The sequence below is a fragment of the Cervus elaphus genome, chromosome 2 (genome assembly GCF_910594005.1).
Source record: "Cervus elaphus chromosome 2, mCerEla1.1, whole genome shotgun sequence".
Lineage (NCBI taxonomy): Eukaryota > Metazoa > Chordata > Mammalia > Artiodactyla > Cervidae > Cervus > Cervus elaphus.
The window spans coordinates 23829945-23902033 of record NC_057816.1 but is presented as its reverse complement, the minus strand read 5'-3'; the positions used below and the strand labels follow the sequence as shown (position 1 = coordinate 23902033).

The following is a 72089-nucleotide window of genomic DNA, read 5'->3' as shown; positions in this document are numbered from 1 at the left end:
AGTGGGAGCTGCAGGTGCTGAAGGCTTTGGACCGACCTTCTTTAGAATGGATGCGGAAGATGCTGGAGAGGATAAAAGCATATGAAGTGATGATGGTCAAGCTGGTGGCTACCATGTTAAATCCTCCAATGACAAAAATCAAAAGCTCATCAATATAAGTGCTGGAACAGGAGAGTTTAATGAGAGGAATGATGTCACAGAAATAATGTTTAATGATGTTTGATTTGCAGAAAGTCAACCTTAACATAAAGCCACCATGAATCATAGCATCAGTAAAACCTACTGAGAAGACAGCAGTGACCAGCAGAGAACAGACCCTGGGGGACATGATGACGTTGTAGAACAGGGGGCTGCAGATGGCGACATAGCGGTCATAGGCCATTGCTGCCAGCATGTAGCACTCAGAAATGATGAAAATACAGAAGAAAAACAGCTGGGTCATACATCCAGAATAGGATATAGCTTTATCTCTGCATAAAAATCCTGCCAGCATTCTGGGGGTAATGACAGAAGAATAGCAGAAATCTATAAAAGACAAACTACTAAGGAAATAGTACATGGGCTTGTGGAGTTGAGAACTCAGCCTGATTATCAGTATCATGCCGAGGTTTCCCATGGCCGTGACTATATAAATCCCTAAGAAGAGGCAGAAGAGAGGCAGCTGAAGTTCTGGTTGGTCCGTTAATCCTGTGAAAAGAAACTCAGTCACTGTGGATTGGTTTCTTACACCCATTCTCCTCTGAGAAATCTGTGGAGATAAAGGGGAAGAGTCAAATTAGACAGGCAGTCCCAGCCCCTCTCCAATTCTTCACAATCCAGATATTCTCTCTGTGAAAACACTGAACCCTGGTTTTCTTACCCTTTAGCACTAAGCCTGTGCTTTCACTGATGGGTAGAGACCCATCAAAAGTCAGGTCTCAGATAAAACAGAGTAAGTATCCTCTCCCTGTAGATTCTGTGTGCTCAGTAGGTTCAGTTGTGTCTGACTCTTTGCGACCCCATGGGCCATAGCCTGCCATGCTCCTCTGTCCATGTGATTTTGCCAACAAGAATACTGGAGTGGGTTGCCATGCTCTCTTCCAAGGGATCTTCCTGACCCAGGGATCAAACCTGCATCTCCTGCATTGCAGGTGCGTTCTATACCTGCTGAATCACTGCGGAAGCCCCCATAGATTTTAGGAACCATATATAAATTTTCACGTCCTCCTTACTGTCTCTAATTCTTTTAGCAAAGTATAAAACCTTTAACTTCAGCATTAAAAATAAGTCTAATGCTAAAGAACATTGAACAGTTTTTCTAAAGCAAATCAGTTGAAAAGGCACATAAAGAAGAGCTATGTGCTTAGAAAATACTTCTACTAATAATATAATTGCCTAGAGCCAAAACCGCCTCCAGGATTTCCTGTAGAGGAGGTATTTATTGTTAAAATTAGTTGTAATGTCCACATCAAGTTTTTCAAGGGTTTCTAGAGTATTAATTCCAGGGTGTACATGAAATAGGTACGTTAGGATCATACTGGTTTCAGACATGCAGAATTACATAAAGTTAAACAGGTTTTGTAACCAAGACTATTTCAGATTCTCCTGGACAGCTCTACAACAAACACTTTTTTCAAACTAACTTGATGATAGAATCCCCCTTCCACTTTAAAACAGTCATATTGTAGCTCCAGTGTGGCTCAGAACAAGTTTCAGGAAACTGTATTTTCATTTCTGCTGTTCTATTGTAATCTAATCACAAGCTGATTTCCAGGTAGAAAGCATATTCTTCTAATACTTCGGTAAAGCTTGATGATGGTGGAATGGCAGCACTCCTACAGTTATTTCTGCCTGCGACCCTCTATCAGTCCTCTGAGCTAAGCCTCCCTGCATCACCAAGGGTACTGAGCAAGACGATATTCTACTGCTGGTGCTGCCATTTGGGGGTTTCAGTTTTCATTGGAGGCTTTCAAGTAGTGCTTCCTGTCTTTCACCCACACTTCCTCCAGAAGGAGGCAAAGAGGGCACTCAACTTGGAGATGCCTGTCCTGGGGTCAACAAAGGCCTTATCTCTGAAAAATCAGACCCGTTTTCTTTTGGTATTGGGCTGCTCACAGTCTGCAGTCTTGTATCTACCTAGAGGCTATACAGGGCAATGCTCAGACATCTGGTTTAGTATCTTCTCAACTTGCCAGGCACAGATCTACTTTTCTCCCTGGCTCTTAAGGAAACTCTTGTGTCTCTTACTTCCATCCATTACTGCCATTTTAGGACAGGGCACACTTCCTTTGGCCACATGCATCCCCAAATCTGTTTAAAACAAAGGAGCTTCCTAACACTGAACAGCTGTCCTCTGAGCAAGGTGGCCAGATTTTACAGAACACTTTGCATCTGCTCTTCTTTTCCTGTCCTGAAGGATGGAGACAGGGGAACCATGTGAAGAAGAGAGATTGTCCAGTTGCCCCGAGCCTGTTGCTAAAACACTCATGAGTCCTCCTTTCCCCTTTGACTCTTGCCAACTAACACACACAGGTGTAGTCTAGTCCTAGAGACCACATACAGAAACAGAAAAAGAATGTTCATGAAGACCCAATACTCAGCTTTTTGCCCATAAGGTCTTTTCAAGCATGCCTTCAGAATGCCCTGAGTGTCAAAAACTCACTAACCTCTCTCCTCATGTGTCTAATTCTCCCACATGCCCTCTGATCTTTACCGGGCTCTTGATCACAGTGAAATGTCTGCCATTCTGCCCATGTTCCTTGTTCTGTTCCAGGGCTCTGCACCTGTCTCCCCTCTACTCAATCCAGCTCACTTCTCTGTCCTCTCCTTCCCAAACATTTCTGTGCTGTGGGTCCTTATTACTCAACATGGAACATCACTAACACCATTGGGGATTTGGTGCGTGGTCTCAGGTCCTAAGCCATACCAATTGAGTCAGGATCTGCATTTTAGCAAGATCCCCACGTGATGTGTGTGCACACTGAAGTTGGAGAGGTGCTATTCTAGGTTTCTGTCTCCTAGAACTGGAACCATTTTGCTTTGTTCATATTTTCTCCTCCGAACCTCTCTCTGCTTCTTTTCTGTGCCAGAAAGCATTATAGGATCATTTGAAGCCCATTCTTGAAAACATCCTCTCAAGAAGGGCCTTTTGGATGGAGGATAGAGCTGTACCATTTTACATTTCAGTGTTTTTCCACCTTCACATAGTCTCAGAGACTCCATGGCAGTGTAATATGCCTTCCAATGGCTTATTACAACACATAGAATTGGGATGTTTTGTTTATAGGAAGAATTTTTATACAGATTACATCTTAATCCACATAAAAATGAATAATGCTAACCAGTATTGACTTTATTTAACCATTTACTAAGCAGTAAATTCTACTAGGCCTGGGTTAAAGGTTTTTATGTTGTATGTTTGACCCCCCCTTGAAATAATCTACCACACTGACTCAGCTAATTCAGGCCTTATGTAAATTTTGGATTCAAAAGTGATTTAGCAATTTATTTTTTTCTCAGTTTAGCAACTCAAAATGTAAGTTTTTAAACATTTCCATGCACCATACAGTGCTATTAAAACTATAACAATTGATAGTATTTTTTCAAAGGTAAAGTCTAGGTCAGCATTGCTCGATAGAAAGATAATGCAAAAAAAAAAAAAAAAGATAATGCAGTCACAAGGGTGATTTATTAATATAATATCCTAGAAGTCCCCCCCCTTTTTTTACAAAGCAAAAGCAAATAGCTAAAGTCAATTTACTATATTTAATTTAGTATATACAAAAAAATTACATTTAATGTAATGATATAAAAATTCTTACGAGGTATTTTATATTTTTTGTATAAATCTTTGAAATTTATAATGTGGCTCAGATGGTAAGGAATCTGCCTGCAAATGTAGCAGATTTGGGTTCGATTCCTGGGTTGGCAAGATCCCCCGGAGATGGGAATGGCAACTCACTCCAGCATTCTTGCCTGGAGAATTCTATGGACAGACAGGGCAGGTAGGCCTATAGTCCATGGGGTTCAAAGTCCATGAGCGACTAACACTGATTGACTTACCAATACACCTCAAATCACACTACATTTCAAATGCTCAGTGGCCACATGCAGCTAGTGGCTATAGCATTGGACAGCTCAGGTCTAGAATATAATGAAAAAAATTGGATTTAATTTTCAAAAATTGCCCCCCTTTAAAGAAGGAAAGCATTAACACAGAGTGGTAGAAAGAACAGCGAATCATGAGTCAAATACGTTTTGTTTCAATACTAACTCTAACACAGCGTAACGTTTGACTCAGGAGAGAGTCTCTGAGTTTCATGTTTTAATCTATAAAAAATAATAAATACTTCTAAAGACGGCCATACTGTAATTCCTACTTTAGAAGCTGATGACTTCATAGGTTAATTCACACATTAGACCCTAGACTGCTCCGATAAGGAGTCTGAGTCTGAGACAGGTGTCCACAGGCTCTTCTCTCCCTTCCTGTGTCTTGGTGGCCTGAACCTCCAGTTTGCAGGAAAATCAGGAGTTAATTTAAAACCTGTTTATTTTAATACCTATACAACATGAGCACTGTAATTGTGAAACTCACCTTCCTCCTCGTTCTCATCACTTTAAGAATAAAAATGAGTCAATTGTACCTTTTCATCTTGACATGAAGAAGCAGGTTTAAGTGAATGTGACTTCTGTTCTCAGTTCAATTATTTTATGCCTAGAGATAGAAAAAATAAGCGTCCCCCAGGGGATTCTGATCTCTGGGGTTTAGTGGCTGGTATATTTCTAAGAATATATCCTATCATATTCTTTTTTTTTTCCATTTATTTTTATTAGTTGGAGGCTAATTACTTTACAATATTGTAGTGGTTTTGGTCATACATTGACACGAATCAGCCATGGATTTACATGTATTCCCCATCCCAATCCCCCCTCCCACCTCCCTCTCTACCCAATCCCTCTGGGTCTTCCCAGTTCACCAGGCCCGAGCATTTGTCTCATGCATCCAACCTGGGCTGGTGATCTGTTTCACCCTAGATAGTATACATGTTTCGATGCTGTTCTCTCGAAACATCCCACCCTCGCCTTCTCCCACAGAGTCCAAAAGTCTGTTCTGTACATCTGTGTCTCTTTTTCTGTTTTGCATATAGGGTTATCATTACCATCTTTCTAAATTCCATATATATGTGTTAGTATGCTGTAATGGTCTTTATCTTTCTGGCTTACTTCACTCTGTATAATGGGCTCCAGTTTCATCCATCTCATTAGAATTGATTCAAATGAATGCTTTTTAATGGCTGAGTAATATTCCATGGTGTATATGTACCACAGCTTCCTTATCCATTCATCTGCTGATGGGCATCTAGGTTGCTTCCATGTCCTGGCTATTATAAACAGTGCTGCGATGAACATTGGGGTGCACGTGTCTCTTTCAGATCTGGTTTCCTCAGTGTGTATGCCCAGAAGTGGGATTGCTGGGTCATATGGCAGTTCTATTTCCAGTTTTTTAAGAAATCTCCACACTGTTCTCCATAGCAGCTGTACTAGTTTGCATTCCCACCAACAGTGTAAGAGGGTTCCCTTTTCTCCACACCCTCTCCAGCATTTATTGCTTGTAGACTTTTGGATAGCAGCCATCCTGACTGGCGTGTAATGGTACCTCATTGTGGTTGTGATTTGCATTTCTCTGATGATGAGTGATGTTGAGCATCTTTTCATGTGTTTGTTAGCCATCTGTATGTCTTCTTTGGAGAAATGTCTGTTTAGTTCTTTGGCCCATTTTTTGATTGGGTCATTTATTTTTCTGGAATTGAGCTGCAGGAGTTGCTTGTATATTTTTGAGATTAATCCTTTGTCTGTTGCTTTGTTTGCTATTATTTTCTCCCAGTCTGAGGGCTGTCTACTACTTCTTTCTCCATTCATCTGTCAATGGACATTTAGATTGCTTCTATGTCTTGGATACTGTAAATAGTGCCAGTATAAATATTGAGGTGTATGTATCTTTTTGAAGTATGATTTTCTCTGAATATATGCCCAGGAGTGGGACTGCTGGGTCAAATTGTAACTCTATTTTTAGTGATTTTAGGGAGACTTCATACTGTTCTCCATAGTAGCTGTACCAATTTACATTCCCACCAACAGTGTAAAAGGTAGAATTTCTATTCTTAATAAATAGTTCACACATAAGATAAAACTACAAAAATGATAATGCATGGAACATCTGGCTAAAGAATAAAGAAACACCACTATCAATATGAATATCTTGGAAGAATTTTTAAGAAAAAAATAATTATCTTCAATAATTTTATGTTGCTATTTCATAAGTGCATGTTGAAATCAGACTTCTAGAAAATTCAGTTGAAAATGATGCAAAGATTGATAATTATTGTTGGCAAAAATATGGTGAGATTGAACATCTCAAATACATCAATTGCAATAAATTTTCTGAAAATAAATAACAAATAAATATAAACAATAAATATATAACATATATATAACAAACATTCAGTAAAATTTTCATATCTGAGAGTATGTATATCACATATATCAATTGGAATAAATTTTTTGAACATAAACATATAACAAGCATTCAGTAAAATTTTCATATCTGAGAGTTCTAAAACATCTACAAATTTGAGGGGTTCATGCAGTATATACTTTGCCTTATTGATGTGCATAAAATATTGTCCAATACACAGATGACCTTAAAAATCTTTAACAAGGACAATATGCAAAAAGCAATTGGTTGGGAACAATAAAGTCAGATTGAGGAGCAGCAGGTTTGTGGTAGTTGGCTGAACTCTTACTTTCTCCGTGAACACTCACATTGATTTATTTTATGCATTTAAATCTTTGATCTGTATGGTAATTAAGAAACATTATAAAATAAGGTATGAGAAAGATATGAAAACAGAAAACTGGAGACAAATAATTGCAATAAAATTTAATTTTTGAATTATGGTGCCATGATATGGTGATGCAGAAAAATCTTTCAAGTCAGAGGGAAAGCAGTTCATTTATCCCACAGGGATGGTTTACTCAAGCCATTGCCCTTCCAAGCTCTGGTTCTTGGTGTGGTCTCCAGTGACATTTGACTTTGGAGAGCATCGGGCAGGTTTGCCTGCCCCACACCTGGAATTTGCCTCCTGTTCTGCTAATAATCCCTCTGCACTAAAATCAGTCAGGTTCCATTCCCCAAAGCCCTCTCAAGGGCTCAGCAGAATCTTTACACTCAAATATTTTGTCCCATATTTATAAATCTATACTTGCTATTGGCATTTCTTAAATGGGAAGCTGCAGGTAAGTGAACCACTCCCATTTCATGTGTTCTTTGGCTTTTTCTCATCCGTTTGGAAATGTAGATCCTGAAATTTCCATTGGAAGGACATGATGCAGAGCGTGGTCTAGTCTGTGCTACTAACCAACCTTGAGAATTTACCAAGTCATTTTTCTTCTCTGCACCTCAACTCTGCTGGAGTGACTTTGCGTTAAAGTCTAAGACCATTTTTCATGCTGTGGTCTCTCTACTTTTAGGATGAGAAATAAGATTTATAGTTTGACTGTTTCCTTTTTTTTGTAGGTTTTATTATTTTTTAGTTGGAATATAATTGCTTTAAAATGTTGTATTAGTTTCTACTGTACAAGAAAGTGAATAAGCTATTTGAATACATATATCCCCTCCTTCTTGGAGGTTCACTTAAATGGAGTGAGTAAACAAAAGGTTTAAGTATCTATAATTCCACTGACCAAGGAGAATTCACAAATTTTAAATGTTCACTTAAATAAGGTGTTCAAATGGCACAGCTAAGCAGTACTAATGCCTTTTTGATTTCCTTACTCCCCTGCTTGTAAACTCTGTCTAAAACAGGAACTTCTTAACCTGACATTTACCTAAAGCTGAAGTTATGATCTGTGATCTGTGTCTACTTTTCCTATGTTATCTTTTGCTACTGTTTCTATCTCAAGAAAGACATTCTGACTCTATCCAGACATTCCCCCTACTGTCCCATCTCTGTGTATTTTCTTTTTCTTTTTTTTTGTGGTTTGCCATTTACCATCTTTATATTTGACAACATTATATACATCTTTAGAATAGAGTTTTGTTTTAAAAATATTTATTTATTTTGGCTGCACCAGGTCTTAGCTGCAGCATGGGAACCCTTAGTTGTGGCAAGTGGGATCTATTTCCCTGATCAGGGGTCCCCTGCATTGGGCGCAAGGAGTCTTAGCCGCTGGACCACGGGGGAAGTCCTAGAGTATATTTTCCAAAATTATTTTTCTAGTTAGCTACTTAAAAAAATATAAAAAGCCAAACAAGAACAGTTACACAGTTATTATACAAAATGTTTTCTATAAAAACATGGAACGTTTCAGAAATTTGCATGTCATACTTGCTCAGGGGCCATGCTAATCTTCTCTGTATTGTTCCAAATTTTAGTACATGTGCTGCCAAAGCAAACACGCTGTGTGTTTTCTTAATGTCTCTTCCCTCTGAAATGCATCATTTCTCTCCCTCCCTGTTTCTGAGTTAAGAATACTTTCTAAATTTCAAGGTACAGCTACTATTTTTTACATTCAAGATATTGTTATCTAGTGTTCTTCTGGGCATTAGGCTAAAAGCTTTCTATACATTGTCTAATTTCATGCTTAAATCAACCCTACAGGGGAAGTGTTGTCCTCATTTTACAATATTGAAAACTACAACGTAGGCACCATTGCCCACACCATACACACTAGATTCAGAACAATTCAGATTCTTTAACCAGGAGATCACAGTACAAAAGCCAAGGTCTACAGGTGATGCTGGGAACACACTTTCCTCTCTATCCAAGCTGGTTTTTACAGTTTTGGCAAAAGTTATGGCTATTGAGCACCATAGGTATCTGGAAGTAGAGATCCTAAAATGAATGAAATCAACTTCTCTCCTGAGGTCTCACACTTGCTTATTCTTTCAAGGAGAAGGAATTTTTTTCCCCTCCCAATAGCACTATATCTACAACATTTTAGAGACCTATATCACATTTTAGATTTATTTAAAATTTTTACTTTGTTCTTAATTTACAAAATGATTTTCTCAACTTTCCATCTAAAATAAGATACAAGAAGGTAAAGATATAACATATTACTTCTTCACTATTTTTGTAGTTGCTAGTACTCTTTGCTTACATAAAATATTCTGAGAATAAATGATCACTGAATTGGAGTGAATGGAAAATTCACAAATGTTTGCCTAGGGGTGGTTTGGTGGTTTAGTTGCTCAGTTGTGTCTGACTCTTGTGACCCCATGGACTGTAGCCTGCCAGTCTCCTCTGTCCATGGGATTTCCCAGGCAAGAAGACTGAAGCGGGTTGCTATTTCCTTCTCCAGGGGATCTTCCTGATCCAAGAGTGGAACCCAGTTCCCCTGCATTGCATGTATGCTTAGAATTATAACTAAAAATGCCTAAATATGTATGCTAAAGAACAATCCACTATATTAGTTAAAAATCTAAAATTTACATTTACAGTGCTAGATATAAGATATATTACACAGAGTTTCCCATTTAGAAACGTTTCAGGTATGTCAAACAAGAGTACACTCTTTCCTGTCTTAGGCTCATTGGTAACAGAATCTGCTTAAAACCATACAAAGGCTGGGGAAAAATCATACTTATATATTAATTTACATATTATGCTTAAAATATCTCAGTGAGGCAAACTGGGTATATTGTCATCATTTTCATTTTACTGGCAGGAAAATTAAAGTTGAGAGAGGTTAAGTAACTTTCCCCAGATCACATGTACTAGTGCAAAACTAGTTAAGTTTAACTTGAATTGATAAGTGACCATTCTGTTATGGGATGTGAAGAGATGTATTCCAGGTCCCTTGTAAATAGCTAGCTTTCTTAGTATCTTTTACAATGCTTAAATATATGAAACATCTCTTTTATTTCCAAGGTTTTCAAATGTTGAAGCAGCTCTGTATTTTGATAGTGATTTTAAAACTGAAATCAGTATTTGTGATCTTCTCCTGAAACTTTTCATATATATAAGAAATTACACTTTAGATAAGTACCCTGAGATTAATATTGATAATCACACTCTGTTCTAGTCACCCTTCTTTTTTGTTTCCCCAGGGGACTATCACTTCTCTGGGTTTCCCAGAGACACATGATAGAAAGCTTTTCTTCCACATGTTTTCTAATCAGATGTTAGAAAAGCAGTAGGTCATTATCTTTATAATGTGCAGGAACACTGTTTTTTAAAAACTTTGTATTTTGTATATAGAGTATGTCAATTAACAATGTTGTGATGGTTTCAAGTGAATAGCAAAGGGGCTCAGCAGGACATATACATGTATCCATTCTCCCCCAGACTGCCCTCCCATCCAGGCTGCCACATGGCATGGAGCAGAGTTCTGTGCGCTATACAGTAGGACACTGCCATGTGTACATTTAAATATAGCAGTGCGTACCTGTCCATCACAAGCTCCTTAACTCTCCCTTCCCCCATCCTTCCCCTCTAGCAAGCTTAAGTTCGTTCTCCAAGTCCGTGAGTCTGAGGAACAGTGTTTTCTATTTTGTCCCTCGCCCATGATTTAACATCCTTCTAGGATGAAAATCCTAAAGCAGGAAATATATGTCCAAGTTAGAACTAACTCAAAAGGAAACTGAATACTTTTCCAGGGATATGGTGGGAACTTGCACTTGTTTTTTTTGTTTGGGGATATAAATGAGCAATCTGTCACCCCATGGAAACTAAATATCTGCCATGGAAATTTATCAGGTTTCCTACATAAATGCCACATATAATGATAAACTATAGGTTATTTTTCAGGCATTATGGCTAATTTATATCATAGATGTGGGAAGTGAGGTTTAGAGAATTTCTGAAGATTGCTATTGTTTATACTGCTAGTTATTGAAAGAATCAAAATTCACTCCCCGTTTGGCAATATTGCCTCTAGTACCAGTTTTTTTAAATTTTGAGGACTGATGATTTGTGATCCTCATGAACTATAAATACCATCAGTGCTATGCTGTTTTTATGGTCTTGGTGTTTGACTACACTAGTACATGATGTTCAAATGCTGGTGTCCCGTAGAAACACTCACAACTTTCTTGTATTAAGTGACAGGCGGGAACTCTATTCCCCAGGGAGGCCAGAAGACACTGTCCCAGAGGAGCTTGTGGAGCCCACAGTGAATGTGCCCATTTTCCTCAGCAGGCTCGCTTACCAGGCCACACCAAGCCGATGACCGCAGCGAACCATTCCCAGGTGACAGGTTTTGTCCTCCTGGGGCTCTCTCAGATATGGGAGCTCCGGCTTTTCTTCTTTATCATCTTCTCAGTTGTGTATCTTATGACTGTGACCGGAAATCTCCTGATTGTGGCCGTAGTGACCTCCGACCCACGCCTGCACACAACCATGTACTTTCTCTTAGGCAATCTTTCTTTCCTGGACTTTTGCTACTCGTCCATCACGGCGCCAAGGATGCTGGCTGACTTGCTCTCGCCGAAGCCCGTCATTTCCTTCGGTGGCTGCCTGACTCAGCTCTTCTTCTTCCACTTCATCGGAGGCATCAAGATCTTCCTGCTGACGGTCATGGCGTATGACCGCTATGTTGCCATTTCCCAGCCCCTGCGCTATATGCTTATCATGAATCGGACAGTCTGTGGGCTCCTCGTGGCAGCCTCCTGGGTGGGGGGCTTCATCCACTCCATCGCACAGGTTGCCCTGACTGTCCAGCTGCCATTCTGTGGGCCTGACAAGCTGGATAACTTTTACTGTGATGTGCCTCAGCTGATCAAGTTGGCCTGCACAGACACCTTTGCCTTAGAGCTTCTGATGGTGTCTAACAATGGTCTGGTGACGCTGATGTGTTTTCTGGTGCTCCTGGGATCCTACACAGCGCTGCTAGTCATGCTCCGAAGCCACTCTCGGGAGGGCCGAAGCAAAGCCCTGTCCACCTGTGCCTCCCATGTGGCGGTGGTCACCTTAATCTTCGTGCCTTGTGTCTATATCTATGCACGGCCATTTCGGACATTCCCCATGGACAAGGTGGTCTCTGTGCTGTACACCATGGTCACTCCCATGCTGAATCCTGCCATCTATACCCTGAGAAACAAGGAAGTGATCATGGCCATGAAGAAGCTGCGGAGGAGGCAAAAGGACCTTCTGGGTCCCCTGGAGCCCTGACCTCCAGATGAGCAGAAGCAGGGAGAATCCGAGCTCTGCTTCAGTGTAGCAACCCACCTGAGAAGCCCCATGAAGTAGCCAGAGCTACTAGTGAGTCTCTTGCTTCTTTACTGTTTTAACCTCAGCTCAGTTCTGCTGACCTGAACTTTTAACAAAGCTAGAAAATGGAATTGAGTGCTTCCCTGTTGGTAAAGGATCTGCCTGCCAATGCAGGAGACAAGGGTTAGATCCCTGATCTGTGAAGATCCCGCATGCTGTGGAGCAACTAAGCCCATGCACCACAATTATTGAGCCTGTGCTCCAGAGCCTGGGAGCTGCAACTACTCAGCACACATGCCACAACTATGGAAGCCCAAGTGCTGACAAGAGAAGTCACTGCAAAGAGAAGCCCATGCTCCGCCAACGAGAGAATAACCCCCACTCTCCACAACTAGAGAAAAGCCTGTGTGGCAGTGAAGACCCGGCACAGCCAAAAATAAATAAATAAATACAAATTTTTAAAAAAGAAAGTGGAATTGAGAACTTCTCTCAAGTTTCCCCTAGAGAAAAAGCCTCAAGAGCTACATGGAAATGATGTTTAGCTCTGATGGCACTTTCCCCTATGATGTTGGCCCTGCTGAGAACATTCAAACTTCAGTATGCATGGAGGTGGTGCATCTGGGTTTTCTTTTCTGATTTTGCTTCTTTGACACAAAATACATTTGAGGAGCTCAAAATAATTCTAAACTTCCAGGAAACAGGAGGGATCTGTAGGTTAAAATAAATGTCAGAAGTCAAATCATGATTTCAGGAGGCTGCTTGAATTTATTGTTGATGAAGAGAAAGGGAATCATCTTGGGCAAATTTCTTTCTTTCTCACAATTTCTTAAAGTCATGGTCATCCCCATCGTTAAGTAGTATTTGTTAAGAGAGCTTACTGTGTGCCAGGCATTGCACCAAGTGATTTAGTTTTATTGTTTACTTTCATTCATTCAACATTCTTATGAAGTTGGTACCTTCTGCATTTCAAAAGTCAATCAGTTGCAGGTTAGAGACATTAAATAATTTACTTAAAGCCTCAGAGCTTGTTTCTGAAATTTTTCTGTTTATTTAACTTCTGAGCCCAAGTTCTTGATACTATCTAAGACTCTCAGATATGAGAGCATATGAATGGCAACGCACTCTAGTATTCTTGCCTGGAGAATTCCATGGACAGAGGAGCCTGGCAGGCTACAGTCCATGGCGTCGCAGAGAGTCGGACATGACTGAGTGCAAACATCTGAAACCCAGGAAAGAATGCAAAATTGGGATATAAAGTGGGAAGATAGATTATCCTCTGGTCGCTAAATAAAGAGTGATATAAAATAATACATAAGCGCACCTAGTAGCTCTACTTCAAATTAAGAGGGTGTGGAGAAATGACTCTGGCCTTCTCCTTCATCATCTCTGTTTCCCCCCAGTACCCTAACTCCTTGATCCAGGCTCCTGCATTTCCTGTCACCAAGGTAATCAGTCGGCTTCTCATCTATGTCAGAAGACCTGTGCATTTTTAAATTCACTTCCATATCTAAGAATCAACTTTAAAACTAAGCAAAGCAATGCTTGTTTAATTTCTTGAATGTGTTTAATCCATCAGTGATACCCTCCATGGATGTGGGATGAGATGAGGATGACATGTGTCTGTGATCTTAGCATTAAGTCATTATCCATTGCTTAGTGAGTAAATTAATTAAATTAACTGACTGATTAACTTACTAAGTAAATTGATTAAATTAAATTAGTAAGTAAATTACTCTAAGTGTAGTTCCCCTCCACAAGGCAAACAGGGCCTAGATCATGGGTCAGACTTGAAAGAGGAAGTTGGGATATTCTAAGAGAAGACATGACAGCATAGAGCAAACAAACTGTTTATAGAGAGTGTATTTTAATGGAAAAAGAATTTCAGAATCAGGAGATGTTAAGTCAGAGTCCTCTTTCAATGCATGTTAATTTAGTAGCAAAAAATCTAATTCTCTTTGTTTTATATTCTGAACTTGTAGCAAACTTTAATTATACAAGCTATATGTGCAAATAAAATGTAGCTTTATTTCTCAACAATGGATATAATTTTCTTAAACATGTCCTCTAGCCAATAATAGGGGGAAATAGCTAAAATTTAGGCAAGTCTAGTACATTTACTTTTATGTATAAAGTCAAATAGTTCTGTAAAAGAAATGGTCTTTTTTTTTTTCCCCAGAAAATAACTCAGTCCTTTAGAATTCTGGCCTCTCCTTCTTTCCAATTTTGTCCTTTAAAAAAAAAAAATTTATTTATTTATGGCTGTGTTGGTTCTTCATTGCTGCATGGGCTTTTCGATACTTGTGGCGCCTGGGGGCTATTCTCTAGTTGTGGTGCACAGGCTTCTCATTGCAGCGGCGTCTCTTATTGCAGAGCACGGGCTGCAGGGCATGCAGGCTTTAGCAGCTGCAGTGCTCAGGTTCTAGAGCACAGGCTCAGGAGATGTGGTACATGGGTTTAGTTGTTACACCGCTATGGGAACTTCCCTGACCAGGGATCGAACCCGTGTCTTGCATTGGCAGGTGGATTGTTTATCACTCAGCCACCGGGGAAGCCCTGGCATTTTGTAAAGTGATACCAAAGTGCACAAAGGAGGAGGGCAGTTTACTTGACCCCATGGGGCTGAAGTGAGACTGAGGCCTCGCATGCACGCAGCGTCTTCTGCTACAGAGTGGCTGACCTGGGCTGCTTTCTGGGCTTGTGACTGGACACACCAGAGTAACTCCATGTCTGAATGTTCTGCTGACCCCAATGCTGAAGTCTGTGACTGACAGGCTGACATTTGGTTCCTCTGTTTGGTCAGGCTGGGTGAAGCTCCCATTGGAGCTTCAGTTCAGTTCAGTCGCTCAGTTGTGTCCGACTCTTTGCAACCCCATGAATCGCAGCATGCCAGGCCTCCCTGTCCATCACCAACTCCCAGAGTTTACTCAAACTCATGCCCATCGAGTCGGTGATGCCATCCAGCCATCTCATCCTCTGTTGCCCCCTTCTCCTCCTGCCCTCAAGCCCTCCCAGCCTCAGGGTCTTTTCCAATAAGTCAACTCTTTGCATGAGGTGGCCAAAGTACTGGAGTTTCAGCTTCAGCATCAGTCCTTCCAATGAACACCCAGGACTGATCTCCTTTAGGATGGACTGGTTGGATCTCTTTGCAGTCCAAGGGACTCTCGAGAGTCTTCTCCAACACCACAGTTCAAAAGCATCAATTTTTTGGTGCTCAGCTTTCTTCACAGTCCAACTCTCACATCCATACATGACCACTGGAAAAACCATAGCCTTGACCAGATGAGCCTTTGTTGGCAAAATAATGTCTCTGCTTTTTAATATGCTATCTAGGTTGGTCATAACTTTCCTTCCAAGGAGTAAGCGTCTTAATTTCATGGCTGCAGTCACCATCCACAGTGATTTTGGAGCCCCCCAAAATAAAGTCTGACACTGTTTCCACTGTCTCCCCATCTATTTCCCATGAGGTGATGGGACCGGATGCCATGATCTTAGTTTTCTGAATGTTAAGCTTTAAGCCAACTTTTTCTCTTTCCTCTTTCACTTTCATCAAGAGGCTTAGTCTCACCTAATTCCCTGGTTTGGGTCATAGATCCCATTGTGTCTGTTGCTCTTTCTCCACCCATTCCTAGGCCAAATTTTTCACCCCACAGAGCTTAATCATGTGACCCCTGGCCACTGTGAACCTTGGACACATTCACTTACTGTCAGCTCAGACCCCAACTGTATCCCTCCTCGTTAGCATACAGGATCTTGGGGTCCATCCATTATCACAAGGAAATTGAGGGTGCTTGAAAAGTGATATTGCCAGCCCATCCTTTGCCTTACTACCCTGCCTCTCTCAGATGACTTTCACATGACCACATACCACGTTGGTTTGTGGACAGCCTGTAGGACCAGTTCATTCAATGCCCTAAATTTGAGCAGGAAGAGGGCTTCTGCCTTCGGCATCCCCCTTATTCTGTTCTCAGAGGCAATGCGGTGAAGGAATATGGAGACACCCCTCTGACCCTCTACCTCCTTCACCTGTGTATTCTTTTGTTTCCTTTTAATATTTTGCTCTTTCTCTTTCTGACCAGGACCTTCACAGGCGAAACTCTATGTTCTGGTATGTAATCAGGCCTAGATCCCAGTGTGTCAAAGAGACATTAAAGAAAAACAGAAAATCCTTTCACTCTGCCAAACCCAAATTTCATGACTATTATCTTGATAAAAGATCAAAAGAATCAAAACTAATAGGTGTCTTCTTTGTTTCTGTGTTTTCTCTGTGTATTTATCTATGAGTCTCATTAGGAAGCCTTTGGATTAGAAAGATTAATGAAACCATGATTTAAGGAGGGAATCCAAATGCTTCAGCTTATTGTTCATAGACTATTTTCCCTTTGTACTACTGAAGGGTTCTTCTTTTTGTCAGAGTAGAGTGGCAGAAGTTCTGGAAGAGTACAGAGGTAATAAGGGAAGCAAATGACTTACTCAGTGTTAGAATGTCTATTGGTATATGCTAAGAGCTCAGGTAGCATGTACTTGCATTGGCTTCCCAGGGAGTGCCAGTGGTACAGAACCAGCCTGCAAACACAGGAGACCTAAGTGACCTGGGTTTGATCCCTGGGTTGGGAAGATCCCCTGTAGGAGGGCACAGTCTAATATTCTCGCCTGGAGAATCCCATGGCCAGAGGAGACTGGCGGGCTACAGTCCCTAGGGATGCAAAGAGTCGGACGTGGCTGAAGTGACTTAGCACACAATGACTTGCACTGGAATTTAGGAGGCTGAGAAAACGAAAGAGATTTTAATAATAAAAACAGTATTTTGAAGATACTTGACAGGTGGAGTATGTCTATCATTTCTTTCTTCTAGGAGGGGAGTGTTGGGGGATGTATTTTCTAGGGTTAGCTGAAATAATTGGTACAGCACAGCTGGTAAAGCAATAAGCAAAATGCTGACACCCTCCTCTCACTGTTCCTACAAAAATCCTTAATAACCCTTGTTCCCATAATAGACTGTTACGGCTGAAGTTGCCCACAGGGTAGTGACAGTATTTGGAGCTTAGAACAGTGAGTTGATCTTCAGTTCAGTCGCTCAGTTGTGTCCAGTACTTTGGCCACCTGATGCGAAGAGCTGACTCATTTGAAAAGACTCTGATGCTGGGAAAGATTGAGGGCAGGAGGAGAAGGGGATGACAGAGGATGAGATGGTTGGATGGCATCACCGACTTGATGGACATGGGTTTGGGTGGACTCTGGGAGTTGGTGATGGACAGGGAGACCTGGCGTGCTGCGGTTCATGGGGTCGCAAAGAGTTGGACACAACTGAGCGACTGAATTGAACTGAACTAAGGCACACACATGTGAGGAAAAAGAGGAGCAGCCTCCATGAATGGAGGCTAAATGTTTAAGCACCTCAAAAGAAACATGTCATCACCAGAGGTTTGAAATTTGACCAAATGGATCAGCTTTCTCTGTGTGAAGGTGGAAGCATAAGGAAGATTCGAGGGAGGAAAGTGAAGGCTGATCTCCACATTGCATATTTATGAAGACCTATTTCATTATGTGAGAAAAGTACAAGGTATTGCCTGTGTGACCTGAACTTCAAATATTTGCCCAATCTAGTAGGAATATGTCCTTTTACATGTGACCCTCATGGTGTCTCGCAGCCACGGGTCAGTTCCACCTGAGGGCATCTCTCAGGGCTCACTTCACCTTCTCATTGCAGAGACTGAAGATGACCAGTTTCAGGAGGGGCATGGTGATATAGTTCAGGACCGAGGCCCCTTTGTTGAACAGCATGGACTGAGTCTCTGGCAGACGGATGTTGAGAAAAATGGAGCTGCTATGAGAAATGATCACCACTGTAAGGTGTGAAGCACAAATGAAGAACGCTTCCTTTCACTCTGCTGTTGTGGGGGCCCTGAGAACAGGGGAAAGAATGCAGGTATAGGAAATTGAGGTCAGTGCCAGTGAGCCCAGCGACACTGATGCGGATAGCACGAAAGCCAGCAGCTCCAGTGGGCAATTGTCTCCACAAGAGAGCCTCAGGGAGGGCCAACTGTCCCAAGAGAAGTGAACAATACCACTGGGGCCACAGAACGGTAGGCTGGCCATGAGGATGGAGGGGCAAAGGACACAGAGAAACCCAGCTGGCCAGGAGGTCTACAGATTGCCAGGAAATGATCCAGAGGCATGACAGCTAAGAGGAAGAAGTCAGTGGTGCCTACAAGGAAATAGAGGTAGGACTGGATGATGCAGCTGGCGAATGAGATGGAGTGGTCCACTGGGAGGATGACAAGCATCTTGGGAACCACAACGGACATGAGCAGCAGCTACAGAAAGGACAGGGTCCACAAGAAGAAGGACACCTGTGTGTGCAGGCGTTGGTCCATCCAGCTGAATCCAGTGATGAGTAGGTTGCCTGTGGTAGTTACAACGTAGACCACCAGCGGCCTTAGGAAAACAGAAACTGCAGGATATGGCTCCTGGGGAAACCCAGGGGGACAAACCCTGTTACCTGAGTCCAGTTTTTAGGACTCATTTCCAGTCATCCACAGGGTAAATGGAACAGAAATTCGTAAGTGGTCCACAGCTACCAGTCCTTCAATCAATCAATGACATAATATCGCAAGCCTAGCAACTTCTTACATTCTGACACTTAATCTGTATTTCTGCCTGTGGGCTACTTACAAAAAGAGAAACAGATTGCGATAGCAACCAGAATACCAGTAATAACACAGATGATATTGAGCACCAATTACTTATTAGGAAATTTACAGCCAGTATCTCCTCTCTCATCTGCCCTTAAAGACAGGTAGTGCTGTGCTTATCTTGCAGATAAGGAAAGGATGACTGAAGTTTAAGGAACTCTTTTATGATCACTCAGAGTGAGAGACACGATTTCATGCCAAGTCTCTGGCTCCAGTACTGGAGCCTATATACTACTGGACCTATTTCACTGAGGATGGGGACCACATGAGTACTGTGGATTTAGGGGTATCCAGAAGAGTAGAGGGGTCAGAGAACACCTTACAGAATAAATACACCTCAAACAAAATCTTATTGGTATTAAGAACTCTTCTTTTAGTGTTTGAAGTCCTTCTGTGTGCTGGCTTAATATAAAAATAGAATAAAAGTTTGGGTTTTCAGTGTCTTTACAGATTTTATTTTTCTTAATCAGCCAAAGAGCCACATTGGATTGGACTGTTCAGAGCCCTTATCCTATCATAAGGTTTTTGTCATCAACAACAACAACAACAACAACAAAAAGTTGGCTCAGTGGTAAAGAATCCATCTATCAGTGCAGGAGATCTAAGAGATGTGGGTTCAATCCCTGGGTCAGGAAGGTCTCCCAGAGAAGGAAATGGCAACCCAATCCAGTATTATTGCCTGGAGAATTCCACGGACAGAGGAGCTTGGTGGGCTATAGGCCACAGGCTTGCAAAGAGTCGGACATGACTGAGTGACTGACCATGCACTTGCGCGTGATTCAATAAAGCTGAAAAAACAAGTCAACTTTTTTTTAGTCCAAGGACCAGGAAAGGCGCAGCCTAGTAAGACAGAAAATTTTGGTACAATAACCACCGTACCATAGACCAACCCCAGGGAAAACCTGTAGCTCCCCCTCCATGACAGCAAAGTTCAAACAGGAATCCTTAGACTCCCTCCCTCACGGGATGTAATGATTGCCCCAATACTTTCTCTGGTAAAAGTGGAATCAGAGAGTGCTATGTAGAGTCAGGGCTTTGATTCTTGCTGGGTGACAAGAGCTCCCTACGTGCTGAGAGGCCATTGAGGAAGCCTGAACTTCCATCAATACCCATCAGTAATGAGGGAGTCCTTGCCCTCCATGAGGTCATGTCAGAGGAGGACTTAAGGGGAATCAAGCCTCTTATCATTGTCCGCTTGCAATGACTGACACCCATTGCCTGTTGGCTCAGATGGTAAAGCATCTGCCTGCAATTCAGGAGACCCAGGTTCAATCCCTGTGTAAGGGAGATCCCCTGAAAAAGGGAATGACAACCCACTCCAGCATTCTTGCCTGAATAATCCCATGGACAGTGGAGCCTGGCAGGCTACTGTCCACAGGGTCGCAAAGAGTTGAACACAACTGAGTGACTAACCCACACACCCTTGCCTGTCAGGTGAGACCATGAGGGGAAGCAAAACAATAACCCTCACTCAGCAGTGAGTAGACTTGTTCCTCCAGGCAGAGCAATATCAAAGAAAAGTAGCTAAACAAAAGGTTTAAATAAAATCTAGAGTCTCATAATATAATTTGCAAAGTTCCCAGGTTTTAAAAAAAATCACTTTTTATATGAAGAATAAAGAAGATCTCAAATTCAGTGCAAAAAGGACAAGAAATACATGTTACATGACAGAGGTGTTAGAATCATTTGACAAAGATTTCAAAGCAGCCATTGTAGAAATTCTTCACTGAGCAATTACAAGCGTGTGAAACAAATTTTTTAAAAAGAAAACCTCAGCCAAGAAATAGAAGATACAATGTTATACTGTGTATGCTTCTATTAATTAATATAACATAAATCTTGAAATGATAAATTTATAGAAATGGAGAACCTGGTTGGTCACGGTTGCCAAAGGTTTAGAGAAGAATAGGATAGGAAGAAAGTGGGTGTGGCTATGAAAGGAAAAATGGGTGTGATGGTTGGATGGTATCATTGACTCGATGAGCATGAGTTTGAGTAAACTCCGGGAGTTGGTGATGGACCGGGAGGCCTGGTGTGCTGCAGTCCATGGGGTCGCAAAGAGTCGGACATGACTGAGCAACTGAACTGAACTGAACTGATGAGAGAAAAAGTGGGTACCAAAGGGAACACGAGGAGGTCTTGTGGCCATGGTAGAAACAGTCAATATTTTGACTGAATCAATGTCAGTGACATAGTTGTGATATTTAAAAAACATTAGTAGCAGTCATCTGTATAAAATTAGTATCTGATAACTTGTTTTATTCTGCTTAAAAATTATAACCTCGGTTATACTTTTACTTTTGAGAATATATTAGTTAATATTTCTGGGTGATTGTAGCTTGTTAGCTTAGTGTCACATAATCCTGCCAATTAAAAATCTATTTAGTTAAAAGACATCTTTATGTTTTATGCATCTTTATGGTATAATATAAATTTTATATTACCACTAACTTTGACAAGTTAGAGCATATTGGGGTTGAGATACTTAAAAAGGAGTTAAGAATGAGTAAAACTGAGTGTATAATTTTTATGAATATTTCCACTATTTTCTGAGTTTTTCTTCTGTTTGTAGTAACACCATAGTTTATCCAAACATCTAGTTTACTACTTTTGGGATTTTTTTTGTCTGTCTCTAGTATCTTTGTGAGAAGTCATGATGAATCTTTCCTTGGAATATATCTCAGTGTGAGGGTGACCATTGGAGAGTTACACCTGAATTAGGCTAACCTGACGGTTATGGAGAGAGAAGAAAGAAAGGGAATGAGAATTTTGCCATGTAAGGATAAGCTCAGAATTGCTCTGTATTAATTCCATGTTTGCTTATATTTACAGTGGCTTATTAAAGATGAAAGAATGATTTTTCAAGTCTAACTTAGAATGCTGGCATATAATTCTTCTTGCAATGTGATTTGATATAAAATTAGAGGAAGTATTTCTGTCTATTGTATTGTCTAAATAAGATTTTTTAATTCCATAGAAAACACATTTTAATAAATTTCCAAGTTCTTTGTCACTGCTGAGGTCAAGGAATGTCTACCTTGTGGGATAGAGTTCAACTTTGGCTGGAGGAATTTTTGGTCCCCTAGTAATTGTGAGGGGTCTGAGAAAAATCATTGGAGCTCATTTTAGTGACGATCGGGTTTAAGAGATTATCCTAAGTACAATACTCACAATTTGGGGAATTTCCCAATTATTTTTCTACCTTCTGCTCTTTTTCTTTTACTTTCTCTTGTTGAGTTTACCTAATCCCATGGCTTTAATCTCTATGGAAACAATTCTCAAACCTTCTTATGTTCTGACCTCTCTTCTTACTTTTAGTCTTTGTTGTTTAGTTGCTAAGTCATGTTGGACTCTTTACCACCCCTATGGACTGCAGCACACCAGGCTTCCCTGTGCTTAACTATCTCCTGAAGTTTGCTCAAACTCATGTCCATTGAGTCAATGATGCCATCCAACAAAGCACTTTAGCCTTAGTTAGGCATTTGCCCAATTGTACGCTTTTGGATGTCCCCTGGTGGCTCAGCTGGTAAAGAATCCGCCTGCAATGTGGGAGACCTGGATTCTATCCCTGGGTTGGGAAGATCCCCTGGAGAAGGGAAAGGCTACCCATTCCAGTATTCTGGCCTGGAGAATTGCATGGACATGTTAGTCCATGGGGTCACAAAGAGTCGGACACTACTGAATGACTTTCACTCACTTGGGTGTCCTGCTAGATGCTCAAGCCCACCATGTTTGAAACTAAATGTATAATTTTTATGGATATTTTCACTCTTTTCTGAGTTTTCTTCTGTTTGTAATAACACCATAGTATATCCAAATACCTAGCCTAGTATCTTTGGGAATTTTTTGTCTATTTCTATTCCTTGGAAGAAAAGTTATGACCAACCTATACAGCATATTAAAAAGCAGAGACATTACTTGGCCAACAAAGGTCCATCTAGTCAAGGCTATGGTTTTTCCAGTAGTCATGTATGGATGTGTGAGTTGGACTATAAAGAAAGCTGAGTGCCAAAGAATTGATGCTTTTGAATTGCGGTGTTGGAGAAGACTCTTGAGAGTCTTCGACTGCAAGGAGATCTAGCCAGTCCATTCTAAAGGAAATCAGTCCTGAATATTCATTGGGAAGGACTGATGTTGAAGCTGAAACTCCAATACCTTGGCCACCTGATGCGAAGAGCTGACTCATTTGAAAAGACCCTGATGCTGGGAAAGATTGAAGGCAGGAGGAGAAGGGGACGGCAGAAGATGAGATGGTTGCATGGCATCACCGACTTGATGGACATGAGTTTGAGTGGACTCTGGGGGTTGGTGATGGACAGGGAGGCCTGGCGTGCTGCAGTCCATGGGGTTGCAAAGAGTCGGACATGACTGAGCCACTGAACTGACTGATCCCCTTTGTGAGAAGTCCTGATGAATCTTCCCTCCTCTCTCATTTGTTTGCTTTTTAGAATTTTTGACAGTAGCAGTATTAACTCAAGGCATTTAAAATCACTTATTGACTATTGTAATTGCCTCCCATTGCTGACCTGCCTCCAGTCCTTCTTACTCTAGTCTGTCCTCCCAGTGCCCAGATTATTAATCTTCCTAAGTCAGCACTTTGAGTATTTCAAACCTGTGCCAAAAAAGAAATGATTTTGAATGGTTCCTAATTGCCTCCCTAGTGAGCTGACCTTGATCTGGGCATTTGGAAGCATCCTGTACTGATCCAAACTGATCCAAATCTGCCTTCCGGTCTGAGTCTATGCTGCAGACTTCCGAGAAGAGGCACTGAGGCCTCTCTAAGAGCCATGGAAGTCGTCTGTATGACATTCAGGGAGGACAGAAACTATGTATTTTCTCTGAGTTCCGTAACTTTGATCTATAGGGCTTATAGATGGCCACTAAGAGTTTACCTGTGACCTTCACATACCTCACTGGTGTCTGTCCAGTCCCACACTCAGGTCTACAAGGAAAATCACTGATCCTATATAAGCCTTTGCCTGTGGGGCAGTACTTCTGTTGTGATAGCCAGTCTTGGTCCCTAGGGAAATGAGGGAATGAGGGAAAAGTTTGCTCAAACTTTTCACTCATTCATTTTTAATTAAATTCATTCATTTTTTAATTAAATGAATGTTTATTTAATACCTACTGTATATGTGTGGTTTTACTTTACATTGCTACAAAAACAGTACTGAACAAAACAGACAAAGTCTCTGCCCTTATGGAACTTAGGTTCAAATGCATGTGAATATATGAATGTATGTGTTTGTGTTGTGAGAAGACACACCAAATAAACAAATAAGTGACTAGTGTTTCTTAAGAGCTGTGGATGCAGGAAAAGTCACTGCTTTTCTATTTGAGGATGTGCCCCATTTGGCAACAAACCAAAATGTATGCAAAATGGGTTATTTCCAACACACACTGTTATTCTAGTGAATTCGGCTTAAATGCAGTGTGGGTAATTTTCTTGCAAATCATATCTCTGGGGAAAACACAATGAAAACCTAAGACTTTTAAGTTTTAATCAGGTCCCCAGGATTTCCCAATTCACAATAACCCCTGGGTCATATTAGCAGGTGGCTCCCTGGGCACCAGCAGATGCTATTTCCACCCCCTCGACTGGAGAGGACACTATGGCAGAGCCCCCATCAGAAGTCATGACCTGTAACTCATGGCACCTCAGAGCCTGGGGTACCGAGGTCTGTGCTCTGACTCTCTCAGTCCAAAACTCATTCAAAACAAAAACAATAGCAAAGAAGAATCTCTGTTCTGGGATGTTCATCTCTAAAATTCATCAGAGCCACTTGCTCCATTGAGAATAAGGAAGCAGAGGTAGTAAGTCCCAACATTCAGGTCTCTGTGCAAAAGGGTGAGTGTTGAATTTTATCTGTCTTGTTACTCATCTTTCACACCTCATCTGTGGAAGCCAAGGACTCCCTGAAATGACACGTCTTCTCTCTGCTGAGATGACCACTGATCATCAGGTGGGCCTGGTAACTGTCAGAGCAGAAGCGGAGCAGAGAGGCTGCTGTCATGGGGTTCAGGGTCACTGAATCTTATCCCTGTAGAACTTGCCTGATAGTGTTTTTGATACACTTCTTTAAAAATTCCCTCAGCCTTTATACAGAGGAGAAAACAAAGGCACAGAGGGGTGGGCTGGGGTTCCTTCTCGCATTCTGGGTCTCTCTCATTAGAGTGGGGTTGGGTGGAGAGAGCAGGGCACTCATTTTAACATTACCCTCTGTCCTGTTCTCCAGGTATGTCCTAGGGAAGAATGGCCCCAGAGAATGACTCTTCAGTGACTGAGTTTATCCTGCTGGGTTTAACACAGAAGCCAGAATTCCAGCTGCCTCTCTTTTTCATTTTCTTAGCAATTTATGTGGTCACTGTGATGGGGAACGTTGGCTTGATTATTCTTATTGCTCTGAACCCTCACCTGCACACTCCCATGTACTACTTTCTCTTCAACCTTTCCTTCATTGATCTCTGCCACTCCTCTGTCATTACCCCCAAAATGCTGATGAGTTTTGTGAGCCAGAACATCATCTCTTATGCAGAGTGCATGACTCAGCTCTGCTTCTTCTCCTTCTTTGTTATTGATGAATGCTATATTTTGACGTCAATGGCCTATGACCGCTACGTGGCCATCTGTAAGCCCCTGCTCTACAAGGTCTCCATGTCCCATCAGGTCTGCCTCATGCTGATGGTGGGTGTATACTCGATGGGGCTTGTGGGTGCCATGGCCAATACTGGGTGCATGCTGCGACTCTCCTTCTGTGATGGAAACATCATCAATCACTACATGTGTGACATTCCTCCTCTCCTCCAGCTCTCCTGCACAAGCACTTCCATCAATGAGTTGGAGATTTTCATTGTGGTGGGTGTCAATGTCATAGTGCCCAGTGTCACCATCTCTGTTTCTTACTCCTTGATCCTCTCCAACATCCTCCACATCCATTCTGCAGAGGGCAGGTCCAAAGCCTTCAGTACCTGCAGCTCCCACATAATTGTGGTTTCTCTTTTCTTTGGATCAGCAGCATTCATGTATCTCAAGCCTTTCCCTGCTGGGTCTCTGGATGAAGATAAAGTGTCCACAGTTTTTTACACCATTGTGGGGCCAGTGGTGAATCCTTTCATCTACAGTTTGAGGAACAAAGATGTCCAAGTTGCACTGAGTAAGACTATTAGGAATAGGGTGTTCTGAATAGAAATTGTGTTAGCTGTTGATGTCAAATTTTAGTAAGGGCACACAATGTATGATGATATGGAGAAAAGAGAAAGGAATTAAAATAAAAAATCAGGTGATTTAAATAATAAGACAAGCTAAGTTTTTTATGAAAACCACTTTATAAGAAAAAACAGTATAAAGAAGAAGAGAATCAGCCATTCATCCTTTCACAGAAAGTAGGAAAGTATTGGGTTGGCCAATAAGTTCATTTGGAAAATGAGCTTTTTGTCCAACCCAACACTATAATTCATTCTTTCATGCTTAAGCTTATTTTCAGAGATTATAAGGTTTTAAGTAGAAAAAGGTGAATGGTGATGAATCCAGAAACAGTAAGGTTGTGAGATTTTTGACTAAGGTATGTCCAGAACTCCTGTGAAGCTTTGTCATGGACATATGGACTTTGTGGACTTAAGCTTCAGTAAGTTACTCATTTATTTAATAAACCTCTATTGAAAGTGCTGGAGGGGATTTTGTCTGGTAGATTCCTTTGTTTCTTAGAAAAGGAGAATAGGAAAGTGCTTCTCTCACCATTGTCTCTATCTTCTCAATTTAGTCTTAAGAAAGCATGGTAAAGGGAGACTGTCTTTTGCTCTCAGTTCCTAAGGACAAAAACACTAAGATAACCATTTAGAGCAGTCAGGAATGAAGAAGGTAATGTCTTGTTTTATGTAAACTATATCTACTTTGCATATGGTAATGTGTATACTTCCATGTTTCTCTCAGTTTGTCCCGCCCTCGCCTTCCCCTACTGTGTCAACAAGTCTGTTCTCTATGTCTGCATCTCTATTGCTGCCCTGAAGAAAGGTTCATCAGTACTATCTTTCTGGATTCCATATGATGTGTTAATGCACAATATTTGTCTTTCTCTTTCTAACTTACTTCACTCTATAAAACAGGCTCTAGGTTCATCCACTTCCTTAAGACTGACTCAAATGCATTCTTTTTTTTTTTTATAGCTGAGTAATATTCTATTGTATATATATGTACCACTATTTCTGTATCCATTAATCTGTCGATGGACATCTTGGTACTTCCATGTCCTAGCAATTGTAAAAAGTGCTGTCACAAACACTGGGGAACATGTGTCTCTTTCAATTAGGTTTTCAAAGGGTATATGCCCAGTATTCATAGTTTTGATACTTATATTTTTACTACAATGTTGCCGTATAGTTTTATTACAATGATTCAGGTGTCCCAGGGTAACTGAAGGTCACTGAAAATTTTAAAGAAGGAAGGGAGAGATGTGTGCTTTCAGAACTTATCCTCCAGCTGTGTATATGGCCAAATAAGAGGGAGTATGTGAGAAAAGCTAGAATTGTTACTGGAATCATTACATTTCAACATATGGTTCAATAAAAACCTCAAAAGTACCTGAGCTTGCGTGGTGGCTGAGGGAAAAGAATGGGAGTCAGTGCGGCTGTAGACCCTAACGCTGAGCATGTGAGAAACGTGAGAAACACTCGGAAGGCTTTCACCAGAGAACAATGTAACTTACAGAGTTATTTATGCAGGGCCTACTGTTCGAGTGAAAGTCACTCAGTCGTGTCCCACTCTTTGTGACCCCCATGGACTACACAGTCCATGGAATACTCCAGGCCAGAATACCGGAGTGGGTATCCATTCCCTTTTCCAGGGGATCTTCCCAACCCAGGGATCGAACCCAGGTCTCCCGCATTGCAGGAGGATTCTTTACCAGCTGAGCCACAAGGGAGGTCCCTGCACTATTCACAGCAGTACTAGAGAAGTGGTAAATAAAACAGAAGAGATGTTAGTCCTCATAGAACTTATAATTTATAGGGAGACATAGGAATTAAAGAGAAAACTGGTGAGTGTTATGATGGAGGACTTACAGAAAATCTGGAGAACATATATGAAGACAGCTGGCACTATTTGACTGTATACTACATGCCAGGTACTATTCTAACCATTTTTTTGGTATTTTTTTTCATTTAATCATCAAGATAACCCAATGAAGGAGATGCTATTATTATCATCAATATTTTAGGAATTATGAACCTGACGCATGGAAAGTTAATCACTGTCCAAGTTAGTAAGCATAGGGGTAGGCCTCAAACTCATACCCTCTAACTCTATAGCCCCCACTCTTTTCTACTATGAGAAATAATTGATGACCTCAGTTAATGAAATAATACATTTAAGGACCCAGCTGGAACCTTAGGTAGATATTTCCAGTAGGTGTTTAAAATGTAAAAAATTTAGTAGGGAGAAAGGCATTTAGCATTTTCTTTTTTAGATAATCCATGAGAGACAACAAGTGAAGTGAGTTACTAGAGGCTTTGTAAAATTTTAGGTAAAGATATGAAGAAACCCATAGGTAGACTCTGGAAAATTTCCTCTTAGAGTCTGGGAAGACATAGAGAAAGAACCTGCACAATAGATTTTTCTAAAGTGATGAAGATGATAGGAAGATGGGAGCTTACTTTCACCTCTGCCCTGGGGGGTGTGCAATCCCTGGAGTGATGTGTAAACTGGATGAAAATATTGAGTCCCTAAGGACCTAAGTAGAGAACATGGTAAATGTAACTCCCTTACTTCTTTTCTACACATAGAATCTATTCCCTGGGGAGAGACCAAGCAAGCTTCCACCCGGTTTATAACCAAGTGCACTACATCATTAAACTCAGTCCATCTTCCGTGTATTATCAAGTGGCAAACCTGATAACAATGCTGTGAAATTTTCCTTGCTGAATGAGAAGACTCAAAGTCATAATTAAAAATTAATATTTGTAGTTCAGAAAGATTTCCAGGGCATACCTGAAAATAAGTCTGGGCTGCTCAGACTTTTCATTTTATAATCAAATGAATCAGAGCCTCAGACCTGACAATGCCTTTCCAGGACAAATACCTAGGGAGAACTCTGGCCACATAAGTTTTCTGGCCACGTAAGGGTGAGTTTCTGAATTCTGTTGATATAATATCTGCCACTTTCCTGTCTCCCTGTCTCCCCACCATTTTGTGCAGTCATGAGATTCAAGTGAAACTCTTAGGAGACTATAGTGAAGGGGGATCAGAGAGTCTTCAGAGGTTAGGAGGTGCAGAAGTATCTCAGTCAGTAAGTTCCTTTTCTATGGACAGACTCTCACTCTTCTACTTGGGCAATAACTTAATCTCCTCTAGCCTCCAATCCCTTAGTCTTTGGTTAGAGACAGTCTTCTTGGTTCCAACTCACACCAGATCTAATCTGCACCAGAAGCCAGCACCATGTAGCTGGGATCTCTGCCTACAATTTTACCAATGAGGAGAAGGCTCAAGTGAAGAAAAGGTGAAGTGAAGAAGGACTTTCTGACTTGATCCCTCTCTCTTATCCCTTCATTTTTCCAAGAGGCATGTATCTGTATGGCAGCATTGCCTTCTCTCTGTAGGCTGTCTGTGATGCTCTTTGCTTTATTTAGCTTATCAAGATTCTAGAAAGGGAAAGCCCATGGTAAAGGCAGATTTTACAGGCCCAGGTTGGCCTAGTCTCAGACACGCTCAGTATGTACACTCTCTTGTAGGATGAGCTATTGTCAGAAGGATTGAACTGTTCCCAATGTAAATCTCTCCTGTGTCCACAGATTTTCTTAGGGAGGAATGGCTCCTGGGAATGGGTCTTTCGTGACTGCATTCATCCTGGTGGGGTTAACAGACCAACTGAATCTCCAAGTTCCCTTGTTTTTCCTGTTTCTATTAATGTATATGGTCACTGTGATGGGAAATTTGAGCCTGATAATCCTAATTGGGATAAATTCACATCTGCACACCCCCATGTACTTTTTCCTCTTTAACTTGTCCTTCACAGACCTCTGTTATTCTTCAGTATTTACACCCAAAATGCTGGTAGATTTCTTATCGAAGGAGAATATTATCTCTTACATGGGGTGCATGACCCAGTTCTACTTCTTCTGTTTTTTTGTCGTTTCTGAATGCTATGTGCTGACGTCAATGGCCTATGACCGCTATGTGGCCATCTGTAGCCCACTCTTGTATCATGCTGCCATGTCCCCTAAGGTGTGTTCCAGCCTAATGTTTGGTTCCTACCTGATGGCATTTTCTGGTGCCATGGCTCACACTGGATGCATGCTGCGACTGACCTTCTGTGATGCAAACACCATCAACCATTATTTCTGTGACATCCACCCTCTGCTTCAGCTCTCCTGCACAAGTACCTACATCACTGAGTTGGTAGTTTTCATCATGGCGGGCATCAACATCATTGTGCCCAGTCTCACCATCTTTGTCTCTTATGGTCTCATCCTGTCCAGCATCCTCCACATCAAGTCCATGGAGGGCAGGTCCAGAGCCTTCAGCACCTGCAGTTCCCACATCATTGCTGTTTCTCTGTTCTTTGGATCTGGGGCATTTGTGTATCTCAAATCATCTTCTACTGGATCTATGGATGAGGGAAAAATCTCTTCTGTCTTTTATACCAATGTGGTTCCTATGATGAACCCCTTAGTCTACAGTCTGAGGAACAAAGATGTTAAAAATGCTCTAAGAAAAACCCCGAGGAGAAGAAAGTATTGATTAGAATCAGTTTCTATGTCCAGGTCATAGGATGGGAGAGATTTTGTGTGTTTATTTACAATATTTGTAGTAGCAGCCTTCTTACCTTATTTATTTCTCATCATGAAAGTGAAGTCACTCAGTCGTGTCCGATTCTTTGCAACCCCGTGGACTGTAGAGTACCAGGTTCCTCCATCCATGGGATTCTCTAGGCAAGAATACTGGAGTGGGTTGCAATTTCCTTCTCCAGGGGATCTTCCTGACCTGCGGATTGAACCCCGGTCTCCGGCACTGCAGGCAGACGCTTTAACCTCTGAGCCAACAGGGAAACCCCTGATGATTTCTCATCATAGGGAAGGAAGTTTAGTCTTCTCTCAAGTTGTTTCCTGGAGAAGGAAATGGCAACCCAGTGTTCTTGCCTGGAGAATCCCAGGGATGGGGGAGCCTGGTGGGCTGCCGTCTATGGGGTCGCACAGAGTCGGACATGACTGAGTGGCTTAGCAGCAGTAGCAGCAAGTTGTTTCCAGTTTCTTAGAGTGGATCATCTTTCTTTTATTACTACTTTAGCAATATCCTTTCCTTTTCTTCATGTTTCCCATTTAAGGATAACATAAAGAAAGAAACCTATTTTTTTTTTTTTTTGCCACCCAGCATGGCTTTTGGGGTCTTAGTTCCCCAACCTGGGATTGAACCTCTGCCCCCTGCAGTGGAAGTGCAGGGTCCTAACCACTGGACCACCAGAGAATTCCCTTCTATTTATTTTTCCTATTGTTATTATTGACTTTTTTTTAACTTGGAAAAAGATGAATGTTTCTGCTAATGATCAATAAAGTAACACTAGTGTGACTTTAAAGTCATTGATTTTGAATGTTCAATAAGGTAACACTTTCTTAAATGACACTTGTGCCACTGGAAGCATGAATCAGACAATCTGTCCTACCTTTTTCTTTCTCCCTACAGTGGTCAGGCATGTGATTTCTCCAAATGTCATAGTTTCACCCTTAAGGAGATTCCATAAAGGCTATCAAAGATACTCCACTTTGCAGCTGTAAACACTATTCATTAAGCTACTTTCATGTTTATCTCCAATATTTCATATTTATTCTCTATATTTAAAGTAGCACATTAGATTTTCAATATATATTTATTTCATGAATACAATACTGAATACTGAAACTCAGAGAAGTGTAATGATTTACTTAAAGTCACACAATCTCTTTCTGAAAAAATCTGGAATAAACTATTAGCCTTCTGATTTCAAATGTACTACTCTTTCTAGTATACTTTCTGTTTACTTCATTTTATTTTTACTTTAGTAAACATAAGGTAAGTCTTCCCTGGTGGCTCAGACAGTAAAAAATCCACCTGCAATGCAGGAGACCTGGGGTCGATCCCTGGGTTGGGAAGATTCCCTGGAGGAGGGCATGGCAACCCATTCCAGGATTTTTTGCCTGGAGAATCCCCATGAACAGAGGAGCCTGGTGGGCTACAGTCCATGGGGTCACAAAGAGTCAGACATGACTGAGTGACTAAGCCTAGCACAGCAAACATAAGATGTGAGGAAACATTTGTTTTGAAAACTGACTTTTTCTGCCAAAAAAATATATATATATTTTCAGGATCTTATAATTCAGAGAACAGGCATGGGAGTAAAACATTTCCTAGGAATGTGTCATTACTCCATGGTCTAATACAGAAGGCCAATAAATAAGAGGTACCTCACACAAGGCCAGTAAATAAGAGGTCCCTCAGTAGTGATGGACAATGAGATTTAGAAGTCACACTTCATCCTGAATTTGTTTCCTTATCTGTAGAGTACTTTAATTATCCTCCATATTCCATAAAGCTTTAAAAAAAAAAAAAGCAAAAGAGTTAATTTTGAATAAAAAAAATTGCAATTTGGGGCAAAAAGATTCTAGTAGCAGCCCAAACAGTATCCCAGCTCAGGAGTAAAATCAGAGGCTTTTAGAGGAAAAGAAGGAAAGTTGGCACTGCAACGAATTTTAATTTAAGAGTTGGAGACAGAAGCTAGTCTTGGCTAAACAGGATTGAGTACTAGCTATCACTTGTTATTGTTTAGTGGTTAAGTCGTGTCTGACTCTTTTGAGACCCCATGGACTGTAGCCTGCCAGGATCCTCTGTCCGCGGGATTTTCCAGGGAAGAATATTGGAGTGGGTTGCCATTTCCTTCTCCTCCATAAAGCTTTTATTAAAACTTATCATACACAATGATCATACATTAATAGTGGCTTGGAGGATGAAGACCAATGGCTATGGCCACATCTGTGGGAACCAGATAGAGAGAGGACAGTATCTAAGGAGATAACATAGTGATTGGTAATCAAAACTCAAGTTAGAAAGAAAGAAGAGAGAATAAAATTATGAGAAAAGAAAACTCTTTCTATGATTTTCTTCTCCTTTCTAGAAGGTTCTAGAAATATGGAGGTCACAGGATTTCTCTGGATTAACTTTTAGCTTAAGTTATTTGATACTTATAAAATGTTGAACACATGTTCCTGTTTGTTGGCTTCCACATGCTATTCTCATGTGGATTTTAAAGTACAAAAGCCTCAAATTTCCGCTGTGAGAACAATGAAAGAAATATTTGGGAAATAAACTAAATTTTGAACAAGATGTCTTTTTCTTTTGAGGTATTAGGAAAAAGAAAGACCACTCAAAAATCTTTACTATGATGTGTTGAGACAATTTAAACATGTTCTAAAATAACTGTAGTAACGTTTACTACTTTATTGTTTTCCAGTCTCCATTCAATATTTAGATATTTTGAAATTTAGCATAGCTGGATTGTTGGCTTGTTTTTAGATGTTCAGCATTGCTAAATTCTTGACTTAGTTTTACTGACCATGCATATCCCATCCCCTGATCCAATATTAGTATGTTTGATTTTCACTTAACTAGTTCTATGTATATGAAATAATTGATCTTGGCTGGATTTTTTCATTTTGCTTTTCTTTTAGTAACTGTTCTGATAAAATTGCTTTGCATATTGAAGGAAAAATATATCTCAATAGGCAAATAGTATCTTGCTCTTTGGGAGCCTTTGTAGACATCGAAGATTGTGTTCAATATGTTATATATTTTACTAGCATTTGAGGTGACTCAAAGAGTGGGTTAAAACTGGTGGTTGATCTTTCATTTGATGAGACTCAAAACACAAATGAAACCTGTTTCAATCTCAGAAAAAAATCTTTAAAATCAGGTTTCAATAATTAAAAAAGACACATGTACCCGAATGTTTGAACTTCCCAGGTGGCACTAGTGGTAAAGAATCCATCTGTCAATGCAAGAGATGCAAGAGACACTGATTTGATCCCTGGATTGGGACGATCCTCTGGAGCAGGAAATGGAAGCCCACTCCATTGTTCTTGCTGGGAAAATCCCATGGACAGAGGAGCCTCTTAGGCTATAGTCCATGGGTCTCAGAGTTGGACATGAATGCATATCTAAGCACCTCAATGATCACAGCAGCACTATATACAAAAGCCAGGACATGGAAGCAACCTAAATGTTCATCAACAGAGGAATGGATAAAGAAGATGTGGTGCATATATACAATGGAATATTACTCAGCCATAAAAAAGAATGAAATTGGGTCATTTGTAGAGATGTGGATGGACCTAGAGTCTGTCATACAGAGTAAAGTAAGTCAGAAAGAGAAAAACAATGATCATATATTAGCACATATATGTGGAATCTAGAAAAATGGTACAGATAAGCCTACTTGCTGGGCAGGACTAGAGATCCAAATGTAGAGTGAACATGTGGACACAGTGGGGGATGGGGAGGGTGGGACGAATTGGGAGAGTAGCACCAGCATATGTACACCATGTATAAAACAGACAGCTAGGGGAAGGCTGCTGTTTGGCCCAGGGAGCTCAGCTTGGTGCTCTGTGATGACCAGGAGGAGTGGGGTAGGGGTGGGGTGGGATGGGGTGGGGTGGGGTGGGGTGGGAGGGAGACTTGAGAAGGAGGAGACATATTGATATGTATACATATCGCTGATTCACTTCATTGTATAGCAGAAATGAACACAATATTGTAGAATAATTATACTTCAAAAATTGTCTCATTCCTTCAGATTATTTTGCAAATGATTAATCAGAAAAACAGATATACTTACAGATTGTAAAAGTTAAGGGTGGCTAAGTTTTAATAGAGGCAATTTAATTTTTTGGTTAGTGCATTTAAGTACTATATAGCTAGATGGACTTCTTTTAACAGGGAGGGATATGTCTGAGGAAGCACGTCAGTTATTTTATATACACAGCATAGAATTTGGAAATGGGATAAAAGGGGTTATGAGGGAAAGTATGATTCTACTGAAGTTGGTACAGCTGAGAATCAAACAGGTAAGCCATGGGATTCTCTTGTGCCTGTGTACTAAGATGGAGCTGTTTCTAGGTCAGCTCAAAAGCTTTGATATTGTAGGCTTAACAAAAGTGGTCTTCCTAGTTAGGGACCAGAAAGTTCCCTGACGACATCATGAATGTGTTTAATGTGAACTTTCTCTAAGTGGGCTACTGTTGCAGGATCAGGTTTGGAATGAGCAAGACGCAGATGCACTGTGGTTAAGGGCTAAAGAAAACCAGAAGTAAAAGTGGTTCTGATAATTCCTGAACCCCCAACTTTACTGAACCCCATTATACACTTCTCCTTATACGGCCTCCCCCCCTCAACACACACAATGTCTTCAAGTCTTGTATTTTATGAGATCACTGCCTAACATCAATTCATGATAACACAATCCACTTTTAATCTTTGCAAGCTCATTCAGGTAAGTGGTTCTTATCTCCAGTGCCTGAGAGGCAAGGCTGAGCAGGAACTACTTGTTGCATCTAGCAAGAGGAAATGGCTGTTGATTCATGTACCCATTTGATTATGTGACTACAACAAACAAAACATGCATTTAATATCCATTATTGGTGATATGTACAGTGAGCTGTAGGTCAGAAGTGAGAGAAAGTTGTCGAGGCTGTTTTTCTCTGTAAAATGCAGTGGAGTTGCAGGCTTCCCATGGGTTGAATGTGAGATCAGTTGTTTGTATTCAAAATTTTTACTGAAATTTGATTCTGGTAAATTGATGTACATATTGAGGACAGACACAGTATTTTCTTTTTATTTTATTTTTTAATATGAATTTATTTATTTTAATTGGAAGCTAATTACTTTACAATATTGTACTGTACATATTGAGGACAGACAGTGTTTTCCCAAAGCTGGCACAATTGGTTTTTCTCTCAAGCACTGGGACATTTCCCTGTGTAGTCAGCCTGGCACCAGATGAAGTTGTTGCTTTACATGCTGGGTCTGGTGAACAAAATAAGCACCTTTAAACATTAAAGCTCACTCAGTGGAGAAGTCTTACATCCTGAAGCAGAGACATCCTCTTGCTCAGTGAGTAGGAGGCTGGTGGAATCACCTGGGCTGTTTGAAGTCTCCCTGTGACATGAAGCTCAGTAGACCCACTTCACACATTAATAGAGAGAACTTGCCGGGTGTCACGATTGCTCTTAGAGGTCGTGTTGCAGTTTTCTCTGCACTGTTGCATCTGTCAGGCTGTGTGTTCCTCAGGGAAGAGCAGTGAGGGAATTAGGGAAGGGGATCCTAGTTCCCATCTCATGGATGATGAAACTGAGGCTTAGAGATGTTCATGCTTATTCCAAATTGCAATTTATAAGTGGTAGAGCTGAGACTAGGACTTGGGTGTTTTGTTTTGATTCTAAATGTATAAAGTTAAAAAAATATACAGAATTTACTATATACTTTCAAAAATCAGTGACATCAGTGAACAATGATTTTAGTGAGTAAAATGCATCTGAACACAGATAAAGGCAAAATTCTATATTAAGAAAAATGTAAAATATCTTGACATTTCCTTCACAGTTTATTGCCTAATTTAGAATACATGAACATATTTTACACTTCCCTGCATCCATGCACGCTAAGTTGTTTCAGTCATGTCCAACTCTGCGATCCTATGGACTGCAGCTCACTAGGCTCCTCTGTCCATGGGAGTCTCCAGAATACTGGAGTGGGTTGCCACACCCTCCTCCAGGGCATCTTCCTGACCCAGGGATCGAAGCTGCACCTCCTGCGTTGGCAGGCAGATTCTCTACCACTGAGCCATCAAGGAAGCCCATGTGTGTGACATTTACTTTATAACTGGAGATTTGTACCTCTTCATCCACTTCACCTATTTTGATCAACCCTCCCACTCTTTTTCTTTCTGGCAACCACCTCTCTGTATTTACTAGTCTGTTTTCTGTTCTTCTGTTCATTTGTTCTGTTTTTTACATTCCCCATATAAATGAGATCACATGGCGTTTGTCCTTCTCTGTGTGACTTATTTCACTTAGCATAATATCTTCTAGATCCATCCATGTTGTCACGATGGCAAGATTTCATTTTTTTATAACTGACTAATATTCCATTGAATGTATGTGTATATACATATCTCCTTTATCCAGTCACCTGTCAGTAGACACTTAGGTTATTTTCATATATTGAGAATTATAAATAGTAGTGCAATAAACAGAGGGGTGTATATATATATATTTTTTTTTTTAAATTTATTTTTATTAGTTGGAGGCTAATTACTTTACAGTATTATAGCGGTTTTTTAAAAATCAGTATTTGTTTTCTTTGGAAAATCTAAGAGCTTTAAAACAGATGCATTGGGATTTTCTTCACCGAAAATTATGTTACCTGAAATTAAGGACAATATAAAAGTGATAAAAGGATATCCTTGTGTTATTCCCAGTAATAATGGGAAAGCTTTCAATCTTTCATCATCAAGTATAATGTTTACTGGAGTTTTCTTTTTTGTAGATATTATTTTTCAAGTTGAGGAAATTTTCCTCTATATCCAGTTTTTGATAATTTAAAAAAAATTATAAGTTGCTGTTTGATTTAGATATTTCTTGTCTCAACTGATATGATCATATATTTTTTCTTCTTTAGCCTATTCATGTAATAGAGTACCTTTATTGATATTTTTCAAATACAGAACATCTTTGACTCCCTAAAATAAACCTTACTTGGTTGTAACATATAATTCTGTCTACATATATATGCTTTTTAAAAAATATTGCAGTATAATTTTGATTGAGCATCCATGGTGGCTCAGATGGTAAAGAATCTGTGTGCAACGTGGGAGACCCAGGTTCAATCCCTGGGTTGGGAAGATTCCCTGGAGAAGGGAATGGCAATCCACTCCAGTATTCCTGCCTGGAGAATTTCATGGACAGAGGAGCCTGGCAAATTCCTTTCACTTATTTTTCATTAATTTTTTCTTATATTGTTCACTTAGTTTTGCTTTTATCTTTATTATTTCTTTTCTTCTATTTTCATTAAGCTTCTGCAAAAGGAATTTGTTTTTCTTCCTTTCTTATTTAGTCATTCAATCATTTATTTATATCACTATGGACTCATGGTTATTTTATATTTTTAATCATAATCCAATACCACTTCATTTAATGTATTGGTGAAGTTATTCTCGTTTTGACCATTGAGAACCCTTTCAGCTGGCTCCTGTTTCTGTCATAATCCCATCTTTATGTGTGTGTATGTGTGTGTGTGTACTTTAGGGCTTCTTTGCTTTCTAGCAAAGATGCTCCAGTCTCTTCTTAAACCTTTCTTTCTCCAGTTCCTGTCCTGGTTTCTATTATTGGAGAACATTATTAGAAACTTCATACCTGAGCACTAGAGGTACTTCTTGCTTTCAGGCCCTCTAAACTGAGAGAACAAGGAAATGTATGTATATATACAAGTCTATAAATATGTTTATATGTAATCATTTGTAGCTATAATAAGTTAAACATGACTGCATACTGATGACTCCATCTATAATCCGTTACCACATCCTTTCTCCCCTAACTTGTTTATCCTGCCATTCTCATGGTAGGATATCTGAATCACCATCAGCCACTGATTTACCGATTTGTTTGGTCTCAGCATGCTTGTATAGTGGTTTCAGAATTGTTAACTTCTACCCCTGTGGGAAATCACCTTGTCAACCAGAGTACAGTGCTCACGAAACTTTAATTTTCACTTTAATCCTTTGGCTTACATTTATCCCCAAAGTTACTTAGGTCAGCATGTTTTGTCACTGTCCCCTCCTGTGGAGCTGCCAGGTATATCCGTAACAGAGGTTGTTTTGTCATGTTGGGCATTCCTTCCTAGAATCTCCAGTTTCCTAAATTAATTTATATATTTGCACACATTAAGTTTCACTCTGTACTGTAAATCACTATGGGTTTTAACAAATACAGTGTCACATATCGACCAGATTTTAGCTGGAAAGCTCATTATTTTGCCAGTAATTATGACATTGGTTTTAGTTTTCCTGTGTCTGTTCTTTATCAAGTTCTTTATTAAGAATAGAGAGGTAGGCTCTCTTAATTCCTAGTTTGCTGAGTTTTTATCATGAATCTGTTTTTTTTTTTTTTTGTGAGTCAGTTTTAAATGTTGTTAAGTGCCTTTTTAGTGTCACTTGATACAATTATATGATTTTTCTTCTGTATCCTGTTACATTGATTTTTGCCTGTTGAACTAGTCTTTCATATCTGGAATAAATCCCACTTGATCATGGTATATATATATATATATGTTTTTAATATGTTGGATTTGACTTCCTATATTTTATTCAGAAGCTTTCATGCTTATATTCATGAGAGTTATTGGTTTTGTGGTTTTTCTTTTTTTAATGTCTTTATCTGACTTTAGTGATTAGGATAATCCTGATCTCACTGGATTATTTAAGAAGTGGTTCCTTTGCTTCCACTTTTCTGTAAGAGACTGAAGATAATTGATGTTATTTATTCCTTAACTGTTTTGATAGAATTAATAATTAGATCATCCAGGTATGATTTTTTGGGAGGGTTATTAATTATGAATTCAATTTTAAAAACAGATATTGAGCTCTTCAGGTTATCCATTTGTCCTACATGAGTTTTGATACTTTGTGTCTTTATATGAAGTAGTCCATTTCATTTACATTATCAAATATGTGGGAAAAGAGTTGTATACAATCTTCTTCTGGTATCTGTATCATCAGTAGTGACTATATCTCCTTCATTTTTGATATTGATTATTTCTGTCTTCCTTTGGTTATCCTGGTTAAAGATTTATCAATTTTATTGATTTTGCAAAGAATCAACTTTTGATTAAATTTTTTTCTCTACTGTTTATAACTTTATTCATTTCTGATCTAATTTTTATTGTTTATTTTCTTGTGCTTACTTTAGGTTTCAATTACTTTTCTTTCTCTAGTTTCTTAAATTGGAAGCTTAGTAAGATATTTTTCCCTATTAATACATATGCATTTAATGCTGAATATTTCACTTTGATCTTTGTATTTGCAGCACCCCATAAATTTTGATAAGTTGCATTTTTTGTTTAGTTTAAACCTTAGCTTGTATAATAAGCATTCTTTGACTTCTTTAGTTTGCTTTGTAAGAAATGGGACCATCCATTTTGCAGCAAGCATTTAACATAAATATATTATTTACCCACATGAAATTCTACCAAGTAGTTAATTTTAATCTTACTACATTAGAAGAACATACTGAAACACCAAGTTATCATAAAATATGCACAAGATTTTATATCAAATGACTAGTGGAATCAGGATTGGAGTACTGGTAGGTCCACTTGACATCAATATCCATTGTCTTTCTACCACTTAGTTATAAACCACCTAGAGTGGGAAAATAAAGATAATGACACTTTCTAAGTGACCTTGGGCAAGTTGCTTTTCTCCTAATAGTTGTATTTTATCATCCTAAAAACTGTGGTTTCTTCTCTTAAACTGGAAGATACATAGACAAACATTAATTGGTTGCCTATACCTATACTTTTGTTATCAGTATTTTAAAATATGTATTATATTTAATACAACTATTTCACAGTTAAAAAAAGAGACATTTGTTAAAATAAATGAGGCTGTGAATAGCATTTCACATACCTCTGAGCCATAAAATCTAGGTGGTGGAGATTTTCTGGGGATCACCGAATCCAGTCCTTTAGTTTTCTGCATGCCACGAGGCCATGGCAAGATCTTCATTCCCCGACCAGGGACTGAACCCACACCCCTTTCAGTGGAAGTGGAGTCTTAACCGCTGGACCGTCAGGGAAATCTCCCAGTCCTTTGGTTTTAAAGATGAAAAGTTTGTGACAGATGTTGACACAAGTCAATTGGCTGAAGGGAGGGGAAAAAAGTTCTTGGCTGAGCTGAAACTCAGTTTTTCTGATTTCCACTTGAATGATGCCCCTTTCCCATTTCGACACGGGAATAGACGCTTTCTTGGCGAGCAAATGAAGAGAATCGCAGCGTAGGTTAGCGGAGTGGGCTGTCTGCTGGAGAGTCTCTGGCGCCTTGGCCCAGAAGTCTTCGCAGAGCCTGCTTCACCTCTGTGTTCCGCAGGGTGTAAATGAAAGGGTTGAGCATGGGAGTGACTATGGTGTAGAAGACAGCAGGGGCTCCGACGCCTGCCCCGCTGGAGCGAGGCTGCAGGTAGATGCAGACGGGAGGCAGGTAGTACAGAAGCACCACCGTGAGGTGGGAGGTGCAAGTCGAGAAGGCGCGCTTTCTGCCCGCCGCTGTGCGGATGCGCAACACCGCCGCGGCGATGAAGACGTAGGAGATGACGATGAGGATCAGGCAGCCTGCAGCCACAATGCCAATGCTGGCAAGCATGACAAGCTCATTGATGGTGGTGTCTGCACAGGCCAGCTTCAGCACTGGCGGGATATCACAGAAGAAGTAGGCGATGCGACGAGGCCCGCAGTAGAGCAGGCGGAAGGTGAGGCAGGTATGGAGGGCGGAGTGCACAGCACCTACGGTCCAAGTCATCCCAGCCAGCCCGGCACACATCCGCCTGTTCATGGCCAGCGGGTAGTGCAGGGGGCGGCAGATAGCCAGGTAGCGGTCGTAGGCCATGGCTGTGTACAGGAAGCACTCGGTGCTGGCCAGGAAGTGGAAGCAGTAAAGCTGGACCGCGCAGCCCTCCAAGGAGATGGCCTTTCCATCCCGAGTCAGGAGGCCTGCCATGACCTTGGGCACTGTCACCGTAGACAGACAGGCGTCCAGGAGGGAGAGGTGCCCCAGGAAGTGGTACATGGGGGAGCAGAGGTGAGGGTCAGAGCCCACGGTGATGAGAATGAGCAGATTCCCCGTAACGGTGATGCTATAGATGAGGAGGAAGAGCAGAAAGAACAGGCTAGGATGTTCAGCTGTGTACATCAGACCCTCAAGGAAGAAGTAGTCCACCACCGTCTGGTTGGGGGCTTCTGTCTCCCTGATCATCTGCTCAGGCAGGAGATGACTGACATCAGCAGGCAGAATAAGTAGCCATTTGCCTTCCCTGAAGTGTCATTAGCCAGTTGGTCCATGTCATGGATATACATGTTCAATTCACTCTTTTGGCCTGTTCTGGTGTTTTCTTGCTGCCCTTTCAAAATGAGTCTTTCAATATGGGAAACACTATCTTTTTGAGGCACATGAAGAACTGTAAGGATTATTTGGAAAAAGTACACTCCCTAACAATGGCAAGATAAATACGGATTATAAATCTTACTCTCATGGAGCCTATGTATATATATATATATATATATATAATTTTTTTTCTTTGCAGAGTTTGGAACTGTGGTGCCTCTGCTCCCCTGATTTACTCTGCCATACTGCATATGTGGATGACCAGGTTCTTATTGCTTTGAGTCATCAGGGAGTTGCATCTCATCTTCTGGGAGACTTGTCCAGAGTTTTGGAGCTATTACATCAACTAGGAACATGGCAGTCCCATGCATACTTCATCCAGAGGGAGTTCTTTAGCCACCCACAATCAACTCTCAAGTGTAGGACGGTGTAGCCTTAGAGAATTTAGTTAATAATTATCGGGACAATTGTTCAGTTTCATTTCATGCTCTTCCTGTAAACTTTTATTTCAGCCTTTGGGGAAATGTTTTCCTGTTCCTTTGTTTTTAAGCCTAAAATGAAATTTAAGCTTTCTTTAATTCTTTCAATCTGTTATCTCTTAAACCTAATTAGATGTTAAATTATATGAAAATTTTCTTTAAACTGCTTATTTCTGCTGTATCTTCAATTCCTATAGGTTTTACCTAAGGCTTCCTCTGCATATTTCATACCTAAATTTACACAAAGGTGTTTTATGTCCTAACTCTCAATTCTCTAATATGTCAAATGTTCTGTATTCCACTTGTTGGTTTTCTTAAAACAACATGTTTAATTTCTCTCTCCCCTTTACTGTTCCTCTCTTTCTAAGGCATAAACTAACTCTCTTTTCAATATGCAAAATTATCTGCAAACTGATTCCATTATAAGCACAAAATCTTTATCTTCTGCAGTCCCAGGAAGAAACTTCTCTTATCTAGGGTTGCCGTCTACCTTTTCTCAATTTGCCATGATCTCCCCCTCATCTCATCACAGCATTCCATCTTAGAATGAGAATGGAATTCTTTTTGTCTCTGCCTTCACTAATCTACTGTCTATGGCTAATTTTGAACATTAATTCCTCTAGTAGCCCTTTATAAATAATATTGTATCTCACACTACTTTATTCATTCTTGAAATATATAGTATTTAGGATAATTATTAATAATAATTATACAAAAGCACATGCTTATGCATTATTAATAATTATCCTAAATACTATATGTTTCATGGATGAATAAAGTGATGTGAAATAAAATGTTTATAAAGGGCTTCTAGAAGAATAAATGTTCAAACTTAGCCTTCTTTGGACTTAGTGTTCCATGTGCATATGTCATGTCTTTCAAAGAGGAACATAGAGAAAATATCTTGTGCCTTATCTAGTTTCTTTTTTAAAAATTTATTTTTAATTGGAGTATAATTGCTTTACAATGTTGAGTTTAGTTTCTGCTGTATGACAACATGAATCAGCCATAAATAATATATATAACCCCTCCTTCTTGAGTCTCTTTCCCCCCACCCCTCATTCCACCCCTCTAGGTTGTCGCAGAGCACTGGGCTGAACTCCCTGTGTTATATAGCACCTTATCAAGTTTCTAATTAATGTTTTTGGTATAGAGAAGTTGAAATAGCAAGGAGCCAAGTTTATTTGGGTGCTTGTAAGCTTAAGTTTAGAAGGAGATGGCAACTCACTCCAGTATTCTTGCCTGGGAAATCCCATGGACGCAGGAGCCTGGTGGGCTACAGTCCATGGGATTGCAAAAGTCAGACACGACTTAGCAACTGAACAGCATTTAAGGGCTTCCCAGGTGACTCAGTGGTAAAGAACTCATCTGTTAGTGCAGAAGACTCAGGTTCAGTCTCTGGGTCGGGAAGATCCCCTGGAGAAGGAAATGGCTACCCACTCCAGTATTCTTGCCTGGAGAATCCCATGGACAGAGGAGCCTGTCAGGCTGTAGTCCATGGGGTCACAAAAGAGTCAGACACAACTGAGTGACTAAACAACAATGATGATGACAAACTTAAGTCTCTGGTCAATCACTTAATAGCTGAAAGAGAACTATAATTGTGCTAAATTTCTTGGTTCCTCCATGCATCAAATTTTAAATGGGGATATTGTTATTTGTGACAGATATTAGTTTACTTAGAATAGAGTAGGACATATAGCATATGACCTTAAATTTATTCATATTCATTAATTTATTCAGTTTTCCTATAAGGCTTCTGATGAAAAATTGCATAGATTCTGCTTGAACAAATTCAGCAATGGAGTATTCCCTATTTCACAAGAGAGCTCATTCCAGTGTTGGGTAGATTGATGTATTGTAATGTCCTTTACATCAGCTACACAGCTGATATATGTATGCTGGATGTTTCAACCAATTAGGTTTAGATTTGTCCTCTTCTCACTCACTGGAATGGATATAATTTTTAAAGTAGACAAACAGTAACAAGTGTTATTGGTTGTGGAGAAACTGAAACCTCTACACAATGGCATTCAGAATGCAAAATGGTAGAGTTCATTTGGGAAAACAGCTTGGAAGTTTCTTAAATGTGAATTTTACTATATGATCCAGAATTTCCATTTATAGGGATACACAAGAGAAATGAAAACATGTGTATATAAACATAAATGTTTATAATGGAATTAATCATAACAGTCAACACCTGGAAACAATCACGTTTGTTGTTCATTAACTGGTGAATAGATTTTTTTTTTAAAGTGTATCTGCACACTGAAATACCACTCAGCGATACAGAGAAACAAAATGCTAATGAAGATTATAAAATGGATAGTACTCAAAAACATGATGCTCAGTGCAAGAAGCCAGACACGAAAGGTCACATGTTGTATGCTTTTAAGGAAACATTCTCTTAAATCTATAAAAAGAGAAAGGTTAGTGGATACATGAGACTGGAGTGAGACCAGGGAATGAATACAGACTGTCATGAGGAATCTTTCTGAAGTGAAGAAAATGCTCTAAAGCTGGATTGTTGTTATATTGCACAAGTTTGTAAATTTACTAACAATTTTTGAATTGTATACTTAAACAGGTGAATTTTATGGTGTACAAAAATGAGTTATTAAAAAAGGAAGAAGTAAATCAAAAGGAAGAAAGTCTGCCGAGTGACGAAAAACATGATTTAAATAAATGGACAGATACTGTTTCCTAAGGATAGTATAATAAAGTATTTAAATTCCTTCTGATTTTTAAAATGTTTCTGTTTTGAAGTGTTAAATTTATAGAACATTAGATAATAGAAAAGATCACATATATTGAATTAAATTCTCCTAAAGCTGACAGTTTATAAGCCACTGTAAAAGTATAAGAATCAGGGAATTAGCATTAGTACCATACCATAAACTCAACTATAGACCACATTGAAATTTCACCGGTGCTTCTCCAATATCACTTTTCTTTTCCAGGACCCAAAAGAGGATCTTTGTCTCCTTTAATCTGTGACAGTCCCTCATTCTTTCCTTGTAATTAATGACTTTTACCCTTTTGATGAGTACCAATTAATTATTTCATATAACATATTTCAATTTGGATATGTTGGATGTCTTTTCTTGAGTAGATTGAGATTATGCAGTTTTGGCACAATACCACAGAAGCTGTATTCTTTTTCAGGTATACATCATTTCAGGGTGTATGTGATGTCAGTGTCTTACTATTGGTTATGATAAATGTCTTGCAGGGGAGATACTTTGAGACTATGCTTATGTTTTGTATCTCTTCAAATTTTCACTCAACGATTTTAGAATCATCCATTTTGTCAGGGAACATTATTACCTTGTTGTTTGTCTAATGGTGATTTTAAAAAATTCCATCAATCCTGTACATTATTATTAATGATTGGAATGCTTCTGTATGGAAGAACAGTTTCTTCTTCCGGTTTTTAAATTTATTCAATTATTTATATCAGTAGAGATTCATGAATATGTATTTTATTCTGTGATTAAACATAATGCAGTGTAATATTTATTTTGTTATTCAAGTTGTTCTATTTTGACCATTTGGGGCTCCTTCAGTTTGTCATCAGTATCTTATTGATATGCTTCATCTTTTTCATACATGTCCTCGTTTTCCGACACAACAGGATATTCCAGGCTGCTCTTGTATTTTCCCTTCTCCAACCCTAGATGCCACAACTTCTCTAAAGAGCTTTTCTATTGGAGAATTGCATTAAAATTTAGAAACCAAATCTGATTTCTAAGTGCACTTCTTGCCACTGAGATGTCTTTACTCCTAGGGACCCTCAACAAACAGGAAATATATGTATGAATACTAACCCATCCAAAATATGCATCTATACTTATTTCTGTATCAATTTATCACCATAATTTTAAAAGCTATTTATTTATAATGATACTTCCAAATTCCAATCCAACACTACTTTTGCTGTCTTTATTTGCTATTTCTGTCTCCAACAGTGAGAAACCTACTTCTCGTTACCTAAATTTGTCAGTTCCATATTAGATTGTTTTCTTTAATTGCTTTTGGCTATTGAGTCATAATACAAAATTATTACCTTATATCATGGTTGAAGAATAATTCACCCATGTTTTCTTCTATTATTTGTAAGTTTTTACATTTTACATTTAGATTCCAAATCTGTTTGCAGTTTATTCTTTTCTGTGGTAGAAGAGAGATGGACCTAATTTTGTATGGCTTGTGTATATGAAGACTTTGATTTTTGCATATTAAATCCCTTTTTATTACTGGTCTTTTAAATTGAGTTAGTTTTATTATGGATTCTCTTGGATTTTCCAGATGTCCTATCTATTATTTGTACATGGAGATACTTCTTTTTTAATGCTTATGCAGTTTTTATTTTTTATTTATATTTAAAAATTTATTGGAGTATAGTTGATTTAAAATGTTGTGCCAGTTTCTACTGTACAGTGAAGTGAATTAGTTATACATATACATATATCCACTCTTTTAAATATTCTTTTCCCATAAAGATCATTACAGAGTACTGAGAAGAGTTTTCTGTTATACAGTAGGTCCTTATTAGTTATTTATTTCATATATAGTAGTGTGTATATGTTAATCTCAGTCTTGCATATGGAGATAGTTCTAGTTATTCTTTATCCATTCTTATTCCCCTAATAGTTCTGTAATTTATTTCTCTTGCTTAATTGTATTAGCTAATTGTAGGCAGATTCTTTACTGTCTGAGCCACTAGGGAAAGCCCAATACTTCTAATATAGCATCAAATATTAGAAAAGAGAATGTGTATCATTACTTTGATCTTGTTTTAATTGGAAATGCCTCTAGTGTTGTCCAATTAAATAAGAAACTGCCTGCATTTCTTATTATACATATAAAATATTATTATATATTATCATGTTAAGTATTTCTCATGTCAGTTTTCTTGAGAATTTTGATCATAATGGGCATTGAATTTTGTCAAAGACTTTGTTAAATATCTGTTAATATAGTCATATGACCTTTCCCCCCACACTTATTAATATGGAATATAATATTAATTGATTAGCTAACATTAAAACAACCTCCTCTTCCAATACATCCCACTGGGTTATGATGTATTATTTTCTTTTGTGTGGTATTGGATTCTGTTTGCAAATATTTTATTTAGTGATTTTGAATTGACATTTATGAGTTTATTTCTCTACAATTTTCTTTCTTATACTGATTTTAAAAATTGAGTTTAAACTTCTGTTTTATTATTTTATTCTTTACTGTCAGGCTTATTAGTTATTTTCAGTATCTTTTAAAGTACATCTATTGCCAGTACAACAATAAGCTCTTTAATTTCTTTCCTTTCATTTTTCTCTCATATTTCAATTGTATTATTTCAACTTTATCACAATACATAACCTTTGTGCATGAGTTTTCCACCTTCATTCCTCCTTTGCTTCAGTCTTATGTGTACATTTATATAATTTAAAATATTGACAATCGTCTTTTTGCTGAACTTTTCTCAATTATCTTTTGATTGATTGATGTTCTTTCATTAGTAGATTCCTTAGGAAGGGTTGATGAATGCAGAATTCCTTAAGTACTTAATGTGTTGAATGGTGTTTTTTCATTGCCTTGATCTTTGAAGGAACAGTTTTGCTGCATATAAAATCATTGGTTTATACTTTCTCTCACTGAGTTTTTAAAAACATGTTGTACCATTGCTTCTTTGCTTTGCATTTTGCTTTTTCAATGTCTGATGTCTTAGTTAATTCTTTTGCTTTTGTAAATGATTTAATCATTTGGTTGAAGTCCTTGATGGTTTTATCTTCATATTTGAAATCTAGTAGTGTCTTAGATTTGCTTAGGATATCTTAGAGTTGACTTTATAAAATATAACAGAGACTAGATTTTAAAATTATATATCTATTTATAACATTAACATAACCTTGATATCAATTTCAAATAAAAACAGCAAACAAAATAAACTTATAGACTAATATCATTTATGAATATAAATTCTTCTGAATTTATTTATATAAATTTATAATTTATAAACTTAATTCATATACATTTACATGAATTTGTTTATATAAATTCTTATGAATCATTTGCACTTATATTCATAAGTGCAAATAATCAAATAGAAGCAAATGCATGTCATAATAAAGTAATATTTGCATAGAGCATAAAGATATTTTAGTATCAGGAAACAATTCATTGTAGTTCACCACATTAAGAAATTTATAGGAGAAGAAAATATTACCCAATAAATTTAGGAAACAAGCCTCAATAATCATTATGAAAAGAATATCTTAGTAAAATAATAATTTAAAACAAAATAAAGGGTACAATTATTTTTAGGGACAATCACATTTAAAGGTGACAATTTACTTGTATTCCCCTCAAAGTCAGGTAAAATCAAGAACATCTCCTTTATCCTTTACTACGTAGCATTTTATAAGTATCCTTGTCAACATGATCAAATAGGAAAAAGAGAAAAGATTGTGCCAAAGAAATAAACTTTGTTTTTAATTTAGGAACAAACAAGAGTTGTATCTGAATTCTAAAAATCAGCAGTCCCTTTGAGAAATTTCAAGAAACTTCTTTCTAAAATTAGAACTATTTTTTTTTACAGAAAATATAAATACTCCATGCATTCATTGAATAATAAAAAGCAAATGGTCAGTTTAAATACATTTTTGTGTGTTTATAATGCATGTGCAATAATACATAAATATGCGACAAATTATTTATTGTGAAAAAGGGAAAATTATAGGCTCTATGAATTACATCAAGTTAGGGGCTAAAGGTACATTATAGGTTCTTAGTCTTATACATTATAGAACCAGTTGGCTAATAGTTATCTCTTTAGGTGAATGAAAGAAAAGCCTGAAAGATAAAATACGGTATTTAGGTTATAGGACAGGTGGTAGTTAAATTTAGTTTCAGTGGAATATTGCTTTGACTTGTTTAATCTGATAAGCAAAATGTTTTGCTTAATTTCAATTTATCATGCATATCACAGCACTGTATCTGAGTGAACCAATATTCACAAGTTCAGTGAGATAGTTCTTTCCTTATATTTCATATTTCATAATTATTGTTCCTTTTAATAAAATAACACTGAGCAAAAGGAGATTTATAAATATTTCTTGCTATTTTTTTCTTTTTTATTCCAGATATGAGGTTTAAAAAGAAAATGAAAGATAACCTTTCGGTTTTCTTTCATTTCATTATGGCAAATAAGATAGTTTAGCAACCATTTTTAGTATGAAACCAACAATTCAAAAATCAAGACCATCTGTTTGCTCTGTTAATACAAAATTAACTGCTACAGGAAATGCCTTCCAACTGTAAAAGTCTAGAAAAATAGACAAAAATCTATACATTAATTCTTTTTAGACATTGGACAAAAGGCAGTATAGGAATATGATTCCTGGAATAGGGGAAACAAATGAAGTAAGTCCTGAGATTGCCTGAACTTAATGCCTGGAGACAGTTTCTGTAATTCAGAAACCCATAATACATATAGTATTGGTTAAAATCCTCAAAGGTTAGTGCCTTAGTTTGAGGGTTTAAAGATCAAGAATAAAAGCTGTTGTATACCTAGTTATAAAAAGAACCAAATGGAAATCTGAGAGGTGAAATGCATAACAACTGAAATAAAAGGACACATAGTAAGATGAACAGTAGCTTAGATATTGGGGAAGAGAAAGATCAGAGAATTTTAAGTGTTAGAAATTATCAAGATTGAATAGAAAAAAACCAGAGACTAAAAAGAACAGGGCCTCGACCAACTGTAGGGTATTATTAAGCAATCTAATTTGCATGTAACTGGAGTCTCAGAAGAAGAGAGAGGAAAGTAGAAATAATATTTGAATAAATAATACCTGAAAATTTCCAAATTTTATGAAAACAATAGACCCACAGATAAGAGAAACACAATGAGCAACAAATAGCATAAACATAAATAAAGCCACATGAAGGCACACACCCCAAACAAACTACTGAATTTGCTGAGAAAGAGAAAACGGAACAGGAAGACAGAGACAGAAAAGACTCATTATGCTAAAGGAACAAAGATAGGAATGATATGAAACCTTAGAAACCTGTTAAGCCAGCCAGAAGAAGAGGGAGCACCTCTAAAGCAATGAAAGAAAAAAAACCTACTATCAACCTAGAATTCCTTATTCAGCTAAAATATCTTATATAATGAAGGTGAAGTAAAGATTTTTTTAGACAGCCAAAAGCATAAATTCCATTTTCATTAGGCCACAATTATATTTGAAAAATTTAATATTCCCCCATCAGTTATTAATCAGAAATGTAACAGTAAGTCAGGAGAATATAGAAGACTGAAACAATGCTGTCCACCAACTTGAGCTAATTGACAATTATAGTAATAGAGTACTGCACGGATTCCTGTAAATAAAACTTCTTTAAAAGTGGGTGATATGAGAGAATAGCATTACCAATAGTATATTACCGTATTAAAATAGATGACCAGTGCAAATTTGATGCATGGAGCAGGGCACCCAAAGCTGGTACTCTGGGATAACCCAGAGGGATGGGATGGGGAGGGAGGTGGGAGGGGAGTTCAGAGTGGTGGGACACATGTACACCCATGGCTGATTCATGTCAATGTATGGCAAAAACCACCACAATATTGTAAAGTAATTACCCTCCAACTAAAATAAATAAATAAATTTTAAAAAAGATAAACTGAACTTGGTGGTATAAGCATTTGAAGGGCAGCTTATTTTTTTAAGGTTAAAATCAGATGGGTCAATTCTTTTCTCACTTTCAGAGGAAAATTAGAAATTCCTCAAGTTAAGTAAGGTGTAAGACTTAGGTGCTTATGCACTTCCAAGTCTTTGCTGACGTCACGAGAGGGCGCACTCCTACAATAGCCCATACAAAGTTCTGAAACTAGAATATCGTCTCATTTTTTAAAATTAAAAAAAAAAAAGTCAAATATATTTTCATCCATTTTTAAACACCAACTTGGTAAAAAAAAAAGTGACTTACCCAAAGTAAAATTAATCATACTTTATTCAAACTCTAAACAGGACCTTGTTCTTAATTACTGTTTTCAACACTGGTTGAACATTCGGATTAACTACTTTTTCTCTTCTGCTTTATTTTTTCTCACTTTTAAGGCTAGAGAACCTCAAAATGAACTTTAAAATGAAATTTCCTCCTAAGAGTTGAAGTTGTATAAAAAGTATATACTAACCTACATAGTTCTTTTAAAAGGAGGGTTTCAAGTTTTGGACTCAGATAGACTTAAGTTCACTTATTGGCTCTGCAGTTGTCTTAACTGTGAATAGAGGATAAAGTCCCTGGGTTGGGAAGATCCTCTGGAGGAGGGCATGGCAACCCATTCCAGTATTCTTGTCTGGAGAATCCAATGTATAGCGGAGCCTGGTGGGCTACAGTCCACAGGGTCGAAAAGAGTCAGACATGACTAAGCGCGCGCACACGCGCACACACACAGACACACACACAGACACACACACACACACACACACGATAAAGTAAAATTTGTTGCTTGCTGTTTTTATGATTTTATGTTTTTATGCTGTTTTCTTAATTTAAAGTGATGAGATATAGTTTATGTTTCTTGATTAACAGTTAAACAAAAAATTAAGTTTTTTATGTAACCCTTCATTTTTGCATGATGTATCATTGATCTTGATGAGAAAAGAGATGCTATGTTTGCTTTAATCCAACTTTCAGGTCTCTGTTCTGATCCAGGAGGCTTATTAACTGAGTCCTGCTTCTGTTTGTGCGGTGGGATGTTGAGGTGCATGTAGCACTGCGGTGTTTTATGTTTGTCAAATAGCGGTTGTAACTAACTGCTTTTTCCCATCCCCAGGGCCTCTCCACCCGAAATAGCTAATTAAGCATCTCTAGGGGTTTCTCTTAGGATTATCCTTAGGGTTTATATTATTCCTATCACATGAAAAATTCTATTTACTCCTTTTTTTCTGAGTAGATTTTACTAGACCCGAAAACTGTAGATCATCCTATACTTTCCAGGGTGTCAGCTTCATAAATTCCAGGTCCAGTCATCTTTCTCTAACTCCTTTTCCTGAACTACTGCAGTACTAATTTTACACTGAATTATAAACCAATCTTAAATTTCAATTTCTAGTCATGGAATGTCATGAGTGCTCAGTCGTGTCCTGCTCTAACCCCATGGACTGTAGCCCGTCAGTCTCCTCTCTCCATGGGATTTCCCAGGCAAAAATACTGGAGTGGGTTGCCATTTCCTTCTCCAGGGATCTTCCAGACCCAGGAACTGAACCCATGCCTCTTGCATCTACTGCATTGGCAGGCACAGTCTTTACCATTGGTGTCACCTGGGAAGCCCTTTCTAGTCATATATTGATAGTTTATCTACATGCTCATGTATAAATGTATTTTCTGCTCATAAGATCATAGATGCATTTAGAATAGATGACAATGTTATAATTTTGGAGTTACACTGAATATGTTTTGTTGATTTGAATGGAATTGCCTATTCATGCATATTTTGATGTTCAACCTTACATCTCTGCTGTTAGAGCAGACAGCAAGAAAAATCACTGAACACACACATCTAGGCTCAGAAAATGTCTGGTACACATAAAGTTCTCCTTCTTTTTGCCAGCTTTTTAACAAGTAGAATTGATTTTGGAATAGAATATCATCATATTTCATGGGCTATACTTAACCATGTATATTCAAAACATCAAAAATTCAAACATCAAAACAAAACATCTTGAGCACTCTGGGATTGGAGGGGGCCCTCCTTGGACCCTGGCAACATTATCACAAAAAAAGACTAATAGAGCAGACCTCATCTTCTTGCAAATAGGTATATGCCCCATCCCATTTGCATCTCCTCACTCATACTCAATTGTTGTGGAAAATGCCAGGATATGGTAGCATGCATTCTTCTACCATCTCATATGGTCTGTTTAATTAATATCCAGGAAATCAACAGGGAGATCTAGTCATAAGGAAGTTTATCCTTGATATACCCATGTCATTTTTACCAAAGTAGAGTTCTGTGCAAGCTCAGAAGGCCAGAACTACTCCGATCACGATGCAGTGCACATATCATGGCTCCCTTACTTTGCAGTGAAAGTGCCCTCTCAAGTCAGAGTCCATGGACCATTTTTTATCAAAGTAAAAGGCAGAGAGTGAGTATGGGAAAGCCACTTACTTCCTTGAACTTCAGTTTTCCCACAGTTACATGGGAATAATGCTTACCTCATACAATTGTTGTCAAGGTCAAATTATATGGTTTGCATGAAGGTTACTTGTAACCTGTAAAAAGCTATGTGGGTATCAACTCAGGGGTTAGCAGCAGGAATACACGTGTAGATGGATGCCAAAGAGAGAGTTTTTATGCGGACAGTTTACTTATCTTAGATTTTTTCCTGCATTTTATCATCTATGTTGAGTGTTTTGATTGATTTCCATTGTTATTCAAGGAGGAAACATGAAAAATCATGCTGGAAAGTAGGTTACAATGTAGAACTTTCCAAGGTTCCCACCTCCACATCTAGGAGTCTTCAACTCTCTGTATGAATTCTTCATTCTATTTCTATCTTAGAGCTCCCCAGCTATCTGGTGTCCCATCTGATACCCTAAATTTTAGCATTTCCTGCACGTCTGTGATGCATGGAGTCAGTGAGGCTTCACGACCTTGCAACCTCCCAGCCTCCATAAGGCTGCCTTCATTTCTTTGTTGCGAAGTGTGTAGATGATAGGATTAAGCAAGGGAGTGATGACTGTGTAGAAGACAGCTATCACTCCATCCAGGGGTTCCTGAGAGCCAGGGCGCAGGTAAATGAAGGTGCAGGGCGCATAGTAGACAATGACGACAGTGAGGTGGGCAGCGCAGGTGGAGAAGGCGTTGTGGCGCCCGTCGACCGACCGGATTCGCAGGATAGCAGCCACTATGTAGCCATAGGAAGTGAGGATAAGCACAAAGCAGGTCAGGGCCAGGAATCCAATGTCCACAAAGGTGATCAGCTCGTTGACGGTGGTGTCAGCGCAGGCTAGACGCAGCATGGCTGGAATGTCACAGAAGAAGTAGTCCACCCGGTTTGGACCACAGAAAGGCAGCCGGAATATGAAGCTTGTTTGGAAAAGTGAGTGGAGGGTGCCTCCCAGCCAGGTGCCAATGGCTAGAGAGTTACAGACGCTGCGGGTCATGATAGTGGCGTAATGTAGAGGCTTACAAATGGCTAGGAAGCGATCATAAGCCATGAGTGTGTACAGGAAGCATTCACTGCAGCCCAGGAAATGGAATGTGAAAAGCTGGATGACACAGCCCCCAAAGGAGATAATCCTGCTGTCCAAGAGAAAGCCAGCTAACATCTTGGGGACAATGGCAGAGGAAATGGTCATGTCCAGGAGGGAGAGGTGGCATAGGAACCAGTACATGGGGCGGTGGAGCTGGGTGTCCACCAAGACCGTGAGGATGATAAGCCCATTTCCAGAGACGGTGAGGGCATAGATGACAAGGAAGGTTAGGAAGAGCGGTACCCCAAGCTGTGGTGGGTGGTGCAGCCCCACTAAGATGAAGTGAGACACGGAAGTCTGATTTCCACGTTGCATCTCCTTGCTGTTCACATCTGCCAAAAGAAGCAGCGGAGAGGAAAAAGCAATGCTCTGTAAATTCTGTAGGCACGGGATATATATTCTATGTCACTGCCAAATGTGGACCGAAAAGGATCTCCAAAAGAGACATCTTCTCTAGCTCTTGTTCTTAATCATTCTTTCTCCTCAACCCCTGATTCTGAGATTCTGCTTGGTTTCAGTCAGCAACTTTTCTCTCATAGTTAAAACCCGTGTAACAGATTATGTGTATATAGTTCCGGAGAGTGAAGGAAAGACCATACACAGAGATAGTCATGTCAGAAAGAAGAACAATTATATAATACCTAAACCAGTCTGAGAAGAAATGACTGTTTCCTTCAGTGTGACCTCTGATCTACATACTAGAGAGGTAGGTTACAGCTTATTTATTTACTGAGAGTTGGAATTAAATTTCTTAATGTAAGTTTGCCAAATAGAAAACTGTGTATATTTTTAAAAATGCACCATCTGGTTTATACATCAAACATAAAATATTCAGAATCTTTGAAATTATGTGAAGAATGTCTATTTTTATAAATTCTATTTCAGAAATACACAAGCCCTTTTAAATTGTTCAGGTTAGTGAAGCAATACAAAATCTCAGCCCCAGGATACCTGTTGTCATCTCTACTCTCTGCTTCTGCCTAAGTGCCCTCCATCTTTCCATCCATCCATCCATCCAACATGCATCTGTCTGTTCATATGCCCATTCAATAATATACTCTATACTGTATCTTAAGACCATGGATGCTGAAGTTAGACCTGGTTTAAACATCCTAGCTCTTCCACGCTGACTCATTGGAAATCTTGGAAATCCCATGGACAGAGGAGCCTGGCGGGCTACAGTGCATGGGGTCACACAGAGTCAGACACGACTGAATGACTAAACAACGATCTTGGAAAAGCCATTTCATCTTTCTTTACCTATTTCTAGAAATGGGGACAACTGTAGTGTCTACTTTATGGGGCTCTTGTAAGGATTAAACAAATTTACATAATTCACAGTAACCCTCAATAACTTTACCTGTTATGTGTCAGGCTTCTGTATTAGAGAATTCAGGCACTGCATTTGTGCCTCAGGTCTGAAGTGAACCTGTAACTTTCAGTGAGTTGTCAAATAGTAGATTTGAGTTCTCAAAATTTGCAGCAGCATCACAAAGAGGCTTTTCTCCCAAGACTACTGGTGACAGGGATCAACCACAGTGAAACGAAGAAATCAGGAAAGTGGCTAAGAGGGTGCTAGAGCTCTTTCAGACACCGAGGGGTTATGGGAAGTGTATCCTCCTTAAGTGTCCCCTTTCCCCACCAGTATTAGCTCTAATAGTCTTTTACCAACTGGAAGCAAGTATCTGAAATAATGTGTTCAGTTCAGTCACTCAGTTGTGTCTGACTCTTTGTGACCCCATGAACCGCAGCACTCCAGGCCTCCCTGTCCATCACCAACTCCCAGAGTCCACCCAAACCCATGTCCATTGAATGGGTGATGCCATCCAACCATCTAATCCTCTGTTGTCCCCTTCTTCTCCTGCCCTCAATCTTTCCCAGCATCAGGGTCTTTTCAAATGAGTCAGCTCTTCTCATCAGGTGGCCAAAGTATTGGAGTTTCAGCATCAACATCAGTCCCTCCAATGTACATCCAGGACTGATCTCCTTCAGGATGGACTGGTTGGATCTCTTTGCAGTCCAAGGGACTCTCAAGAGTCTTCTCTAACACCACAGTTCAAAAGCATCAATTCTTCAGCGCTCAGCTTTCTTTATAGTCCAACTCTCATATCCAGTGTTACCTTCTTGAGAATTCAGGGGTCACCCAGAATTACTCAGAAGGCTTTGAAAAGTGTGGAATGAAATTTGGCTTCCAGCTGGACAGCTAGCAGGCAAAAGGACCAAGATGGCAGCTGTGGCTGACCTCTTAATCTTCTCCTTCTACCCCGTGAATCACTGTGTATCCATAACCTTATTCCTTTCAGTCTTCATCAGTGCCACAGGGATGACTCATCAGTGAAAACAGGTGTTTTGGGGACTGAGGAATTTCCTGGGTCATGAGATTTTCCTTGTTAAACCTAAGAGAGTCCAGGGCAAACCAAGACAGGTGTGTACCTTAAGTAAGAGTCTAAACCACATAGACTCAGACAGCAAAGAATCTGCCCACAATCCAGGAGATCCAGGTTTGATCCCTGGGTCAGGAAGATCCTCTGGGGAAGGAAGGGAATGGCAACACACTCCAGTATTCTTGCCCGGAGAATTCCATGGACAGAGGAGTCTGGTGGTCTACAGCCCATGGGGTCACAAATAGTAGAACATGACTGAGTGACTTTCACTTTCTTTCAAACCACATGTAAACTAAATAATCTCCCCACATGTAGCTACAGAATCTATTCTGAAGCAACTTCAGAGGAAATTCTTAGAGGTTTCCTGGGCATTTCCTTGACTACTAACCTTTACTGGCATCACAGTGCCCAGGCAAAAATTCAAACATATTGGCATGCCCTATGGGAACAGAGACACTCATAACCTAATGTCGACATACTTCCTTAGCCTCTTCTCTCTGTGCTCCATTCCACAAATCTGTGCTGTAGTCAAACATTCCCCCCCCCCCCCCCATTTTCTTATACATTAGTCCCTTTAATAGGTACTGGCCCTGTTCCACTCATGCTTGAAAAATTTCTACTAATCTTTCAAGATCTCATTCATGTGTGATGTACTAAGTAAAGCCTTGCCTCCCTTTCCCCCCAAAGGCCTTTCATTCTTTGTAGCCGCCACAGTACTTTATTCACATTTCTATCATAGGCTTACTAAGCAAGTTGCAATTTACCCTCTGTGTGCCTGATCTACCCCATCAGGCTGTGAATTCCTACGGGGACTTTGTCTCATTTTTCTTTTCATACCAAATTTATAGCATACCTTGCATAGAAAGATTTTTATGTTTTATTGAATACAAGGATTCCCCTCTGTCTTGTCTGGATTCCCTATTATCTAGACCCTTAATCTAGGATGACAATCAGTTATATCTTATAATCTAAGTTCCCAAATCATAAGAATTCCAATACTGAGACTGTCACTACTTACTATATTGTTTGAGCAAATTTCTTAATATGCCTAATGTTGGCTTCTCATTTGTAAGAGAGAGAGAAGGAGGAGGGTGGGGGAGAGAGAGAGAGAGAGAGAGAGAAAAGAGGAGTTTGTGTTAATTCTTACCTGAAAAGAAATAGCTATCTTTTCTATATCAGTAAAGGTTCACACTTTAAGTTTTGTTCTCACATACAGAAAATCAATTTTCCTCCTAGCCTCAGTTCTCTTCTGTACTATAAATTTTTCTCTTGTCTCCCAGTTGCCTTGGCATCTCAGTCCTCATTAATTTTTATAATTTATTATTCTCTCTGCACAATACTGTATGCCACATGAAAGAACAGTGAAACAGCCTACTAGTCTCTGCATGAATCAAACACACAGCCTCTCTACCAGCCCTTGCTTACAATAGCTCAGATCCTCTTCCTAACCCCACTAGATTCCCCATAATGTAGATGCATGCGTGTGTGCTTAGGCTCCCCTTGTGGTTCAGCTGGTAAAGAATCCGCCTGCAATGCAGGACACCTGGGTTTTATCCCTGGGTTGGGAAAATCCCCTGGAGAAGGGAAAGGCTACCCACTTCAGTATTCTGGCCTGGAGAATTCCATGGACCATACAGTCCATGGGGTCACAAAGAGTCGGACATGACTGAGCGACTTACTTTCACTGCACAATAATCATTTTCCCACTGGAAGGAGAGAATACCCTATCAGTGGTTTTCCTATCGAAAGCTAAAACTGCTCCAGTCCTGTGGTGTAAACAGTTTAGTCGGTTTTTTATATTATCAGCATATGTTATATTCATCTGTGTAACGGGAAAAGAAGTAGTTTCCATAAGCAGGCTTGGGAAAAGGACATGTGTACCCACATACTAGCTTTATCTGGCCATTTATTTCCTGTATGAACTGGGCTAGGCTTGAAATAGATCCTGAAGCTTACCAGGGTTTAAAAACTGAGAGGTAAGTTGGCCTTCAGTGAGCAGAGTATAAGGTCCCTCCCTCCCTCACTTGTAAAGCCTAATGCTGGGTCAGCTGTCTGCACTGTTTCCAAAGTCTCTAACATACTTCTAAAAAATGCATGTCTCCCAGGGAGTTCTGTTACTAGCCCTCTATCTCCCTCCCTGGGTCTTCTCTGCTGACCGCCACTACCTGGATGCGACTCTGCCCCGGGGACACTGTGTATTGCTTGCCGCAGCTTTTTCACGCTCTTTGCTCTTCTTTGTAGAGGCTCCTTTCTGAGCTCAGCAGGTTCCCTGGTTCCCTCTTGTGACATGCTCTTTCTTGGCTTTGTCACTGAGCTCGTTTGGTGCACGTTTCTTGGCTCACCATCCTGTTTTTAGCTTTTTTGAAGGCTTTGACCTCTGGAGTCTCCCTTTCTGGCAAGTAGGCTCTTCCTTCCTGTATTCCCCATGGGGTGGAGGAAGGGGGCTGATGTCGCTGCTGCTTCACCCTCCAGAGGCTATTAACTTGCCCAGAAATAAGCTTCAGTGGGCTTTGTTAGCAGTGAAACGTGAACTGTGGCTACTCAGGAAGTTTACTTACTTGCTTGTAGTGTCCCTGTAGCATAGAGTCCTCCTAAGAGCATGTGGATAGATGTACAACTGATTCACTTTGCTGTATACTTGAAACCAATACAATATTGTAAATCAACTATACTCCAATACAAAATTTTAAAAAACAAAAATAGTGAAAAAGGTGAGTGGCCAAGATGGTGGAGTAGGAAGACCCAGAGCTCATCTCCTCCCATTGGCATACCAAAATTACATCTATCTACGGAGCTATTATTGATCAGAGTGACCTGACACCTAGAAGAAAATATTTTCTACAACTAAAGATGTGAAAAAGGAATCACAAAGAAATGTGTAGGAGGGGTGTAGACACATACCCATATCCCCAGATGAACAACACATAAAAGGGAGCATAATCAAAATTGCAGAAGTTCTCCCCAAGAAGCTACAACTTCAAGTTCCACATCAAGCTCTGCAGACCAGGGGTCTTGGCACCAGGAAGATGAGCTGCCAGAACATCTGGCTTTGAAGGCCAATGGGACTTGCTTTCCAGAGAGCTAGAGGGATGTAGGAAATGGAGAGTCCACTCTGAGAGGGCACACACAAAATTTCACATGCTCCAAGACCCAGGGCAGAAGCAACAACTTGAAAGGAACCTGGGTCAGATCCAAATGCTGATCTTGGAGAGCCTCCCGGAGAGGTGGGAGGCAAGTGGGACTCACCCAGCTACTGAGGACCTGCTGGTGGCAACCATTTTGGGGAGCTCACTCTACCCTGAGGACACTGATGCTAGCAAGTATCATTTGTAGTCCTTACTCTAGTTTATTAGTGGCTTGGACTTGACCCTTCTCTTCAGCCAGTTGATACTTCTGGCCAACCATCCAGTTTCATGGGGACACAGGTCCACCACCTGCAAGTCCTCAGTAGACCCCTCTGAGCCCCCAAGCTGCCCTAGGACTTGGTTCTGTTCAACAGAAGACAAGGGACCCAGCCCTGCCAGCCCCCTGGCTTACACAGTCTCTGCCCGCTAGAACCCCAGCCAACCACCTTAGGATCCAACTCCATCCACCAGTGCTGTACACTTTAAACTTACCCAGTCCTATATGCAATCATATCTCAATAAAACTGGAAGGAAAAAATAATAATAAAATAAAATGACTTATTTAAAAAAATATACACCAATAATGATTTCAAGTAAATAAAGCATACTAAAAAAGATATTTAACAATTATTTATTGATCTATTCATTACCCAGTATTATTTCAGAACTACAAATTCCTCTGTTATCATAATTAAAGGACTCCATATAATGCATTTACATAGCCTCATGTGGGATTTTTACCCACTGAGTAAGCAGTATGTCCTTTCGTATTTGGAAAAGTCCATGTTCTTTACAGAAGTTGCTTTTTTTCAAGGATAAAATGGGGATGTGCTCTAGGTCACTCCTCTAAGGGCTGTCCAAGCTCTAAATATGTTTGATTTTTAAGGGACTGCCAAGTTTTTCAAATTCCATCTAGCTTAGTCTCTTCTTTGCATACTGGATGATCTAGACAGTGCTGCCTGAAATAGTGTAGCCTGTAATAGTGCAACGTCCTCAGTTCATTTCAGTCACTCAGTCATGTCCTACTTTTTGTGACCCCAAGGACTGCAGTATTCCAGACTTCCCTGTCCATAACCAGCTTCTGGAGCTTACTCAAACTCATGTCCATTGAGTCAGTGATGCCATCCAATCATCTCATCCCTTTTTATCCCCTTCTCCTTCTGCCTTCAGTCTTTCCCAGCATCAGGGTCTTTTCTAGTGAGTTCTAGTGAGTTCTTTCAATCAGGTGGCCAAAGTATTGGAGTTTCAGCTTCAGCATCAGTCCTTCCAATGAATATTCAGGACTAATTTCCTTTAGGATGGACTGGTTGGATCTCCTTGCAGTCCAAGGGACTCTCAAGAGACTTCTCCAACACCACCATTCAAAAGCATCATTTCTTCGGCGCTCAGCTTTCTTTATAGTCCATCTCTCACATCCATACATGACTCCTGGAAAAACCATAGCTTTGACTAGAGGGACCTTTGTTGGCAAAGTCATGTCTCTGCTTTTTAATATGCTGTCTAGGTTGGTCATAGCTTTTCTTCCAAGGAGCAAGCATCTTTTAATTTCATGGCTGCAATCACCATCTGCAGTGATTTTTAAGCCCCCCAAAATAAAGTCTTTCCCTGTTTCCATTGTTTCCCCACATATTTGCCATGAAGTGATGGGACCAGATGCCATAATCTTAGTTTCCTGAATGTTGAGTTTTAAGCCAACTTTTTCACTTTTCTCTTTCACTTTCATCAAGAGGCTCTTTAGTTCTTCTTCACTTTCTGCCATAAGGGTGGTGTCATCTGCATATCTGAGGTTATTGATATTTCTCCTGGCAATCTTTATTCCAGCTTGTGTTTCATCCAGAATGGCATTTCACATGATGTATTCTGCATATAAGTTACATCAGCAGCCTTGGCATACTCCTTTCCCTATTTGGAACCAGTCTGTTGTCCCATTTCCAGTTCTAACTGTTACTTCCTGACCTGCACACAGATTTCTCAGGAGGCAGGTCAGGTGGTCTTGTATTCCCATCTCTTGAAGAATTTTCCACAGTTTGTTGTGACCGACACAGTAAAAAGTTTAGCGTAGTCAATAAAGCAGAAGTAGATTTTTTTCTGGTACTCTCTTGCTTTTTCGATGATCCAACAGATGTTGGCAATTTGATCTCTGGTTCCTCTGCCTTTTCTAAATACAGCTTGAGCATCTGGAAGTTCACAGTTCACATACTGTTGAAACCTGGCTTGGAGAATTTTGAGCATTACTTTGCTAGCATGTGAGATGAGTGCAATTGTGCGGTAGTTTGAACATCTTTGGCATTGCCTTTCTTTGAGATTGGAATAAAAACTGACCTTTTCCAGTCCTGTGGCCACTGCTGAGTTTTCCAAGTTTGCTGGCATATTGAGTGCAGCACTGTGACAGCATCATCTTTTAGGATTTGAAATAGCTCAACTGGAATTCCATCACCTCCACTAGCTTTGTTCATAATGATGTTTCCTAAGGCCCACTTGACTTCACATTCCAGGATGTCTGTCTCTAGGTAAGTGATCTCATCATTGTGGTTATCTGGGTCATGAGACCTTTTTTGTATAGTTGTTCTGTGTATTTTTGCCACCACTATTTCAATCTGAGTTAAATTCAAAGGGCATTTTTACAATAAGTAGTATGTGACATTCATGTATTAATAGCATCTTTGGCTTTAAAGTTCATTCAAATTCCAACCCTAGTACCTCTATAGGATAACTGGATATGGAAGCATTATCTTCAATTGACAGATGATGAAATTAAAACACACAGAGATGCAAGGAGTCCTTCCTGTCTCCTGATCAAGTACACTCTCTTAGGAGGATTCTATGCTACAGGGTGTTACAGAGTATTGAGAAGAGTTCCCTGTGCTATACAGTAGGTGCTTATTAATTATCCATTTTTAATATGGTAGAGTGTATGTGTTGATTCCAATCTTCCAATTTATCTCTTCACTAACTAATAATGATTTAATCATTTTTAAGGCCATTTAGGTTAGCAACTGTGAATTGCAGATCCATGTTCTTTGCTCAGTTTTCAAAGTTAAGAGGTGGCTCTCCATTTTTATTGATTTACAGGAATAATTTATTTTGAATTTAAGTTCTTTGTCCATTATCTGTATTACAAATACCATCTCATACCCTGCAGCTTGTCTTTCACTCTCTTAATGAGACTTTGTAATAAAAGAAAAGATAAATTTAAGAATGAGAGCTAGTAATGAAATTTCAAAAGATAACATTCACAATATCATCGAAAAGTCAAACAATTAAAAGATATTCAGCTTCAGTTTTCATCAGAAAGAGAAAAATTACAACACAATAAAATATCACTTCACACACCTTAACAGGGCCAAAGGGAAAAAGACCAATGACACCAAATGATGGTCGTATGTGAACCAACTGGAAATTTCATGCACTGACGCTGGGAGGATAAACTGGTTAAACTCTGTGGCAGAATCTACTAAAATGATGATAAAAATTCCCTGTGACTCAGCAGTTCCACTCCTAGGTATATAGCTGATAGAAATACATGTATATGTTTATACATTTCCAAATGTGTATCCAAAAGGAAGAGATATTATATATAACCTACACTATATAACATATAATATATAATATTATATGTAATACATTATGGGGGCTTCTCTGGTGGATCAGCAGTAAAGAATCTGCCTGCAATGCTGGAAACCACCTGCCAAGCAGGAGATCTTCCCTGGGATGAGAAGATCCTCTGGAGAAGGAAATGGCAATCCACTCCAGTGTTCTTACCTGGGAAATTCCATGGACAGAGGAACCTAGTGGACTACAGCCCATGGGATTGCAAGAGTTCGATATGACTTAGTGACTATACTACCACCACGATACATTATATATAGTTTTGCCAAAGAAAATTTCATATATACATACACACACAATATATGTTCTAATTTTTTAGCACTGTTTTTAATAAGCAAAATTGGAAACTATTCAAATGCCTATCTACGGTTGAATTAAAAATAAATTGTAGTATATTCACACAATGTGCCATAATATATCAAAGAGAATCTGTGCCTTGCAACTTCATGTATAAATGAGCTTATGCATTTATGATTTGTGTCCATTTGTTTATGTATGATTAGGTTCAAAATATTGAAATGTGTATATTACCAGTCCAAGTTCGATGCATGAAACAGGGCATTCAAAGCAGGTGCACTGGGATGACCCAGAGGGATGGAATGGGGAGGGAGGTGGCGGGGTTTGGGTTGGTGGGGGACACATGCACACCCGTGGCTGATTCATCCGATGTATGGCAAAGCCACTACAATATTGCAAACTAATTAACCTCCAATTAAAACAAACTAATTAAAAAAGCAAATATTTATTAAATGTCTAAATCAGTAGCTCTCAACTGTGATTTGAAAATGTCTGCAGAAATTGTGGATTGTACTTGCGTCTCTGTCTGGTGGTCATGGATGCTGCTACACATCTCCGGATGCACAAGACATTTCCTCACGACACTTGTTCTTGCCCACAATGTCCATAGTGCTGAGGCTGAGAAAACTTGATCTGGATCTAAAAGTAAGCAAAGATGTGTAAGACCACAATAATAGAAACTGCAAAACATTTTTGAGAGATCTATAAAAGTTGCTAAAGAAATGATGGATTATAAATTGCTCACAGCTCGGGGTTCACTTGTGGCTCAGATGATAAAGAATTTACCTGCAGTGCAGGACACCCAGGTTTGATCCCTGGGTCAGGAAGATCCCCCAGAGACAGGAATGGCAACCCACTCCATCATTCTTGCCTGGAGAATCCTATGGATACAGGAGCCTGGCGGGTCCATAATGTCGCAAAGAGTTGGACATCACTGAGTGACTAACACTTTCACTTTCACAGCTTGAAAGACAAGATTTTAAAAATTGTTTTTCTCCTCAAGGGCTCCCCAGATGGCTCAGTGTTAAAGAATCTGCCTGCCAACGCAGGGGACATCAGAGACGTCTCCATCCCTGGGGTTTGATCCCTGGGCGGGGAAGAGCTCATGGAGGAGGAAATGGCAACCCACTCCAGTATTCTCACCTGGAAAATCCAATGGACAGAGGAGCCTGGTGGGCTGCAGTCCATGGGGTCACAAAGGGTCGGGCACAATTGAGCCACCGAGCACACACATTCTCCTCAAACTGTTAACAGATTCAATGCAGTTCTAAATATAATCTCAGCACTTTATTCTGTAGACATGTGGACGCTACCTATAGTGTATATTCAAATGGAGAGAGATCCCAAAATGGCCAAGATAATCTAGAGAAGTAAAAATTAATAGATTCACAATACCGGATATCAAAAGGCACCATGTGGACTTCCCTGGGGGTTGAGTAGGTTAAGACCTTGGACTTGCATTGCAGGGGACCAGAGTTTGAACCCTGGTTAGGGAACTAAGACCCCACATGTGGCTTGGCATAGCCAAAAATAAATGAGTAAGTACATTAAAATATTTTTAAAAAGTCACTATGAAGGTTTCCTCTATATTCCCAAGTTTTATTTATGTATTATCTTAGTGCTTTGAGTTTCCCCTTTATTTAAATCTTTACTTCATCTGGGATTAACTGTATTTTAGATATGATATAAAGATGCCATTATTTTATAATAATCAGGAATTATAGTTGTAGTTATCTCATTAATTGAAGTGGTATTTAGAAAATTGGTTTAAGTTCCCAATTGTTTTGTTTTCTCTCTTATAGTATAATTATAAAGCTCTTTAACTTTATAACATATGATCAAAGAGAATGAGCTGCAAAATTTATATTTTAAAATGCAATCAATTTAGAGCATTATTTTTTATGGTTGGCTTGTTTGCTTATTTTCTTTAAAATGTCTTTACCTAAACAAATGTAGTAATGACTACCACAGATATCTAAAAATAGCTGTAAAACAGTTTGGGAATTTAGTTGTTTTAAATCACCTTAAAATGTGCTGAAAGAAAGAGTGAGATATGAGATGGAGCGCAGAAATAAGAGATGATAATTTGTAGGTTCTGGGCAATTTTAAGTTGAGAATAAACCATTGTGAGTTTATCTGCATCATTGATGAGGGAATAGGGTAACAGTCCTTCTTTCCCTTTAGGCAAAACTTGTCTCCAGACAGTTAGGCAAAACATGTCTCCAGAGAGACATGAGCTCTTCTCAGGAGTGTTCAAATAACAAACATATGGGGAGATATACATGTGATTTTTAAAAACTTTTAATTAGATTATTTTTGTTGTTTTGCTGATCATCCAGGAAACCCAAGGGTAATCCAATTCCTTGTGAAAGTAAATCACATTAAGCTCCTGTCTGTCTAGCTATGTTAGTTTCCATTCTTTGCCCTTCAACTAGTTGGGTCCTATGACAGAAATGAACTGCTCTTTCTCCACAAGCAATCACAGGTACGCCAGCTCTTTGAGTAGTAACTGGCGAACAAGTGCCTTGATGTAGCATGTAGAAAATTAAACATTTTGGCAGGGTGGGGGGTAAACACAAATGAGTTTTATATTGTAATGAATCACATAGTGCAGGTGAGTTCTTAGGAAGGTAGATTTCTCTCATTTCCCCTTGCTTTCCTTCTTAAGCTTCCATTCAGAGATAAGATATTGTTAGATTTCCTTCTAAATGTGGTTATCAAGTCCTGTCTGTCTGTCTTTCACTCTGTCTCTAATTTATTCTTTCTCTCTCTCTGTATGTGTGTATGTATATATACAAACTGCACACATATATATACACACAACATATACGTATCTGTATATATACAGTTAGTAATGTGGACCTATGAATAGTTACTAAGTTGCTATGGCATAAAAGACAAGTCAAACACTGATACCTCTCATTGATACTTCTGCCTTAGGTCTCAGGTTACCTTGCAATTCAACTGATGAAAATTTTCATACTTTAGTCTAAATGTGATTTTTCCTTTTGATGGGACCCCACTGGTACAGTAGAAATTTTAGAGAAATTTTGCATTTGTTCTGTTTTTTGAGTTTTGATATCCAAATAGGTTATTAGGGTCAGTGTCTCTGTTATTTACTCTTTCATTTGAAATACAGCTTTAATGTAGCTTAAGGCACATTGTGTGGAGACAGGATCCATTGTGTATGGGTTTTGCTAAGAGCAGAGAACCTCATTTCTCTCATGTTAGTGAATCTTCACTTGAAATATACTAACAATCTTGACCTTGACAATATTTTGGATTAAATGAAAACCATCATTTCTGCCTCACTTTCCATAGTACACAATTCCAGTGTTTCTTGATGTTATGCTAACATAGGTCCTTTTCTTTTACAAAGGTTCTGTGTTTCTTGTCACAAGTAGTAGGTTTTAAATAAGAATCTGATACTGGATGGAATTGTCTTCTCTTGTGAGGGCATCACCTGGATTCATGAATATGAGAAGTAGAAGGTGGGGGGAGGAATATCATCTCTAACAAAGCCAATACAAGAAAATACTTAGATATTTAAGATGGCAATATGTGTCAATATACTGAAAGTCAGGGTCTACCCAGTGGATTGTAGTTGGGAGAACACATATGAAGTTTATGTTCTTAGAGCCTCACACAAGACTATCTAAAATAAGGCAAGCATGTGGCCAGCAGTGTTATGAGGGTTGCTATTTTCTGGATCATGTGGGAGGCTGTAGGGATTCTATATGGAGTTTAGATTCTTAACCTGCTCTGAGAGTATTTCCTGTAAAAGCAGGTAGTGGTGTTAGTGAGACGCCAGTACCAATACCAGTGGTGAAATCTTCCTTAAAGTTGTAGCTTTGAGATTGAGAAGTCTCTATAGCACAATGAGAATTTACTCTCCCTCTCTACTCACCTCTCTGTCCTGTCTCTCTCTCCATATATCTATATCTACATATTTAAAAAAATAAGGCAGCAGCTTCATATAGTTTGCTTTCATTTATTGAGTACCTATTAACATAGGCACTTTACTAAATACCTTATGTTTATTATCTTACTTTGTACTGACCTCTTCGCTGAGACAGGTAGGTGATCCTGAGCTTCAGGTGAGATTAGAGAACAAGCTGAAACTTTGGTTTCAACATTGTGAAGCCTGGGGCAGAGGACCAAGCTGACATGACCCACAGAGAATACCAAATAGAAAACTTGCATTGTTTTATGGTGCTAAGTTAGTGACAATTATGATACACCAATAGAAGTTTACAATGAATTTCTACCAATTTTTTTGCATATAACTGTGTATGCCTCTATGTCATTGAGAATGAGAGAGAAGATGAAAACATTCTATCTCCTTTTACAAAGGAGACTTGTGATAAGCAAAGTGGAGTATAACTCTAGAATTATGTATGATATGTGATGCAGACTTCATACAGAGAATGAGTTGTCAATTCTCGACTAAATGCTGGGTGCTCTTGATATTCCCATATATATAGAGAGAGATCAAAAGCGTGGAGACATGACAAACATGAGCCTAGTGACAACGTTCATCCTCATGGGCCTTCCCCACACACCAGAGCTGGACACATTCCTTTTTGGAATCTTCCTGGTGATCTATGTCCTCACTGTGGTGGGGAACTTCCTCATCATGCAGGTGATTATAGTGACTCCCCATCTGCACACCCCCATGTACTACTTCCTAACCAACCTGTCCTTCATTGACATGTGGTACTCCACGGTCACTGTGCCCAAAATGCTGATGACCCTGGTGTCCCCAGAAGGCAGTCCTATCTCCTTTTCCAGCTGCGTGGCCCAGTTCTACTCCTTTGACTTTCTGGGCAGCACCGAGTGCTTCCTCTACACCGTCATGTCCTATGACCGCTACCTGGCCATCAGTTACCCCCTCAGGTACGCCAGCATGATGAGTGGGAGGACGTGTGCCATCCTGGCCACAACCACATGGCTCAGTGGCTCTCTGCACTCTGCTGCCCAGACCACACCGACATTCCATTTGCCCTTCTGTGGACCCAACCAGATCCAGCATTACATCTGTGATGCACCGTCTATCCTCAAAGTGGCCTGTGCAGATACGTCCACCGTGGAGATGGTGATCTTTGTCAACATTGGGTTGGTGGCCTTGGGCTGCTTTCTTCTTATTGTGCTGTCCTACGTGTCCATCGTCCGTTCCATCCTGAAGATCCGCACTTCAGAGGGGCGATGGAGAGCCTTCCAGACCTGTGCCTCTCACTGCACTGTGGTCCTTTGCTTCTATGTTCCACTTGTTTTCATTTACCTGAGACCAGGCTCTGAGGAGGTTGTGGACAGGATTGTGGCTGTTTTCTACACTGTGCTGACACCCCTTCTGAACCCTTTGGTCTACACCCTGAGGAACAAGGAAGTGAAAAAAGCTCTGTTGAAGTTTAAAGACAAAGTAATGTATTCACAGAGCAAATGATCTCTGCAATGTAGACTTGCTCATTTAAAAAATATAGTATTAAGTAGTATAATATAGCATAGAAATATAGTATAGTATAATATTGTAATATAATTTCTTCAATGTGAAATGTATTTTGTCAATAGTTCTCAATATTAAACTTTAAACAAACTACTTAGAAATATTTGTTTCACAGATTTTTTTGAGGGATTTAAAAATTGCAATTTTTAAAGTTACAGTGAACATGCTATTCACTCATTTATCTGCAACATGTTTCTTTTTACTTTTTTCCCTAGTTTTGTTGACTTATAATTATGACATCATTTTTACCTTTTTAAGGAGGAAATGTTCAGCCTGGATCTTGGATGTAGAGGAATGAATTATTTATATATACTTACATTGACAATATACTTTTTTGTTTACGTCTTATGCACACAAATTGGGGATGTAGAATTTTGGGGACACTGTTCAAGGATAGCATGAATTATCAGAGGTGACTTACTCATGGTTGCAGTTGTGTACCTGTCTCCTCGATTCTTTTTGTGGTTGTGTGTGTGTGTGTTTGTGTGTATGTATGTGTGAGTTGTACATGAAGGTCCCAAAGTAACTAGTCCTCTTCCCAGCACATTTGACCCTGGTCAGTGCTCCCACATTGAGAGTCCCACACTTCTGAGCAGCTTGCTGTCTCTCTAGGTAGGTCTGCCAGGACAACCTGTGGCTCTGACAGGCTCCTTTCAGAGACTGGGAACCATCACCACCTTCAGCGAGCCCTGAAGTTTCTCAGGTTTGGTCAGTGTGATCAAGAAGAAGCTACCATCAGACACCTCCAGCCTCCATCACATAATCTGACCTTAAATTCTTGTATTAATGGACCACGTGCTCATATTCAGCACAACCATTCTATGCTGGGTCATTTCACTATTGATGTTGGTGATGGTCATGCTGCTCAGAGAGCGCCCACTCTCAATATTTCAGAGTCTTGGAAATTCAGATTCACCAAACCTCAACCTTCTCTAGGACAAGGACACCCTAAATTGCAGGGAGCCAAGGGTGCTTCCTATTTAGAAAGCAGAAAAATTAAAGTGCAATTAAGTCACTTGGTAGTATGAAATTTCAACATATTTCTTTTACAAGTTAGAAAAATGAGGCCTGGTAAAAAAAAAAAACACCCTAAAAAACTCAATGAATAGCTACACAGCCCATACAAGTGGACTTCCAAGTGTAATGGACGAAGTGCTATAACTGCATGCAGACAAAAGCAAATATTGGCTCAAATAAGTTTAGAAATAATTTTATGCTCTGTATCTCTATTTCTCATCTGTGAAAGATCTTGTCTCACAATACTTTCAGGAGGATTAAATGAGTTAGTAGAAGTAAAAGTGCTTTGAGTGATACTGATTCACAATAAATTCTTAAAGTTTTAAAATTCAAACCTGGGACTACCAGTCAGATAGCATGATTTTCAGAATCATTTCTTTCATGAGCTATTTCAATGATTCCCTAGCCACTAACATAATATTTGAAAGATGCATGAATATACCTTTCTTTAAATCACTGATAATAAATTACTGTCATGATTAACACCATTACTGACAATGTAATTTTTCTAATTATTTTGATAAATTTGGCATTCACATATTTACTAGTTTTCACATAATTCAACCATAATAAAATCCATGAAACATTAAAATTATATGGTCTTAGATTATTCCAGAATAATTCAGAGACAAAAGCATAAACATTTTTGAGCTTGGGATATACTGGACATTTTATAAGTTAACCATTATAAGAACCTTATAAAATAGGTACTGTTGATACATAAGATGTCAAAACTGAAAATTAGGATGGTTACTCAGATTCTCACAGTTAGTAAGGAATTTGGTAAAGGCTTAACCCCAGATATCTGACACCAAAGCCCATTGTGTTAAATTCTACCCTGCATTGCTATCACTAAATATCAGGAAACTTTTAACTTTTGGGGAGCAGGGCAATATCAATGAACGTCAATAACCACTGAAATAAATAAACACAGAATTTTGTACAGTTATGTGTAGTTTACATATCAAATGTAGGTTTTGAATCAACTTTCCCTCATATACTGTGAAAAATACCTTAGTTACCCTACCTCTGCCTCACTTAGATTCTAAACGCTTCATCACACTGCTTATTTACATGCTCCACATTAAGTTGTGGACTCCTCAAGGAGAAACACTGTCTTATCCTGTGTAGTAATCCACCTTCAGAAATCCTGGTCTGTTTTCTTTATGATGTTCTTCCTGTTACAGGCTCTTTCCTTTTCCCAGGATGTTTATACTTTCTGAGGGACCCAAGTTCTGATGCACACTCATAATATTAGATATCACTCCTAAACAGGGGCCTTCTCTTTCTCACCATGCTATTCCTGCCTTCCTTGTTCAAATCCTTGTTTGTCAGGTATTTCCATTAGGAGATAAAG

General features: G+C 39.4%; 7 protein-coding genes, 1 non-coding gene and 1 pseudogene across 9 annotated transcripts in view; 4 read left to right on the top strand and 5 right to left on the bottom strand.

The window, feature by feature from the left end:
* LOC122705521 (olfactory receptor 8D4) overlaps positions 1–733 on the bottom strand; it is a 936-nt gene extending 203 nt beyond the window's left edge. The window contains exon 1 of the mRNA XM_043920950.1: positions 1–733. This exon is cut by the window's left edge and continues 203 nt beyond it. Within this exon, the coding sequence (XP_043776885.1) occupies positions 1–733 (733 nt within the window).
* A 7596-nt stretch (positions 734–8329) lies between these two features.
* Positions 8330–8437, bottom strand: LOC122677664. The gene has a single exon (XR_006335883.1). It is a non-coding gene; the product is annotated as a U6 spliceosomal RNA (small nuclear RNA).
* A 2770-nt stretch (positions 8438–11207) lies between these two features.
* Positions 11208–12152, top strand: LOC122705513 (olfactory receptor 4D5). The gene has a single exon (XM_043920936.1). The coding sequence runs from the start codon at positions 11208–11210 to the stop codon at positions 12150–12152; it is 945 nt and encodes a 314-aa protein (XP_043776871.1).
* A 5694-nt stretch (positions 12153–17846) lies between these two features.
* Positions 17847–18714, bottom strand: LOC122706369 (olfactory receptor 6T1). Its single transcript, XM_043921517.1, is given in 3 exon segments — positions 17847–18331; positions 18334–18639; positions 18642–18714. Coding segments are annotated over 3 exon segments (864 nt in total).
* A 6407-nt stretch (positions 18715–25121) lies between these two features.
* Positions 25122–26066, top strand: LOC122705505 (annotated as a pseudogene). The gene has a single exon (XR_006344125.1). The product of XR_006344125.1 is annotated as an olfactory receptor 8B3-like (transcript).
* Positions 26067–29681: 3615 nt separating this feature from the next.
* On the top strand, positions 29682–30614 carry LOC122705502 (olfactory receptor 8B3-like). Its single transcript, XM_043920911.1, has one exon. It carries the CDS (start codon positions 29682–29684, stop codon positions 30612–30614), a length of 933 nt encoding a protein of 310 aa, XP_043776846.1.
* Positions 30615–40950: 10336 nt separating this feature from the next.
* LOC122706365 (olfactory receptor 10S1) lies at positions 40951–41919 on the bottom strand. The gene has a single exon (XM_043921505.1). The coding sequence runs from the start codon at positions 41917–41919 to the stop codon at positions 40951–40953; it is 969 nt and encodes a 322-aa protein (XP_043777440.1).
* Positions 41920–54176: 12257 nt separating this feature from the next.
* On the bottom strand, positions 54177–55139 carry LOC122705491 (olfactory receptor 10G6). The gene has a single exon (XM_043920899.1). The coding sequence runs from the start codon at positions 55110–55112 to the stop codon at positions 54177–54179; it is 936 nt and encodes a 311-aa protein (XP_043776834.1). The 5' UTR covers positions 55113–55139.
* A 13580-nt stretch (positions 55140–68719) lies between these two features.
* Positions 68720–69655, top strand: LOC122705484 (olfactory receptor 10G9-like). Its single transcript, XM_043920896.1, has one exon. It carries the CDS (start codon positions 68720–68722, stop codon positions 69653–69655), a length of 936 nt encoding a protein of 311 aa, XP_043776831.1.
* Positions 69656–72089: the final 2434 nt, after the last annotated feature.

What these genes read in the sequence shown, in the direction of transcription:
- LOC122705502 (XM_043920911.1), top strand. Translation starts at nt 29,682, where the DNA reads ATGGCTCCTGGGAATGGGTCTTTCGTGACTGCATTCATCCTGGTGGGG.
- LOC122705491 (XM_043920899.1), bottom strand. Translation starts at nt 55,112, where the DNA reads ATGCAACGTGGAAATCAGACTTCCGTGTCTCACTTCATCTTAGTGGGG.
- LOC122706365 (XM_043921505.1), bottom strand. Translation starts at nt 41,919, where the DNA reads ATGATCAGGGAGACAGAAGCCCCCAACCAGACGGTGGTGGACTACTTC.
- LOC122705484 (XM_043920896.1), top strand. Translation starts at nt 68,720, where the DNA reads ATGACAAACATGAGCCTAGTGACAACGTTCATCCTCATGGGCCTTCCC.
- LOC122705513 (XM_043920936.1), top strand. Translation starts at nt 11,208, where the DNA reads ATGACCGCAGCGAACCATTCCCAGGTGACAGGTTTTGTCCTCCTGGGG.